General features: G+C 36.6%; 2 protein-coding genes across 2 annotated transcripts; both read right to left on the bottom strand.

Annotated features, from left to right (window-relative positions):
• Positions 1 to 4,497: 4,497 nt before the first annotated feature.
• LOC149816419 (kinetochore protein NDC80 homolog) lies at positions 4,498 to 24,804 on the bottom strand. The gene is made up of 4 exons (XM_089987153.1): positions 23,779 to 24,804; positions 22,074 to 22,320; positions 21,618 to 21,764; positions 4,498 to 5,177 (listed from the first exon to the last, which is right to left on the bottom strand). Exons 1-4 carry the CDS (start codon positions 24,795 to 24,797, stop codon positions 4,959 to 4,961), a joined length of 1,632 nt encoding a protein of 543 aa, XP_089843279.1. The 5' UTR covers positions 24,798 to 24,804; the 3' UTR covers positions 4,498 to 4,958.
• A 19,008-nt stretch (positions 24,805 to 43,812) lies between these two features.
• LOC149816420 (protein NODULATION SIGNALING PATHWAY 2-like) lies at positions 43,813 to 45,204 on the bottom strand. Its single transcript, XM_089986887.1, has one exon. It carries the CDS (start codon positions 45,202 to 45,204, stop codon positions 43,813 to 43,815), a length of 1,392 nt encoding a protein of 463 aa, XP_089843013.1.
• Between the last annotated feature and the right edge of the window lie 26,885 nt (positions 45,205 to 72,089).

Here is a 72,089-nt window from a genome sequence, read left to right on the forward strand (position 1 = left end):
TGCTTTTCGACCCTTAAAAAATCCTAAATTCTGCCCTTAAAAAACCCTAAATCCTGCTTATGTGTTGAGCTGAATGATCCAAAAATCAATCCCCCTTTATCACGATAGTGCAACCTAGGGGTGTCAGCGGTAACGAACCCGATTTGGACCAAACCCTATAGGCTCTGGGTATGGTGACAAATAAGAAGACCTGATTAAGACCCGGGTCCAGACCCGAAGGTCCAATTAATACATGGTCCCGGGCATAGTTTGTGAAATTTTATATCAGACCTGAACCTGACCTGAGTCCTGATGAAGACCGCAAATTTTCAATGTACAAATGATAAAAAATATTACTTTACCGGGTATGGTCCGGGTCTGGTTCATGTAGTTCTTATCGAGTCTGGGTATGGTTTCTCTTCTAGTAGACCCCATTAGAACTGGGTATGAACCCAATACCATACCCAAAAATCAGATCAAGTCGGGTTCCACCTGGGTCTGAACCAAACCTAACCTGTTGACACCCCCTAGCGCAACCTAACCATCCAGTTATCTCATTCGACCTCAAACACGCAAGCACAATTGTAATTTGCTTAGGAACACTAGGTAACAATTGTTGGTATCTTTTTGCCATGTTCCTTTCCACTGTCTATGAACGCTATGGCTGAAATTTATTTGTAACTCTGTTCCATTTGAAATAGCTTCATCATATGCATGTAAAATGAGGCTGGTAGGAAGCCTTGGTTAGTCTTATAACTCTAGGTTTACACGAGTGTAGATCAGGTCATATTGTACATAAGCCCCGCACATCTCCACCAAGTAAGATGCACATGTATTGAATATGACAAATGAATCGGTTATATACAATATGACCTTATCTACTCTAGACCTATAAATGGAAAGTGTTAGTACTGGGATCCCAGACATCATGAATCATGAGCTTACTGCATCGCCGTTGCTTTGGTTAATGATAGATCCTAAGGGGCGTTTGTTATTCCCACTCAAGGGAAGCTTCTTTCTTTTGAAAGGGCCACTTTGGACTAAAAATGCTTCCCCGGGGGAGGAGGTGTGAAACCATTTTCACAGGAAAGCTACTCATTTGCATTTATTATGTGGGTTGTACCATATATTTCCAATAGACATGTTGGTTTCACCCTTTGTAGGAAAAAGGCCAGATTTCCTATGAAAGAGAGTCTCTTTCATAGGAAAGGGCTTGAAACAAACACCCCCTAGGTAAAAGGCACAAAAATGTAAGAAAAAGTGAAAAAAAAAACATAGGCCAGTGGTTTTTATGATTTTAGTTATGACAATGTACTAGATGCATCGGCAACTCAAGACAGGTTCAACCTCACATTGGCAGGCCTCTCGTTAGTAATATGCAATTTGAATTTTCATATAATTGATTAATTAGTGCAATAAACATATGTCAATCGACCTAAAGCCCCCTACTTCACCCATGGGCACACATGCACAACACACACACACACACACACACACACAACATGCTCTGCTAGACATTGAGATAATCTTTAATTGCACTTCAAAAGAAAAATATATATATAGAAGCATCATTAGAGTGAATGATGCCTTGAAATATCTTCGAGTTTTTCATTTATGTACAATAACAGACATTATAAAAATTTCCCTGACATCTTGCTTGACGGTGCAGACGAGCAGTCTGGGAAGTCAGTCTGTGTTGCTAACAAGACCTTTTTTCTCTTTTTTTGACAGAAGCAAGACAATGTTATTCACAAGAGAACAGATGAACACCCCTTCCAATATGCTCTGGAAAGAAACCACCTTTTCTTCCTTTTCTAAATCAAGGATTATACTGATCTCAAGAGATAATCTTGAAATACTACACTAACCCACTCAGTGGCAAGATATATGACGACCTTACAGGTTGCGCTTCAAAAAGGCACAGCATTGAGGCCTCATTTTATACGTTGACCTGTAGGAACTAGGACATGGTATCATTAACCAGACAGAACACAAAGATCTGTGTTCTCACTTGTGAGTGAAGTAAGCACCATTAATTATAATAACACAACCAAGATATATTAAAGAAAATGAAGTCAGAAAGGTTGAACTTCAGGAGCCAACCTTTCATGATTTCATCTGGTTGATCACTGTGACTACCCTTCATCGAAAACAATGTTGGAAATAGAAGATGTTACAAAGCAATCATGTCCGCAAGCAAGTTTTCCCTGAAGCATTTGTTGGATGTGTTTTCTTTAGAGTGAAAGTTGCTCTACTAACAATGTGCCTGGTGCAACGTGCTTCAGAAGCAAGTTTGGTCATAGAAAACACCTGAGCTTTGCCTAACTTGCAAGACTCGGTCAATGGCTTGCATTAGCTGATATTAAAAGCTTGACAAAATCACCCTCAAGTAATCTCTAAGGGCACGTTTGGAAGTGAAAAAACTGTAGGAAAAATGCAAGTAAAAAAGAAAAAATGATGATTGCTCCAAACGAAAGAAAATTTTTGAAAGGAAAAAATTTGTAAGAATGTTTTTTATAGGAAAAAATTCATCCACCTGGGGGAGTTGAGGAATTTTTCCTATCAATTTTTTTTTTGCATTAGGGCAACCGTTCACCCACAACACCACATTCCATTGGGTCGTCATTGCCACAAGAACAGCTTACTCCATCTTCATCTTCCTCCTGCCCACCACCATTTCCAGATCTCTCTCTCTCTCTCTCTCTCTCTCTCTCTCTCTCTCTCTCTCTCTCTCTCTCTCTGAGGGGGCTGATCAACCCTATCTCATTTTTTCACATTTTCCGACAATTTTTCTCATGATACACAAACAAGTGAAAAGTTATCATATCAAAACTTCTCATAGGCAAGAATTTATTTTCCTATGAGTCTTTCTTGCTTCCAAACGTGCCCTAATAATTCAAGATAAGAAAAGATACCTAAGGAGACAGAAGCAGAAGAAAAGGAGAAAAGACTTAAGGAATTGACATTGAAAGGAAAAGAAGGATTGATTTTAGTCTCAAGCTCAACAGCTAGGCATACAAGCCAAACGCAAAATCAGTGCCCAAAAACCCAGGTCAAAATGGTCAGATAATTTTATACGCAATCAATGTGTCTAAAATGACCCTTAAATGCCTAAAAAGATTTATTATCAGTGGCCTTAAGACCTTACAGGCTAGGCAAGTGAACCATTGAATAGTTATAGAAGCCAACTTCTTCAATCAAGAATGACCATGAAAGAGATGGTCAGCCTCCTAAATGCTTAAAAAATTAAATTTAGCTACTAGGAGCACTATAAAAACCGTCTTACATGATCGAGCAGTCCCGTGTAGGACCAAAAGAGTCTTAATGCATGCATGTACGATCCCGTTTAATCCAAAGAGAACAAAAGCAAAAGGTCAGCTAGCTCTTGCCTCAAGTGACTTCATCTCTTACCCAAACTAATTTATAGACATAAGTTTTCCTCATCCATTAATACAGGAACAATTTCTCCTCAAGAAAATAAAAGGTTTTTGTCCAAAAACACTTTAATTTAAAACTTAAGGAGACGGGATTTTCATAGGATAGAGACTTTTTTTCACTAAAATTCTCATATAATTTTGAGACATACACAACAGAAGAGCAGTGTCAACTAAATAGAACCTACAACAGAGCATGATCAATGATGACAATGTGGATTTGGTTGAACATACAAAAAAGAAAAAATCCTCCAATTAAACTAGAATACTGCTTGAAAAAGGTAAATAGATTTGGAGCTCCTTAAAAACAATAAAAAGGGAAAATAGAAGTGTTGAAAAATGAGTTGTTTTTAACCAGTGGCATAAACAATTGAGCATCATTTATCTATTAATATTCCTAGAGCGCTCTGTTCTAGCTAATTGACATTCTTGCTTTTAGATATGTATCCATACCAATTCCCATTGCTCTCCATCTAGAACTGTCTGATTTCAAGCACATAGTTTCTATGTAATGTTGAGTCTTGCCATGTACATCAATGTATGTCATAAAGCAATTTTATATAATTAAAGAGTTCTTCAGGTTTCATCGATTTCAACAGAGGTGGGTGAATAAGCATAAATCACATGTATAGCTGGTATAAATAGAAGGAATGTAACAGTTATAATAAAAGTGTAAGCGTAGAGGAACAAATAAACATACAACAACAACAAACAACAACAACTACGCCTTCATCCCAAAATAATTGGGGTCGGCGATATGAACCAAAAAAGAAAATCATTATGGGTCTTCCACATGAATCCTTCTCCAATCATTTCTATCCAATGCCATGTCCACGGTGAGGTTCAAAGCATTCATATCCTTTCCTATCACCTTCATCCATGTCTTCCTAGGCCTACCCCGACCTCTTTTAACTAATATATTTTCCCATTTCTCCATCCTTCTAACTGGAGCATCATTAGGCCTTCGCCGAATATGTCCAAACCAGGAACAAATAAACATATGCAATAAAAATCAAACAAACAATAAAGCACACAAGACAAGTTTAGATGGTCAAGAAAACCCCTTGCACCCATGGGGAGAGAGGAATTTTATTATTACTGGAAAAATATGAGATGATTACAATGCTTGAATATTGAAAAAACAATGGAGTGATAATGATTACCTCAAATCTTAAAGTTCCTTGAGTGCACAATCAAAACCACACATACTGGTTTTCAAGGATCATACATGCTTATGCTCTCGAGCTTACACCAAAGAAGATCATCATTTTGAATCAGCTTCTGCCCCAAAAAAAACTAGCTTACTATACAAACCATTTTCTATTAGCTAAGATGATTTGATGACCCAAGACTGTAGACACAGAAGTTACTCTTGGTCAACTGTCTGTTTGATCAACACCACCAAGTAGGGATGTGGAGATATATTTTATTACAAAAAAAGGAGAAAAAACACAAAGAAAGCCATTAGTAGAAGTGTAGATCAATTTCTGATACAATGTGTCATGGACAAAATTACATGCAGTCCGCTATGCTATTGGATATAAATTACACTTGATTGCCCCACCTGGTACACCAGGAAGTCTTAAGGGCATCTGCAATCCAACCTGCAGTTTCATGCACAGCAGACTTCATTGATGATAAGACTTGTTCGTTATGTTCTTTGTGCTCTAATAGGGCCTGAACAAGTTGCAGAAGCTCATGACCACATGCTTGGACTTCTTCATCATATTGTCGGTTCGCATCTTCATTTTCCAATACCGCAGCCTGCACAAAGCATGGGACCTATTAGAGCAAGTAAATTAAGTGTATCATATTCAACCAAATTGACAAAGGCCTTTAATAGCTCACTCCCAAATTGCAATACCAAAGAATACTTTATGAAAAAAGGGGCATAACCCTGTTGTTTTAAGTGGAGAGAGAGAGAGAGAGACACCATTGCTTACAATCCAGATAGAATTGTCTGTTGAATTCATGACAACACTGCAGCATAACATTCTACATCACATACTTTTGATAAGTGTACATAATGCTTGAAATATTTAACTAAATTCTATGATTCAGATGAACTTTTAAATGGCAATATGTAATATTCAACATTGTCTCTGTCATCAAAACCAGATTAGCAGGAACAAAGTTACCCGGAAGCTTGTCTGTGAGGAAGCTCACTTCAGAGTGTGAAACAACATGCTTCTTTCATGCCACTGAAACTTCTGAGAAATTTGCCTCCCAACAATGGAAAGCTTGCCTCTCCCAATAAGAAAATGAACTTCCATTATATTGTAGTGGATTTCTTATGTTAAAAGAATGGTGCTTTCTTTTTCAAATTACGTTTTTTATTATAAAATATACATGTATAATCAATATTAGTGGTAAAATACGTTAAATTTATTATATATAAAAAAAGAACACAAGTTTTAACTATAATTTTATGTCATTTTCTACTCATTTTTATGTTATTTCTTGCTCACTGTTAAGATACATAATATCATATTGTATTTGTTGTATGTACCTAAGTATACTTAGGTATACTTATTGATATTTCTTTTTGCATTCTTATTCTTTCGTATTCTTTCTTTTGTACTTTTGGTATACCTATTGGTTTTTGTCTATGTCACATGGGTGCGGGTGCGGGTGTGGGTGCGGGTGCGGCGCAATTCCAAAAAATTTGGACACGGGGACTCGGCTATATATATATATATATATATATATATTAAAAAATATATATTATAAATATATATATATTTTAAATATTATAATTATATATATATAACAATAAATTAACACATAAAGATTGTAAATTTTAAAGCAAAAAAAAAGCAATTCTTAACAACACAAACTTACCAAAATATAACACATAAAGAAGCTTGTGAGTGTGATAAACAACAAAACTTATCATAAATCTGCCTCATCGTCTGAATTAGAAGGAAGAACAGGATCGAGGTAGTCCATGTTGAGAGTATGTAAATTATGTTCTCCCTCCAAGTCAAAATCTTCTGGATTTACATCCCAATTCTTGGATGGTCCACAACTGCATCAAAAAATCACTATACTAGTATCTAACTTAAAACTTTGAATACAAATATGAAATATTTAAATACAAACTTTGAATACAAAGAAAAAAAAGTACCTATACTCTTCTTTGGTGCGGCGAGAAATTAATCGTAGATTTGAGTGAACATATACCAAATCCTCTGCTCTTTTACTAGTGAGTTTGTTTCTTTTAATGTTGTGAATTTGAGCATATGTACTCCAATTTCTTTCACAACAAGATGATGTAGCAGGTTGGGATAACAACTTCATTGCAAGACGTTGCAGATTTGGTGTCTCTGATCCATATGTTGCCCACCAATTAAGGGGATCTTCCTCGTCCCTTACCACAAGTGCTGCTAAAGAATCAAATCTTTCAGTAGAAAACTTGTCAAACTCACTATTTACAACCTTAAACATGTGAGGATCATTAAAAACTCTTCCCAAATATATCATTCTATTTCTTGATATCTCAGGATCTTCATTTGGAGAAACACGACCAACACCTGCTGTCAACCATTTTTTTGCATAGTATTTTGGATTGAGAGAGTGTGCCATGCAATGCAAAGGTGTATTGCTTTTATCCCATCTTCTCACTAAAACTGAATGTACATGATTGTAAAATTCTGAATCATCAAGTGCAATATCTTTCTTCTCATGTTTAAAAATGATACTTTGAACTTTTTCAATCATATTGTCCCACATTTCATAAATTCTATGAAGCATGGGTACATCTCTGTCAACTTCTCTCAGCATTTCCCAAATAGGCTCTGTAAATTTAACAAAATATGTAATTTTATCCCACCAAAAATCATCACAGATGCATTTTTTGATAGCTTGAGCCTTGACATCATCTTCAGTACGATAAAAATCCCAATCTTGATCAGCCACCATCATCATCAATGCATTCTTGAGTTGCTTAATTCTTTTTATCATAACAATTAGAGAAGCAAAACGAGTTTCAGCAACTTTCAGTAACTTGAGATCAGAATGCCTATTAAATATAGAAAGGGCATGATGATGGTTTACAACAAAATTTCTAATATTTCGAACATCATGCTCTATTTCCTCAATCCATAAGCACATTTCATGTGCATGTGCATCATCTTTTGATGGATTGCATATACTCTTAAGTGCCAAATTTAAACTGTGTGCTGCACAAGGAGTCCAAAAAATATGTGAATATGTATCTTCACTTGCCAAATTCATTCCTGCACGACTGCAAACTGGAGCATTGTCAGTAATGATTTGCACCACACTTTCTTCACCCACTTCTTTTATCACTTCAACAAATAATCTCTTTAAATATTCAGCATCTTTATACTCTCCAGATGCATCAACAGTCTTCAAAAAGATTGGCCCATTTAGTGAGTAAGCAATGAAGTTTATCAGTGGTCGCCTTTGTATATCAGTCCACCCATCAGAAACAATCGACACTCCATGTCGTTTCCATGCAAATTTTTGGGTCTCTAGCAAGTCTTCAATTCTATTTTTTTCCTCTGCAAGAATGATTGTTCTTAGTTTTTCTGAACTAGGAGGCACATAACCACTCAAATTGCAATTAGCCAAAGATGTAATCATATCTTTCCAGTATGGACTTCTAGCTACATTAAAAGGAATTGAGCTTGAGTAAAAGAATCGACCAATCTTTTTATCAATTTCTGCTCTTGCCATGTTTTTGAATGACGCTTGTATTGTTTTATTGCTTTCCATCTTTCTTTTCTTTAAAATCTCTTCTTGTGTATCACTAGCAGTAGGAAAAGACAAATTAATCGAATCGCTTTTCATCTCTGCAATTTTCTTCTTTTCAGCTTCCTCTTGTTCTTTTTTTAATTGCTTTAACATGTCTTTGTCAACCCCAGAACATGCCCTAATTCCTTGACCACGAATATGCAAAAGATGTGCTTTCACACGCGTATAAGAACCTGTGAAAACAGTCTTACATAGATTACAATGAAACTGCACATTCCCACCACCACCACTACTAGCTTTTATCCCTTTTGTCACAAGCCTCCAAAGTGGTTGAGAAACATCTAATTCAGGGTTAGAACTTGAACCAAATGTATTGACACTACCGCTAGAACTCGACATTATATCTGAAAAGTGAAAACTGAAAAGAAAATAATTAAATAAGTAAATAAAATAAAGTTAATAAAACAGGGAATATTGGAGGGGCCAAGCCCCTCTTCTGCGAGCAGAGGGTGCAGGGAGGGGGGTCGAGCCCCTCTTCTGCGAGCAGAGGGTGCAGGGAGGGGGGTCGAGCCCCTCCTCTGCGAGCAGAGAGTGCAGGGAGGGGCCGAGCCCCTCCCCTGCGAGCAGAGGGTGCAGGGAGGGGAGCCGAGCCCCTCTTCTGCGAGCAGAGGGTGCAGGGAGGGGGGCCGAGCCCCTCCCCTGCGAGCAGAGGGTGCAGGGAGGGGGGCCGAGCCCCTCCTCTGCGAGCCGAGGGTGCAGGGAGGGGGCCGAGCCCCTCCCCTGCGAGCAGAGGGTGCAGGGAGGGGGGTCGAGCCCCTCTTCTGCGTGCAAAAGGTGCAGGGAGGGGGGCCGAGCCCCTCCTCTGCGAGCAGAGGGTGCAGAGAGGGGTCGAGCCCCTCCCCTGCGAGCAGAGGGTGCAGGGAGGGGGGCCGAGCCCCTCCCCTACGAGCAGAGGGTGCAGGGAGGGGGGCCGAGCCCCTCTTCTGCGTGCAAAGGGTGCAAGGAGGGAGGCTACGAGCAGAGGGTGCAGGAGGGTCGACATACCTGACGGAGGGGGAGACGGTGGCTGCCTGTCGCCGGAGTTCGGATCGCCGACGTGGTTGCAGGAGAAAGCTGCAGGGGCTAAGGAGGGAGAGGCAAAATCGAGAGGGTAAGCCCCTCTCCCTGTCGATAAACCCCTTTTAGGGTTCGGCTGCCAAAAAAATTTGGATCTGGGTCGGGTTTGGACCCGACCCGACCCAGATCCAAAACAAAATTTAAAACTCGAACTGGACAATTTTGGACTCGGTCAAAGTTGACCGAGTCCAAAATGTGGACGGACGCGGCCCGGACTCGTTGACCGAGTCCGACTCGGCGTTGACCGAGTCCGGGCCGAGTCCAAAGCCGCACCCGAGTCCGCACCCGAGTCTGTGCGTGTCGACGCGGGTGCGGCAACCCTTTACCTGAGTCCGTGTGACATAGGTTTTTGTCCTTAGTAGTGTAAGTAGACTTAAAAGGGGTAGAATAAGTATTTTTCATTTGTTGCATATATTTTTCAGTCATTTAAATGAAAGATCATTGTATTTGTATTTATTTATTTTTTTCTTTTGGTCAAATTAAGTTGACGAAAACAAGTCGTTAGGTTAGTCCCTCTCCCTCTTTTATATACAAGCAGTGTTATTAAAAACGTGCCTCAAGGCGCAAAAAACGTGCCTCGCCTCAAGGCGAGGGCTTTTGTGCCTTGAGGCACGGGCTTGAAGCGCAAATGCATAGAGGTGTATGCCTTGAGGTGAGGCGCGCCTCACGGTGAGGTCCGCACGCCTCGTGATTATGGTCAAATGAGGGTCAAAGCCCTCATTTGACCATAATTAAAATCTTGCCCCCAACCCTAACGAGGGTCGGGGGCCATAATCTCTCGCAGACCCTTTCCCTCTCTCCCACAGTCTCTCTCTCTCCCTCTCTCTCTCTCACAGCCCCTCTCCCTCTCTCTCATAGTCCCTCTCTAGCGTCTCTCCCTTATCGGCCTCCTCCTTCTCGCCAAAAGCAGCTGCGACGCCGAAAGCAACCATACCCCAGGTAACCCGACCCCCTTCATTCTTTTTCCTTCGTGTCTGCCTCCCTCTCTTGAATCTATGTAGCGGGCAGAAGCACGACCCCTGCTGTGCGATTTATTCCGGCAGGCCCGACCCCCTTCGTAGACCTTGAGACCAAGGTTGGGAAGTTGGTTGTACCAATGTTTATAGAGAAGAGCAATGGGTAAACGAACCAAACTGAAAGCCTTGTTCAGGCTCAGTTCGATTACAGCCTAGCTAAACATGAGCTTGCACAAGCTCGAGCTAGCCAAAACTGAGTTGGCTCGTTAAGCAGAACTAGGTTTTTTTTTACAAGAAGCCACAGCAAAAATGAACCAGTGACCTCATTGTTTTTATCATATCTGCATAACCAATTCATTTACTCTTATGTTTGTTGGCATATGATAAACCTAATCGTGCTCGTTTCACTTATATTGCACAAACTGCTTCTTGCTTATTGCTCAGCTCACTAAGCTCAAGTCTGAATGAGCTTTGTGCGAGCCAACTGAGTCGAGCAGTGAGTTGCTCTGTTCGCTTACAATCCCTTACAGTGGGGTGAATGAGATAGTTGGATGGTAAAGCTGCACTAATCTTTTTTTTCCATAGGAAATGTTGGGGAGCTCAAGTTTGAGGATGGTTTCTCTGCGTAAGAATAAAAAAAGTAGCTTTTAATATATGTTTTGAATTATTTCAATAGAAATGTATAAAAGATGCAGTAAAACATCACAAAATTATCACAAAATTATTCTTGTGTATTGATTAAAAAGTCAAAAAAATGGTGTTCTCATGTGCTATGTTTCAAAAAATTTACAAACTCCCATCTCAAACTCTTTCGTTTGTGGGTACACCATTATTGAGTTGGTGGTTTAGTGACCACATTTTGAATGACCTTACTTCAGACCAGTCAGTGGCGCTTTTCTACATGAAAGATATTAGAATTGAATACATTTTGCATTAGTTACATTAATGTTACTTTTACATGTTAATCTCATATTTTTTCCGTATTTATTTGAGATTTTTTATTTCGTGTTGGTTGGTGCTTCATCACTAAAGCATTTCCTATTTATTTATAATTTTAGATAATTTTTATAGTTTTTTTAAGTTTAAAAAAAAATTGAGGCTTACGCTTTGCACCTAAGCCTCGCCTCAGATTTTGGTGGAGCGCCTCGCTACGCCTCAACGCTTTTCACAACATTGTATACAAGTGTGTGGGTGTGTAAGTGAATGTGAGAGAGGATGGATGTATATTGAGTGTGTGTGCATGAGTATTGCAATGAGGTTTTTCTTGTATATTTTGGGTGTTTATTTCACATCAATAAAATATTTATTTTTTTATATCTTATTTCTTTTGTTGTATTTACACAGCTTATTGTATCTAGCTAAATGCAGTTTTATAATGCATTTGGATTTCATCTATGTTGTTATTTGTAGTTTCTTGTGTCTTAGGTTTCGTGCCATTTCGTGACATGATATCAGAGCCAAAAAAAATAGTATTTTACCTCTTTGGGTCTTGAGACTCTTTGGTTCGAGTTTGTGCTTCATGAAGGAATCATGATCGATGTATGGCTTGGATTCAAGAGAGATCTTATCTTAAATCTTTATGGTTATTTTTACATGAGTTGTCCATCTCATGCATTATACATAAGAAAGCACTCAATTTTTTATCTTTGGAAAATTATTTGTTATTTTTGAAAGCTCTTTTGTTGAAATTTCTTTGTTTTATGCTTGTTAATTAACAAATGATTGAGCTCTTTGAATTCTTTTTGGTATATGGGTTTATTTTTAAAACATTTAAATGTTTTCCAAATTTACAGTTGGATTTAATTGCATTCAGATTTGTGCTAATTTAAACTTTTTATTAAATATTTTTACAAGGTTTATAATATTTATTTGATTTGTGAAATGATATTTATACATGCATGTGCTTCTATGAGATTTAGTTTGAGCATGTGCTTGTGGCACTTAGATGTTTTATTCAAGTACCTCATGGTTATCAATGTCAAAGCATGTCTTTATATATGACTTCAAATTCATGTTTTCCCATTTTGAGGGTAGTGATCTTTTGTTGAGGCTAATCCTTGTGAGCATGACTTAAAACTTGTGGAATTTCTATGGATGGATATTGCATACTCTTAAATTATCTTTTGTGTGAAGTCCTTAGTAGTCTTATTTGATAATGTATAATGTTATAAGTTTTTTGTATATGCATTATAAGTTTTTTGTATATGCATAAGCATATTTTCATACGTGAGCACTTTATAAGATTTTGATATATTCTCTTCATACATGACATGTTAATATTTTTACCTTGGTTAGATTTGTAATACATGCTCTTGTATTGTGTATTAAGCACTTTTGCTTGTAGCTTAACAGATCTACAGGATCATATGGTTCTTTGGATAGTATAATGTTTTTCTTTATGCATTTTTTGAGCATTATTGTGAGCATAATAAAATAATATTTTTTGTGTGCTCTCTCACCTTTAGTGGTTTGTGTTCTCTTGCCTTATAGGCTTATGTTTGTGACCTTAGTGGCCTTGCATGTGTATCTTATTAAAATTGTACATATAACATAGAATATATATATATATATACATATATATATGCATGTATTTGTTTATATTTACATAGAGAAACCACTCTCAGGAACAGAGACCTAGCCACGCTAGCTTTGCCTGCCATACTTACGATCGCTGTCATAGCAACGCCAAACTCTGTGGGCTTACCCCCTGCCCTAGGGAGTCGCCACGCTTCGGCTTCTGCAAGGAGTGATGCCCATAAGATTTGAACCTAGACCACTTGCCTAGTGGCCTAGGTCTCATCCCACTATGCCAAACCCCTTTGGGGCGTATATATATGTGTACATATATGTATTATATATAAAATAACCTTTGTATTTTTATTTGTTTATTTTTAGTGCTTTTATGTTTTTTATTTTGGTCAACATATTGTTGACTAGACGTTGGAGCTAGTCCAACGGCTAGAGGGCTTCCTCTTGGCTTGTATAAGTAGGGGAGAATCCCCTCATTGAAAGTATGCTTTTTGCATACTTATGTGAATGAATAAAATAATATTTTTTATCTTTTGAGCCTTCTTTGTGTGTGCCCTTTGTGTGTTTTGTGAGTGTGCCCATAGTGGCATCTTTGTACTTATCCATTTTGGTTTTTGGTGGACATTTTGTTCGAACTCAAAGGCTCTTGTTTTCTCACATGGTATCAAAGCAAGGGTGCTCTTGCTCATCAGTGATTAGCATTCACGTGTTCATCTCTCTTTGAAGTTGGTTAAATTCATTGATTGGGTGCTTATGGGTGACTTCTCAACGTGTCTGTAGTGTGGTGCTCTCTCTCTCTCTCTCTCTCTCATCTCTTATCTCTTCTTACCCTCCTATCTTCTTCTTTGTAAAAATGGAAGACAAGGAAAGTATCTCCATCATGCCCATTAAACTTAATGATACGAACAATGTAATGTGGTTGTCAATCATGGAGAACCACATTTAGGGGAAGGATTTGTGGGGATTAGTGGATGGATTCAATTCGGAGCCTAAACTTATTCTCACTAAAGTGGAGAGCGAGAAAGAAGTTGCTCTTTTGGGTGAAGGAAAAATCAAAGTCATATCCGATTATGAGAGAAAATGGAAAGAGTGAAAAATGAGATATGCAAATATTATGTCTTGGCTTATTAATAACGTTAACATCAAGAAATGCTTTAATCTTGCAAATTATAAGCATGCTAATAATGCATGAGAATACCTCAAAAATATGTATTCCTTTAAAGATATTTCACATGTGTGCACCTATGTCACAGGGATTCGGCTAGCAGGGTGCCGCACCCGGGTCAACGCGACTCGACGCGGGTTCGGGTGCGGGTGCGGTTGGTTCATTCTTGGCGGAAGCGGGTGGCAAGCTGGGCACACCGAGGACGATGTCGACGCAGAGGTTCCCGAGCATCGCGATGTCGACGTTCTTCGCCTCGATGTCGCTGGCTTCGCGAGCTCCCGTCGATTGCTGGCGGTCGGAGTCAATCCTCTTCGGGGTGGCGGAGCCGAGATCTTCGCAGTTCTTGATCGCGGGAAGCCCATGCTTGATGCATGGGAAACCGGGGGATTTCGCGAAATCGGTCCTGAAAAAACCGGGAAAAAAGCAAAAACGGGAAGATGGGTAGAAGCGGAGATGATTGTCGACCGGAATGGGGCTCTCCGCGATCAGAAATCTTAGGGTTTGGGGATGCATCGATGAGAGAGAGAGAGGAAAAATTGCGGGAAGACGAGAGCGGATATTTCGTTCTTTATTTATTCCAGTTTTATTTTCTTTCAGTAAATTTATCGGGTTTTTTCTAAAGTAAATTCAATAAACTCAAAACTTATCTAACATTTACAAAAGCAGCTTAAACTTTAATTATTTGCATTTAACTGCGATTGAGTAGATCGTTGATTTGCCAAATCGGTGTTATGAGATCATCACCCGTTCGTTCTCTTCATCTAGGGCTGTCAACGGGTCTAGTACACGACCCATTAGGGTATATCTGACCCCCCCCAAATAACAAATCACAGGCTCAAGTTCAGGTTCGGGTTTTATCGGGTTACAAAAGTGGAATTCCAGATTCGGACTTGCATAATTTCAGATTTTTTATTATAATGCATTTTATACTTGGATCGGGTCAGGTACATGACAAAAATCATGACCCAAATCCCGCCTGCATATTACTCCCCTTAACAGCCCTAATTACCACCATTTATTGTGCAAAGGACCCAAGTTGATAGCCCACATAACGTCACTATTATCAGCAACCAGTGTTCATAAACAACCCAGCTTGGGGTGTTCAAACTCGGCTTATAACTCCAGCAATCCGATCAAGATTGAGCTCATGACAAGCATGAGTTGAATGAACCACACTCAGCTGGCTCAATTGCAAACTGCTTTTTTTTTCAAAATTGGATGCAATAGGATAACCCATATATATATATATATATATATATATATATATATATATATATATATATATATATATATATATATATATATATATATATATTTACATTTTTGCCCCTGCCGCACCCCCGCACCCGGGTTTTTTGGAAGTGCCGAATCCCCGCACCCGCACCCGCACCCATGTGACATAGGTGTGCACCTTACAAAATAAGATTTAGACTATGTCACATGGGTGCGGGTGCGGGTGCGACACGGGTGCGGTGCAATTTTAAAATTTTTGGACATGGGGACTCGGCTATATATATATATATATATATATATATATATATTATTTTTTAAAAAGTGCACAGACACAACATTGTCTGTGTCTGTGACTGCAGCACTGTGCATAGCACAGCATTGTGCACTGTGACTCTTTTTATTTATTTATTTTAAATAAAAAATATAAAAAAATCGTTTTTTAGGGACAAATGGATATTTTTGGACTCGGTCAAAGTTGACCGAGTCCAAAATGTGGACGGACTCGGCCTCGACTCGTTGATCGAGTCTGACTCGGCGTTGACCGAGTCTGTGTCCGCACCCATGTCGGGGCGTATCGACTCGGGTGCGGCACCTCCCTAGCCGAGTCCGTGTGACATAGGATTTAGACCATAACCCAAGATGATAGGAGCATTAGCGAACTACAATGGACTATCCAAACTTTGAGAAAAGTTGACACTTTTGGAACCAAAGTGGCATTGCCCTTTGAACATTGGGCTTCGGTAAAAGCAAATAGATATGGAGCACTTTTATCAATTTGTAAATGGATTAAGGACCGAATTTGAAGCCACCAAGTCGGCTCTCTTAAATAGAAAAAAAATTCTCTCGATTGTTGACACAATTAAAGAATTAAGTATCGAAGAAAATAGGTTGAAAAAGCACTCACTCAAGAATGATGAAGAATCTGTTTTGGCCATATCAAGACCAAAATCCTAAACTCGCACATACAAATCGCCTCATTGGGGGAGACAAGGCAATGAGTATGATAACAAAAGAATAATTATTTGTCACTATTGTCATGAACCGAGACATATTAAACTTGTGTCCTAAGTTAAAAAGAAGGGAGGAAAAGAAAGTGGCTACAATTGAATCACCACAAGAGACTGAGGACGTAATCAACTCACAAGATTCATCCGTTGGGGCTATGTCTTTATCACAATTGGTAGAACCTATTCAACCTATTCTTAGAGGGTCATCTTTTTCAATTGGAACCGCAGTCTCATCCTATTCCAACCCAGGTAAGTTTTCTTGACTTCTTGATTACAGTGCATCGTTTCACATGACTTCAAATTTTGGTATTCTATCTGAATATTGTACTACCTCAAGTGTGCCTAATGTTTTCAGTGTTGATGGTACATCTCTTGAAATAAAAGGAATAGAGAATTTTAAGAAAACCTTTCAAAACTCTAAAAAGATTTCAATTCCAAAAGTTATATATATTCCCAAACTGAATTTAAACCCCTTATCTGTTTCACAAATATCAAACCATGGTTGTAATGTCAACTTCTCATCAAGCGGGTGTTGGGTGTAAGATCGTCAGTCAGGGAAGCTGATTGGGCAAGGCCATAAGAATGAAGCTTCTACTACATGGATTTTTTGGAGATGCCCAATAATACTTTTTGTTGTAATGTCCAAATATTAGATTTAGACTTGTGGCATAGAAGATTAGGACATCCAAATGTATCCAAAGTTCCAACTTTCCAAACCTTAAAAAAGATTGTAACATTGATAATTTTATTTGTGATTATTGTATTATGGCAAAATGAAGGGATTACCATTTTTTGAAAAAACTTTTGTTTCTACTGGACCTCGAGTTAATTGATTCGAATGTTTGGGGTCCGACACCAATTATGTCAAAAGGTGGATATACATATTAAGTGATATTTGTGAATGGCTTCTCTAGATATACTTGGATTTACTTAAATATAAATATGAAGCTTTTTTGCATTTTCAAAACTTTCATAACTTAGTCAAAAATAGATTTGACAATAACATTTATATCTTTCGTACTGATTCAGGAAAAAAATTGTCAAAAGAATTTAAAGATTATCTCAATTTATATGGCATTACACATCAAAGATCTTGCCCACACACACTACAACAAAATAGCTTGGCCGAAAGAAAACATAGGCACATTGTGGAAACCACAAGAACTTTAATTATTGTCGGTCATGTTCCTAAGGTTTTTTTGGTTGAAGTCACTTTAACCGTTGAGCATCTTATAAACAGAATGTCATCTTCATCACTACAAAACATTTCCCATGTTGCAAAACTTTAGAAACTCAACCCCGATTATTCTAAATTGAGAATTTTTTGTTGCAAGTGTTTTGTCTTAACCAACAAAATGACAAGTTTTCGCCTAGGGCCATGCCTTACGCTTTTTTTAGATATGTTGGTAACCAAAAAGGTTATAGGTGTTATGATTCTAAGAAAGAAAATTTATATATTTCAAGAAATGTAAGTTTTTTGGACAAAAAAACTTCTTTGATGGTAGAAAATCTATATAATATAACTAAAAAACATAAACTATAGCAAAAACTAGAAGACCAAGAAAGACAAACAGGAAGAAGAAGAAAAAAATAGGAAGAAGAAGAAAACGAAAAAAGAAAAGAAGGAAAAAATAGGAAGAAAAAAAAAGAGAGAACAAAGAAGGGGAAGTGAGCTTCCCATTAAATGGGACCCATTTAATTATGGCGCTTCCCAGTGTGTTTCGAAAGAGCCAAGTTTCGCGCTTCCGAAACTCCCCTCAGAGAAGCATGCTTCCCTGGGTCCTATAGCACTTTTGGTAACCCTGCTCTTGGGTTCTATGTCATTTCGTGATAGCTCACTTCCCTTTACTCTTCGTTAAACCTTTAATCATTATCCATCCTTAGTTGTCAAAAGTGCTAGTCGACGCCTAGGCGGACAACCCCAAAAAAGGATTAGTCAGGGCCTAGGCGGGACCAATGTTGTCAATATCGGTATTGGCCCTTAATCGTTTGGCCATTGATTCAACTGTATCAACCGATACCGATACTCAAGTGAATCGTTCTGTATCCACCCAAAAATAATAATAAACTACTATGTGTCAATCATAACGTGACACGTGTTAAAACCATTAAAATACTTTTAAAACAATATTAAAAAATATTTTTAGTATTATTTTACATTTATTAAAAATAGTCGAATCAGGCTTGCAGCGTATCGATTTTTTGTTGATACGATGTGTATCAGCCGATATGCACTGATACTGATAACATTGGGCGACACTAATTGGCCTACGTGGGACCAAGAAAACAAAATATCAAGAAAAGCATAAACATTACAATACAACAACTACGCCTTCATCCCAAAACAATTGGGGTCGGCGATATGAACCAAAAAAGAAAATCATTTTGGGTCTTCCACATGAATCCTTCTCCTCCAATCATTTCTATCCAATGCCATGTCCTCGGTGAGGTTCAAAGCATTCATATCCATGTCTTCTTAGGCCTACCCCTACCTCTTTTAACTAATATATTTTCCCATTTCTCCATCCTTCTAACTGGAGCATCATTAGGCCTTCGCCGAATATGTCCAAACCACCGTAAACGATTCTCTCTCATCTTATTTTCAATAGGTGCAACGCCTACCTTCTTATGTATCTCCTCGTTCCGAATCTTATCTTTTATTGTATTTCCACACATCCATCTAAGCATACGCATCTCAGCTACTCATTTTTTGAATATGATGTCTCTTGGCAGCCCAACATTCTGTACCATATAGTAAAGCAGGTCTAATAGTCGTCCTATAAAACTTTCCCTTCAACTGCAATGGCATTCTACGATCGCACAACACTCCAGTTGCACTTCAATGTAAACATTACAATAAATAGTTAAATTTAGTAACAAAGATATTATTCTAATTATGAATAATACATATGCAATTCAATGTAAAATATTGTAAAATCCATAAAATTACATAGCATTGAACAATAAAGCATATCCATATTGTATAAGGTATCTACATAAATATATAAGATACACCACCACCACCCAACATATATGTGTATGTGTGTGAAAAATATGGACATACATGTAAAGAACAAAAATAAAATAGAAGGAAAAAAGTAAGAAAAAAGGAAGACAAAGAAAAAAAAAAGAAGAAGAAAAAAAAAAGAGCGGAAGGGCAAGAGGAGAACAACAACTACGCCTTCATCCCAAAACAATTGGGGTCAGTGATATGAACCAAAAAAGAAAATCATTATGGGTCTTCCACATGAATCCTTCTCCTCCAATCATTTATATCCAATGCCATGTCCTCGGTGAGGTTCAAAGCATTTATATCCTTTCCTATCATCTTCATCCAAGTCTTTTTAGGCCTACCCCGACCTCTTTTAACTAATATATTTTTCCATTTCTCCATCCTTCTAACTGGAGCATCATTAGGCCTTCGTCGAATATGTCCAAACCACCGTAAACGATTCTCTCTCATCTTATTTTCAATGGATGCAACGCCTACCTTCTTACGCATCTCCTCATTTCGAATCTTATCTTCTATTGTATTTCCACACATCCATCTAAGCATACGCATCTCAACTACACTCATTTTTTGAATATGATGTCTCTTGGCAGCCCAACATTCCGTACCATATAGTAAAGCGGGCCTAATTGTCGTCCTATAAAACTTTCCCTTCAACTGCAATGGCATTCTACGATCGCACAACACTCAAGTTGCACTTTTCCATTTCATCCACCCAAACTTTATCCTATGATTTACATCTCCATCAATTTCTTCATACTTTTGAATGATAGATCTTAAATATTTGAAACAGTCATCCACCGGTATTTCTTGCTCACCAAGCTTCACTACACTCCCATCACTACTTTGTTGCTTACTAAACCGACATTCCATATATTCTGTCTTACTCAACTTAAAACCTCTTGCTTCCAATGTATGTCTCAATAATTATAACTTAACATTAACCCCAGCTCTAGACTCATCAATCAAAACAATATCCTCGGCAAACAACATACACCACAGCACATTTTCTTGAATTGATCTCGTAAGCTCATCTATCACTATAGCAAATAGGAAAGGGCTTAATGCAGATTCTTGATGTAACCCAACCGTTATAGGAAAATTGGTGGTCACCCCTCTACAAGTACGGACATTGGTTACTACTCCTTCGTACATATCTTTAATTATACTAATGTACTTGAGAGAAACACCTTTCTTCATCATTGTCCACCAGAGAACATCCCTAGGAACTCTATCGTATGCCTTCTCCAAATCAATAAAAACCATATGCAAATCTTTGTTCCGCTCTCTATATCTCTTAATAAGTTGTCTAAGAAGATGTATAGCTTTCATAGTTGATCTTCCAGGCATAAAACCAAATTGATTCTCTGATATCATGACAACCTTCCTCAACCTATACTCAATCACCCTCTCCCAAAGTTTCATAGTATGACTCATGAGTTTTATACTACGATAGTTTGTGCAATCTTATATAGTACCCTTATTCTTATATAGAGGCACCAAAGTACTCTTCCTCCACTCATTAGGCATCTTATTTGTCCGTCAAATCTTGTTAAAAAGATTTGTCAACCATTCTAAACCTTTCTCACCCAAGCATTTCCAAGCAAGATGAGGAAGAAGAAAAAAAATGAAATTTCAAAAGAGAAAAAAGAAGGAAAAAAGGAAAAAGGGAAAGGGGAAAAAGAAGAAAAAAGACAGAAAAAGAAGAAGAGGAAGAGGTGGAAAAAGAGAAGAAGGTGGAAGGGCAAAAGGAAGAGGAAGAAGATAAAAAGAAAAAAAGAAGAAGTGGTAACCCTAGCTTAGGCGGCCTAGGCGAGGCCTAGGGGGTGCCTAGGCACCACTTTGGAAAACTAAGTATCCATCCAAGCATTTATTAAGTACACACTTCTAGATTCATGCTTCACACATCACTTTTTGCACCCACTACTTACACTAGTAACCATGAGCTGGGCACTCATTAGAAATAGTCGGGATGATGAGCAGATCTGGACTTAGGACAGAAAATGACCTTAATATAGAAACCAGTTTACTGGGTGTTCAATGCACATAGGCTCCCTTTATTTTGTCCAGTTTGATTGCTTGCCCAAGACCAACAGGTCAGGCGTATCTCAAGTGTCTTTACATCTGAAATACCAACACAGAACCACAAGTTGACATCTTTGGAGGTCGACTCATTTTTTTGTTAACTTATAACAGAAGTAAACAAAGGTCTAAAGATAGCTACAATGTAATCTGTGTTTTTACAGATGCAAGAAGTGCAAGGCTCACCACTGAAATAGCATTATTAGTTGCCAAGAAAAAATCATTCTTTGTTAACTTAGAAGCAGAAGTAAACAAAGGTCTAAGATAGCTACAATCTAATCTGTGTTTTTACAATGCAAGAAGTGCAAGGCTCACCACTGAAATAGCATTATTAGATGCCAAGAAAATATCATTCTTTGCAAGAGATAACAAAAAACAAAAACAAACCTTCAAATACTCTTCAGCTTCTTTCTCCTGCTTTTCTGAATTCTGGCGTTTTTTGTCAACATCCTCTTGTAGTTTTTTGGCTGATCTTGCACAATGAGAAATGTACTTTTGCATGTCCTTCTTTAGTGAGATCTGATGAGCTTCTGCCTGAGAAATATTTTCATTTTCATAAGATAAGTGTTATTAACAAAGAATTTGCTTATAGAAATCATTCACATTGAATCGCTTATAGGATATATTTTAACCAAACTAAATAACAAGCTACTTCTCACATTGAAGATATAGAGACAGGCCACAAGAGATGAGACCATTCTTAGTTTAAGTTTAAACTGATTCTTACACAATTTAAGCTTACAGAGAAGTATTCATAAAATACTCATAAATTGACATTCCTAGCGTGTGTGTGCCCCGTGTGTAAAAGCAAATTTCATTGCGGTGGAGAGATAGAATACATACTTTCTCTATCTTTGCTAGCAGCAATGCATTGTCGTTTTGCTTAGCATCTACTTGTGCTGAAATTTCATGCAACTGCTGTTGAAGAGCAACTAAATCCTCCAAGCTATCCTTGGAGGATTTCTTTGTCTCATCAAGAAAAGAAAGTTGCACAGGCCTGACCATCTTTTTGAAGTCAATCCCCAATATTTCAACTGTTGTTGATCCCTCACCGTTCAGCTTAAAGCAGAAACTACCGCCAGACTTTAACCTGGTTATAAGATAAAATGATACAAACTAGTGATAAAAAAACTACCATTTAAACTGAAAAAACTACAGAACATGAAAAACAGAGAAAATCACAAACTAACACTGTAACATGAAACCAAAGATACAATAACATATACATACAAAAGAAAACAACCAAACATCCAGAAATCCATATGTTCATAAACATGCTCACATGTAATAGGAAACGAAATTTAATATTTCAGAATGCAAATAATAGAAAAATGAAAGAAAAAAAAATCTCAATCACCAACATCATTCAACTGATTTTATCATCTTTCACCTCCTTTGCTTTCATTGCAAGTGCCTCCTTTTCTTGCATTTCAATTTCGCAACCACCCTTTGTCTTCCCTTCTGCTTTTTGCTGACTGTGTGCATGCATGTGATTGCACACACTAAAAAGATGACAAGAATGGACACTTTCTTTTTAAAAGCAAGAGAAGGCAAAAAGGTGCCTAGGCATTGCCTAGCTCCCCTATGCCCTCCTAGGTGTGTGCCTAATGCAAAAGGCCCAGGCACACTTCAAGAAAGCAGTTGCCAGCGTCTAGGGCACCAAGAGTCTTACGTGATGCCTTGGCACATTTCTAACTGCCTAGATTTTAACAGGTGCTATAATGAAAGGTTTAAAATAACATAAAAATGGCCCCTAGCAAATGGCTTTGAAGTTATTATACTTGTGGATAGGGACTGATTTCTTGGATGTAATTTGAGTACTACTTTAGCTGTCATTCTAAAACAGTCCCAACAGCTCTAAATCCCTCTTGAAGGTCTTCCATGTTCAGTCTGGATTAAGAACACATTACCTAAGGATAGCAAGATTAGTCCCCACTCAAATGAAAAACTTAGATCAAATAGTGCCACTGGAAATGAAGCTGTAGTTGTAACATGAGATTCTAGAAGTGAAATTAAGTTATAGCTTTCGAAAATTATATATATGCCAAAGCTGTAGTTTACCAATTAATTATATATAAGAAGTTCAGACTATAACTTATTCTAATAAATAAGTTGAATTACAAGATACACTCTGGACATGATAAAGAATAAGCCAACTGTTGGAAAAGAATCCACTGCAATGGCAATATATTTTCCTACAAAATTTGAAGTATATGGAGTTAACAAAAACCAAACCATTTATCTATTATCGTTTAAAATTAGACTTGTTCAAATGACCACTCTGCTCAAAGGCATCACTGAAAACATATTAATCCACCTACAAAAGATATACAAATGCAGATGATATTATTACATAAAAAACTTCCATCATTTTGTTTGGATAAGACAACAATTCTCAACAATATTGATAATGCGGTTAATGCCAGAAGGCCAATTGGTTCTTAATCCATCTTCAAGGCTAATGGATGGATCTCTTTAAGCTAAATAGTTTCACCAAATTCACACTAAACATGGAATTTAATGCTTTCACAAAACAGAGGCTACTTACCGCTTAATGGCCTGGTTACAATTTGCAATCAAGCATTCCACTTCCTTCAGGGAATTGCCAGCAGATACCTGAAAATCCCACACCTTCTCCTCCCACCCAATCTTTGACTTCTCCGTCTCCGCTATCTCATTCTCGACGGCCTGAAGCTCCCTCTTCATCTTCTCCACATCCCTGATATTCACGGTCTGCACATCAATCCTCTTCCTCAGCTCCGCATTCTCCTCTGATATCCTCTCTTTTTCCTTCAATCTCTCCTCGAGCTCTTGGCTCCGATTCTCCAGCGATGTTTCCAAGTCCTTAGTCCGGCTCATGAGCTCCTTCACGAGCAACGAGAATTTCTGAATATCCGCCTTAAGCAAGCCCTTGTCCTTCTCCAAAACCTCCTTCCGTGAAGGCCGAGACCTGATTCCCTGAACCTTCGCTTCTAGATCCGCCACAGCTTTCTCCATCGCCTCCAAATTCTGCATAGAAACAGCGTTCTGCTGCTCCAATTTCGACATATATTCCTTATCTATCTCCGCAACGCTAGCATCGTCTCCGTGGAGGAAGTGGCTGTAGCTCAAGGCAGTGTACTGAAGCAATTCGTTCTCAGCGAAGAACGACGGTGAATCGGAGCTCAGGTGCTCCTTGTACTTGAGGCCCTGGACCAGCCAATGCATCGCGCCGAGGAGAGGGGGCCACGAGTGGGGCGTTCCGGGGGCCTTGAGGGCGCTCTTGTTGAGGCTCAAGGGCGAGCCCAAATTCTTCAAGACAACGGGGAGATCCTCTTCGAGCTTGCCGGGTTCCCAATCGAAGTGCTTGAGGAGGAAGCGGAACGTCTCCGTGATGTTCTTCGCGCTCGGGAGCGGCTTCAGGGTTAGAGTTCCAGTGCAGCCGTGGGAGGAGAGGTAGGAATTGATCGACCGGATGGCCGACAACTGATAGGACCGATCGGTGAGAGGAACGGCGTCCATTTTCGACAACGCGGCCGATGATCGACGGTTGCTCCCGACGGAGTCCCGGCCGGCTGGGGCGGCCATCTTCCAGGAATCCATGGCCGTCCGGGCTTCCGCCGTCTGCCGAATCGACGACCCTCGTCGCGCCTTCATCTCTGTCTCTCTCTCTCTCTCTCTCTCTCTGGTTCTGAATTCTAGGGTTTGCTTTCTGTGAAATTTGTACCAAATAGTTTTCCCGCCTTTGGGGAGAAGAAGAAGATCATATCAGGAATAGCATGGGCGACACAAATGCAATATAAAAAACAAGCCATTATTTCTAGATCTTCCACGTGTATAGCTGCAATCTGATAGGATTGCAGACCAAACCAGATCTGATTATAATCCTATTTCTTATATAGGAACACGCCATTTTGGTTGTTTGTCTCTAATGACACCATCGGGCATGCGAGCACGTAGAACACCGACACGTACAATAATTATTTTAACATTTTTAATGATTTATTTTTATTATTTTAATAAAATACAATTTTAAATATTAAAATATCAAATAAATAGTTTTTATTTATTAAATATTAAAAAAATCGTGTGCCCTCGTGTCTTAATTTTCCAAAAAGTTTTAGAACTTATGGGTCAGACACGAGTCATTAGTCCTCGTGTCCACTTATCCTTTTGACATGGCCTAATTAACTATCTAGGTTTGGATCTGAACAAGATCTTCTTTGGTGGGATCAAGCAAGAAATTATCATCCCGTTAGGGTTTATGTAAGAATGATAAGATATATACCCAAAGAATTTTGGAATGTTAAATGGAGACACCCAGTTGGAGAAAGCTAAATTTTCTCACAGAGTAAAATTAGGGATGCAAACAGACGGGATCCAGTATGCAGCTTTTATGATATTTTGTTGTTCCAACTGGATCTGAATCCGAGTTTCCTAAGTATTTAGCTGATTCAGTTTCGATCCCTTTGCATCCCTAAGAGACACAAAAGGAGAAACCAAAAAAAAAAAACACTTCCTTTTTAGGGTTAGGCAGACCCCTATCAGTTATACAACCATATACCATTGGGATTCAAACTTGCAACATCCCAACACAAGGTGACGTGCACTAACTGCTCCTGCTAAACTTGTGAAGCCCCAGTTGGTAAAAAAAAAATGACACTTGGATTAGGCTAGTGTATACCACCCTTAATGTGAAAATAGGCATCCTTTAATTGAACCTAGATCCCAATTTTAGATGATATAAGGGAAACAGGGAAAAAGGTTAGACACAAGTAGGGGTGATCGGTTCAGGATGGATGGTTCCTATCCTAGAACCGAAAACCATCCGCTAGGGGCCGGTTTCGCAAATTGCGAACCGTAAACCACTCGCTCGTTTCATGGATCCAACCAAGAACCGAACCACCAGTCTGGTTTGATTCTGATTGGATCCCAGTTACGGTCTTAATGCTTACCCAATTTTCTGCAAAGAAATTATGTTTTACCTTTTTTGTAAATGAGACTATAACCATAACATCAGGAAACATCTTGAAATGAAACATTTTTTTGTAAATGGAACATCCTAAAATCATAACATATAAACCATAATATCTTGAAACTTCACCAAGATCAGGCCACAGGTACACAAAGGCCTTGAGCCTGAGCTAGCTCAGACTCAAGACTAGAGGAGGACTGGGAGAAGGAGGCTGCAGCGAAGGTTGAGGAGTTGAGGGTAGGGTTTTTTCATTTTGGTTTGGGCTGCTTTTCTTTTGGACTGAAGAGATGGGCTTTCGGGCAAATGATTTCATTTTCAAAAATATAAGTTCATAGTATATATAGGACCGGTTCGATTGGGCCGGTTGGGTGGTTCTCACCTAAAACCGAAAACCGAACCAATACCCGCTGGTTCTGAAAAATTAGAACCAAGAACCGAACCATACCCGCTGGTTACGATCCAAAATTAGTCAGTTGGGTACAGTCCGGTCTGGGTTGGTTGGATCGTGGTTTTTTGGTTCACCCCTAGACACAAGTAATTTTCACATGCAGAAACTATAAATTGTTCAAACGTGAATTTTATCGGCATATATTACTAGAAACTGATTGGATCATCTAAATATGTTCCCTAAACATTTTGGGTCTTATTTTAAGATCCATATCTGATAATAGGGTGCTGGTTTTTTTCAAATGGGAAAGAAATTTTCTTAGTGTCACTAATTCACTCTCAAGTTGGTTAGTTAGTAGAGACCAACAGGGCTCTGCTTGTCTGGCAGGAGTAGTTAGTGTGTCACCTTGTGTTGAGACGTTGCAAGTTCAAACCCCAAATGGTATGGTTGTATAACTGGTAGGAGTCTGCCTAACCCCAGCTTTCTCTGTCGAAAAGTAATCCCCTTGGATGCGGGGGCTCGGTCTGTCTTGTAGGAGCAGCTAGTGCACGTCACCTTTTATTGGGACATTGCAGGTTCAAAATCCCAGCTTGCCTTTCAAAAAAAAAGTAATCCCCTTGGAAGCATTTGTCAAAAAGTTCCTAAACAAAAAGGGTAAGATAACTTTACAGTGGTACAATGAGATTAGAAATCAATTACAGCTGGTCAATCTCATGAAAGTCGACTTGCCTATCTCATAGTCCAACCTCCTGTCCTTGATTTACGATTTTCAAATCCAATCTTCTCTCCTTGTTATCTCAATTCAAATATCAGCCTACATTGAATTTGAATTTTAAATCTTCCAACACTCTCCCTCTAGTTGAAGCATGTGGATTGATCATGCCCAATTTGTCAATTAATGAAGTGAAATGCTCTTTTGCAGGAGCTTTAGTAAAAATGTCAACCTGTTGAAATTTGTTGAGAATATATACTTGGAAGATTTTCCCTTACAATGTAACAGTCTAATTCTATGTGTTTGTTGCGCTCATGAAAGATCAGGTTCAGGAATATGAAGGGTAGATTGAGCATCACAGTATAGATAGATCCTGTCTATGAGTGAGAGAATCCCAAATCATTAAGAAGATATTTTAACCAAACTACCTCATTGGTTGCCATATATTCTGCTTCTACTAGGGATATGGATGCTATTGTTTGCTAGTTGGCCTTCCATGATTTATGGCTTTTCCAATAAAGGTATAATACCATGTAATAGATTGCCTTGGAAAAGGACAACTTGCCCAATCAAAGTGTGAATAACAACAATTTCTAACACTATTGGCACTTGGTAAAATCCCTTGCCCTTGAGTGGTTTTCAAGTACCTAAGTAGTTTCATTGTTGCCTCTCAGTGGGGTTGCTTTGGCTCTTGCATGATCTGGCTTCAGATATGTACTAAATAAGTTATGTTTAGTAGTGTTATAGTTAAATAAATGAGACGCCCCACAAATCTTTTATATGTTATTGGATCTTTGAAAAATTCACCATGTAGACACCCCAATTTTGATCCATTTGTATCTTGGGTAAATTGGATTTTGGATTGGATTTTTCAAAAGAGTTGTTTCGGATCTAAAACATGGCATGATTGACTTCAATGTGATTTTGGCCAACAAGATGGCATTTGACTTTTCTCTCTATAGGTCAAACTTCCTAGTGTGTCTTACCTTAAAAAAAATGGGTTGAATTAGATGACCAAGAAGGATTTATTGCCAAAATAGTCAAGTTTGTCTAATAAAAACCTTGATTTTCAGCTTAGCCCCACTTAGAACAGATTTTTGACCAATCAAAATATGGTTTTCGGTCTTGAATTTAAAATAAAAGTTTATGATCAGTTTATTACTTTCAAATAAAAAAACTCAAATTAAAATGAGTTATATTTTTGGGCATTATGATAAAAAACATGCAGTGTTGTCCAAGACCTACCATATTGGACCAGCTTTGCCTAGGAAAATGTGCCTTGGCCCAAACCAACTTACTTAAGTCATAGATTCTCATGATTAAGCTTTCGAAAACTTTAGGATAAGCTTAGTAATACAGTCAAAACTCTTTTCCTTCCTCTTTAAGCAAACCTCTTAGGATAAGTCGTGTAGTTTCAGCCAATCAAAGTATGTCACCTCAAACCAACAACCAATCAGAATCAAGCTGCTACACAACAGGCTGATCTCACTTGGATCAAATATCGAATAATTAGAGTTCAAAATCCATCAAAAAACCTATAAACAATGGTCGTTTTCTTCTTTTAGATCATCTTACATCTAGAGTATGGATCTCATTTGGGAGAATATTGTTGTGCCTACTAGTTCTACGCTCTCACCCTATTGAGCCCACTAGTCGTCTCCTATGTCTAGATCCATTGCCCCACCAGTTCCACTTTGTCGAACCTGGACCTTTTAGAGTCTTAATCCTGTGAAAGCTCTGTCGAATTTGTTTGTTGTGCTTGTCAAAGTCATTAGGAGGGCTAACTAAGCCCATGGTAAGTTCTTCCTCCTCATTTGTTTATATGTTTTTATTTAGGAGATGTTTATCTCTAATTCTTGTATTTCTGGCATTGTTTTTTAGTGTTGGTGGTGCCTCGCACCATCAACCTCACTTTCCTTTTTAGGAGATCAAATCAAGGTATGTCAGATTGCACGCTAGGAATCGTAACATCAAAAGTTGCATCCCTGATCATTTGATCCCTTCTCACAGAAGGAGAAAATGCTCGTATTCTTGAAGAACAAAACCTTTGCCTCTCAGCGGTCTAAACCTAGATCAATTTTCAAAAACCCATTTCAAATATTCATTTTTAAAATCTTTCAAAAAATAGAGATCCAAAAATTGGCTATCACTGTGGGACCCATTCATTTTTTGTAGCAACTTTTGATAATTGCATATCTCAATGTGAGAGGTTAGTACTTTCTTTTTTGGTCTTTTCTTGTGTTTTGGATCTTGGATCCACTAAAGATCTAAAATCCATTTATCTTCTTGGTAGCGTAGTGTGGACTTGTCAAGCCCATATCTTTCCAAGTGTTGGTCCATTTATGTGTGCTTAGTATCATTCGAAAGCGCTCGTTGTCAAACTTTTTTGTCCTTTTAGGATTTTTTTTTTTGCAGATTTTCAACACAAGTGCCTGAAAAAACCCTTTTTTCTTGACATGGGTACTCGGGTGCCTACGGGCTCCTGATATAGTTGTCTTTCTTGGGTGATATCTCTATGCCCATTTGTTGAATCTCAACGATTCCAAATTCGTTTGAAAGATGATGATGTCTTGATTTTAGTGTTTTTCTAGGTAAAAATCTTAGAAAAATTGCATGCTAGATTTTTCTATGAAAATAACTTAGAGATCCTTGTTGGACAATATCATCTCACGCAGATCTTTAAAAAAAAATATTAACCTCCAACAAGTTAAGAAAATTAGTTTATGTGAGACATTGTCTCCCTCGTGATTGTTTTTGTCTTGGTTTTATCCTCTCTCTTAGGGCTTTTATTGAGAACTTCTATTTTGTTTGTATGAATTTTTCAAATCTTTTTTTGTCCTACTATGTAGATCTTTAGATCCCCTCACCCTTACTAGGAGTACTAACTTGGGTATATCGGTGGTGGACCCTTGAAGCTGGATATCTTGTTTATGCATACCAAGAGTGCTAGCTCGATTATATCTGTGAAAGGTTTGGAAGGAGTCTTTACCTATTAAAACCTGTTGAAGTGGCCTCACAGGAATTGATGAGATCTAAGAACACTCATTTTTTAAAATCGAATCTTTGTGCTAGTTGTTTTATTTGGACTCTTATGTATTGTTAGAAAGTAGACCTATGGGAAAATATGATCAAAAGAATAATCCTAATACAGAATCTCAGGAGATCCTAAATCTCTTAAAACTGGATCAAAATTCAAGGGCATCTGATTTGAAACTGAAAGGGTGACTATTCTTCCTAACATAGGCAAGAGAATTACTAGGTCCATGACGTCCAATCATGATCCAAAAAAGGGAAATGATCAAAATAGCCAAAAAATAGTGGAGCTCTCAAAAGACTCAGGGCATAAGGACTAAGTAGATGGACATGACATTGAAAAGGCTGATGAGGACGAAGAGGTCTTAATAGTGGTAGGCTCAATTGGGAAAGTAAAGCAGATACTCTATTATTAGAGGCCATTTATGGCAGAGTCACTCGAGAAAGGAAATGATCAAATGGTCTATAACCCAAGGCAAGTTATCGTTGTAACGCCCAAAATTTTTATTGAAAATTTTGATTTTTTTTTAAAAAAAATTACTTGTCTTTTTGCAAGCACAATTGAATAGTTGATTTAAACTTTGGGCGAGTTACAATAAAACCAAACTCAAACACACATACAACTAGATTTAAACAACTTAATTAAATAGATTAATTCAAACCAGTACTCAAATAAATATCAGAGTTTATAAATCTTAAACAAAAAATCCAACTTAATATAAAAATATCCAAAACAAAGTTGAATTCCTCAGAAAGAGAACGATGATGATCCATCTGACACAGCCAAACAACCTGCCATCATGACAACTCATCCATCATTTGTAATATTTTAAAGTAGAGGGCATTAAAGCATGACCTCCGTAGGATACACCAAACGACATAAACATGAATAAAATCCAAACACAAGAGATAAGCATAGGTCTATGTTTAGATAAACAATTGAATCATGCAACACAGTATATCAATATAAGCACATTTCACAAACTTATAACCAAATCATGCTTACAAGCAACATTCATGATAAGTATCCTACTATGCATAATTGCATAAGTAAACAAATAATTCATAATTAAACTTTGCATTCATATATAGATTGAAATAATGTCAGTGAGTCTGTATTTTAGTGTTTTGTTCCTCTTTCCTCACCTTAAAGGCTACACACTCAGGGATTCTAACTTCGATTCAACCAAGTCAATGGGGTGTCTGTTATGCCTGTAATTTATTATCTTCATTAATTAGAAGAACCTGCAAACTCTCCTCAAAGTTTCTCACTGGAGTGGTTCGTGACCGAAAGAACTCTTTATGATTCATTCAGAATTGATTCTTACTCTGCATAGATTCGGGACATACCACTAGGCCACACAGTAGTCCAACCCCCTAAAACCAATGACTGGGGACCAACGGAGCTGCCTAATTCTCCAAAGCAACAAACGATCGACCGATCAAGTGTACCTTCACCCTCTCCAAGGTAGTCATGAGCTTCAATGGGTCACTAAGTGTTATTTAAATTTAGGCTTGTAAATTAATTTCAAGTACTCTTAGCACACGGGCTCTCTAGCCCAAGCTCCACTCTGATGCTGCCATAACACAAGGTCATTCATTAACTTATTCAAATAGCTTGCAGGGCATACCTTACCTATGGGTAACTTTGAGCTTGGCCTCCTTGAGGCTTATGTAATTATGTGCATGTTTACTATATTTTCTTTTTCACTTAGTACCCAAGAAGCACTCACGGGTAACATTGAATCCAAGCCCAGTCACGAGCCATGCCCATTCCCTATACCACATATTTGATACATAATGATAGAAACTCATAACATGAGACATAAATGCATAACAATGCAATTCATATACCAATTTCACCTCATTAGGTTCACTGATCATGCTGCAGTTTCAAGTAATGCATACCACATTACATTATCATCAAGCATACACTAATTTACATGCTCACATGTTTACAATCACATATTGGCAGCACACTTTATGTCATTACCATGCTTATTCATCATAGTCACATATGCCTCCATCATATCTTAATATCATGCCTAATGATACAGAAAATGCATTTTCATATAACATGACACATGAATCTTTAGCATACATGATTCAACATGATACACATTTATTTAATATCTATAAAACATTATAGCATAAGTCTTACCCATCACTGATCATGATTAGCAACATGACAACATGATTAAGAATCACTACAAGCATTTAGGAAAAATTGGCTCCCTGTTTACCTGATTTTGAAAAAATCACAAAGAGTAATGTTGACCCTAAAAATTTAATTAGAGTTGCCCTAATATGTCAAAAACAAATTATCTAAATATCATCCTCAAATTCGTTCTCAATAAATCCATGGAAATTATGTAACAGACCCATGTCTAGAAAAATTATAGGATAAATTTTGTAACTGCAAAAAAAAATCCCAACTTGGAGAATTTATTGGGATTTACTGTGAACACTTTTGACAAAATTCATTTAAGAAAGACTTGCACTATGTATTTTCTTATACCCAGATTTTTTAGAATTTATTTTGAGTCATTTTGGATAGGTTTCTAGATTTTACAAAATAACTGGTTAAAATAGTCCTACAAGAGGACAAAAAATTATGCTTTGTTGCAACAGACGTTTCACCCTAAAAACTGATTCAAACGAAACAAAGTAAAATTTCAAAATCAAACCCTGGATGTGTAGAATATCATAATATTTTTAGTTTTATTTATTGGATTTATATTCTAAGAGAAACAAGTTTTTTTCCAAAACTGGTTAGATTAAAAATGTAAACATCCATATAATAATCCAATATCAGAAGAAAACATAAGACACGTGCAAGTAACATATCCAAATGAGATTACAGTTTATATTCAAGCCATATAACCTTCATACAATAGGAATTTAATCACTATCATACTAAAACAACTTAGATCTAGCATAATTTCAATTGCTCAAAACAATTTTGTTGTAAAACATATTGCATGGTTGAAACATGGATCTAAGCATCATAAATCTTTCACAACATACAATTTGTACATGCAATATATAATAATCTATTAAACACACATTGATTGTAATGCCCCAAAAAAATTTGGACTTGTAACTTTTTAGGAAAATTTTGAAAGCTTTGTAATCATTACTTTTTCAGAGTTTAAAATAGCAGTTCAGTGGAAAATGATGTTTGAAATCACAAGTCAACGGACCTTGGGCGCATTACAGGCGAACCTTTCTTTACACAATGGATTTGTAACTCTGTATACTTATTGAAACCAAATAGATTCAAAATGAGGTTTTTATAATTATAGTTTATACAAAAAGTGGAATTTCAAAGAGACCCTTATACCAAATCATAAAAACGTCCTCAGGAGCAAAACTTTAGGGAAAGAGTCTCATCTTGATATCATCATGTCATTGTGCCATCACTTGTTGTACCGACCTAATAATCACATGTACCCATAAAATGGGTCAGACTTATAAAAATTTGGTAGATGCATAGATATCAAAAATTCAGAACAAAACTAACATATATATTGTTCCTTTCGTGATGTGCAACTCAAAATAAGAAAAATGATAATGATAATCTTGTTTTGATATTAACTGTCCTGAGGGTACGCATATGAGAGAATGTAGAAACAACTGAGACTGCCCGAGGGTTTGTTATGCTATGTATTTTGATACCCCAGACAACTAGCAGAGTTCATTCCTAAGGGGATGACTAATGACCAAGGGAAAATTTTCCAGAGGCATCGTAGCAAGGGATGCATCCAACTTCTGCAGAAGTCCATGGGATCTACCACCTAGGATAATTTTTTGTAGTCATGCCCCCTAACTCCGATGACCAGGGACACCAAGTCAATTGCTACTCGAGAAGCGTAGTTATTAACAACCTATCCATCAGAGTTTTTGTACCATCTCATACTCTCATTGACAAAACCAAAGAGACAAATGGTAATGTCTGGTTCTATTTTAATTGATGACCTATTCTACAAGCTCTGGTCTTTCAAACTAAATCGAGCATCTTGCCTATGAAGGCGATGATCACCATTTATGTGATTTTCTTTTCATCATTATGCATTTGCATGCCACAAGGTTACCATAAACCTCCCAACCAATCATTGTAGTACTAACATGTCGTGCAAGTCTGACAGTATCATTACGATGAGGGGGGTATCAGTTTCTCAAAAAGAAATCCCAACTTCATTTAAAAATCTCAAAGTCTCGTGCTTTAGGCCAGGGATATCCGAGTCATTTCGAATATCATAAAGGACCGTACGTACCACTTAGGGCTACGCAGAGTTGAGAAAAAAACTTGGTTGCGAATATGCAATAGCCAAATATTCATCTTTGCTTTTCGAAATAATGAATATTATGAGCTTTGAAATCTCGCACATAAAATTTTCTTTTTCTTTAAAGACTTGGCGAGCATGCGCAAATCTGTATCTTTAAATGCAAGCATAATGCCAGGTATGCAGAAGCACGCAAAACTGCATACCTTATATATATATATATCAAAACATAATCATGTGCACATTACAGTGCAATGACAATATAAATGACATAAAACAAGACTCTATATGCAAAACCACACATTGAGCTAAATAAAATGTGTAAGCGATGCATGATGTATGCAACCTCATCGGCTAAATAAGTTGCATAAGCAGTAGCTTATACATGTAACAACACAACAACAAGTGAATGACATAAAACAAGACTCGATGTGCAAAATCACACATCGAACTAAATAAACTGCATAAGTGATGTACGATGTACAAAACCGTACATCGGCTAAATAAATTTTGTAAGCAGTGCATAATATACAAAACCATACATCGGCTAAGTAAATTGCGTAAGCAATAGCCTGTGCACATAACAACGCAGCGACAAAGTAAATGACATAAATTTTAAATAGACAAAAATACGTAAAACTGCATCCTTGAGTTTAAAAGCATATATATATATATGTATGCATATATTATACGTATAAGTTAGAAGTATTATGTCATTTGTCCTCGTATACAACTTTTTCCTACCTCGAAGATGGTCAAACTCGCTGACAATTTTGAGCGTAGGTTATCAAGATCTCGTGCCTTGATACGCATGTCGCGTCTGTTGCGCTGATGGGGTGTGCAAAAAGGTATTTTTATCGTGTTGCGAAAGAACGATAAAATAATTTTTAATTTAATAGAATAAGCAATGCTCGTGTCGTAAGGGTCGAACCCGAACCCATTTTTTGCCGATCGGACCAAGCTGAGCTTGGTACAAGAGGTGCGACAGGGGCTGGCCCTATCGGGGCTCTGCTCGACTGAGTAGGGTGCGGCAAGGGCTGTCTCTGTCGGGGCTCAGCTCGGCTGAGCAGGGTGCGATAGGGGCTGGCCCTATCGGGGCTTAGCTTGGTTGAGTGGGGTGCGACATGGGCTGGACCTGTTGGGGCTCAGCTCGGCTGAGCGGGGAGGGGGAGCAGGAGAGGCATCATCTCTGCTTGCTAACAGAGAAAAGGAGAGGCAGAAGAGGAATCACCCCTACCTGCCAACAGAGAAGAGGAAGGGGGCAAGAGGGGGATCACGACAAGGATCAGGTTTCAGCAGAGAGCGGGGGTTGGTTTCTGCCAGGGGGGGGGGTCTGGGTTGCGCAGAGGAGGAGTTAGGGGAGCTCAGGCGAAGGGAGCTTGCATTTTAAAGGAACCCCCCCCCCCCCTCGAGGGATTTAAATAGCATTAGGGGGAGAGTTGACCCGGACCCGAGTTGGATCCGGTCGGATCAAACTTGGATCCAAAATATTTTTTTTAAAGCATGAGTCTTGCATTAATCAAGATGTAATAACTAAGATCTAAGCTCTACATAAAAATCCCGGCACTCCCAAAACCCATAAAACCTTAAAGTTATGGCACTACAAGAAAAATGCGGATTAGCGACGGATGCTATCCATCGCTAAATGTGTTTAGCGATGGATTGGCAACGGATTAGCGTCGGTTGTATATTCTTGGTCGCTAATTAGCGACAGAACTGATCTATTGCTAATTTACAACAGATTAGCGACATATGTGATTCATCGCGAGTCCGTCACTAAATAAGCACAGATTTGGTTTTGTGATAGATACATATTTGTCGCTAATCTATCACTATTTTAGCGATGGATTACATTCCATCGCAAAACCAAATATTAGCGACGGATAATATTCGTCGATAATCCATCACAAAATTAAAAAAAAATTGTTTGAAATATAAATATCAAGAAAAAAAATCTCGTTATACAATTTATATAAGCTGTGTACACTTCCTTGCATTCTTCTGTGAGCCGCTTCCTTGCATTATACAATTTATTTGAGTTTTTATTTTTTTTGGAAGAAATCTTTCAAAACTGTGATGAATTGAAGAAAAAGTCAAAATTTGTGATTACCCTTAAACTATAATGTTACTTTTCACACAGAGAGGAAGATAAATACAGAGATAGTTCCATATTCAATTACCTAAGTTGGTCATGCACCTATCAATATCATCTGATGTTCTAGACTAACAACCAACTAAAACAAGTTGACAAGATCCACAATAATACATAGTTAAATGTCCCTTGCTAATAGTAGTACTAGGACCAATGACTGTCTGCAAAGTTGCTGTGTTGTACTCATGATTTCAAAAAATACTAAAATCCCTTTCCATAATAAAGTTTTCTCCATTTTTAATATCCTAATATAAGTAATCCTACTCAAAACCATATCCAAAAAAGCTGAAACTTGGAAGTGCCCAGAAGGAAAAAGCATTCACCTTTAGTTCATGAAGTCTATTATCACTGTGGAAGAAGAATATTTCAATATAACAGTGATTGTGACTGACAAATAAATTTCCTCATAGAATATTGAATGGGCCCTGAAATATTTATTGTTGTAAAATGATAATCTATATAACACTAAACTAGACGCTTAGTTGTAACTGAAAAAAAGATCTTTAACAAAAAATGGAATAAAGAAACACAAGGGACATTTTTACAGGGAAGATTTGTTCTCAGAGAACAGTCAACACTGAATGGTCTATTACTTAGTGGAAGTGAAGGATGAAGAAAGAAAAACCACACAAAACTTGAGAGGCTCAAATAGTTAATGGGGCTTCGATAACAACTTCTGCAGCATCACCAACATCAAGAGCAATAGCAGCTTGTGCTTTTGTGATTGGTTTATCAGGTTGAAATAATCTTGTATAACCTATGTTTAGACAACAAAAAGAGAGTCAAAGTGTATTTTCTAGTGCTTGAATAAAGCGTTTACTTACATATAAGTATTGAATGAATATTTTTATACCAAAAGCAAGTGTTGTTATCCCTTGTTCTCCAGCAGATATATCAGCCATAAGAGCAGGCCAAGCATCTGGACTTATTCTATCTATGTCAATGAAACCAGAATGTTGATAAAGCGTCTGAAAGCAAGTAATGCAAAGCTTAAGTTTTCTACCTCCATAAAATTCTGAGCTACTAAAATAACTAGATATTGAATAAGAATAACCTTTTTATCAACTTCTGGGATCTGACGTTTCTCAACCACCATCTTCCAACTCACCAAGCCCTAGCGTGAGAGAGGGTTGTAATACATTTTTGGGTGGAAGGAAAAAGTTAGGAAGCAAAAGACGCATCAATTTATGCAATAAATAAAAAAGAAGACTGTTATATCATCTAGCCTATTTTATGAACTTCAAGTGCAGATTATGAGAAATGCACATTGACAAGGACCATATCTATGATATACCAAGTAAGCTACTTGTCAGGGGAAAATAAAAAATTATCTTGCTCCCCTTCACACGAAAGTTTGCTTGAGGTAAGTCTTGCTTCTGCCAAGCACGTATTGTGCATTATCAGTTAGGTCCATGCCATATACATAAAAATAAAAACTTTCAAATTTCAACAAGCCCAATGGAACTTCCTTGAGGCCTAGAAGCAAATCTTATTGATCACCTTGAAATGATGTAAAGTTAGGGTTCTGAAGAGCAATATCATCAAACGCAAGGTCTGTAACATTTTCAATATAAATAGCTAGATACACCTTTGATATTGAATTCCTGAATATGGAAAGCAGTTACTATGCAATTGAACAAAAAAGCATAAAAAAGAAATGTTATTAATGTGATTTCATGATGCTTTTGATGCCCCATTTTAAATTATTTTATACCAAAAAGGGCTTCAGAAACTAAACCAAATGTCCTCAAACAAAAACACAATTTATTTGTTCAAATTGTAATAAACAAGTTTTTTCAACTTTAGCAACTTTATAGCTAAATAAGAGAAAATTTGTACATCTCAATGAATAAACAAAAAGAAAACATCCGCACCCTTCACATAACCGTATCAAACACAACAAAAGGCCACCAACCACTCAAATTTGGGCATTCCATCATTCTTTTAGCTTCATCACATGCCATAAATTAAGAACCCCAACAAAAGATAAGGGTCAACACCATCTTCATTTTCCTACAGTAATACAAAAAAAAAACAATACATTAATTCACAAGAAATCAATGCTACTTAATTCACCACAAAATCCACAGAGAAAAGCAATAGAAACAAATGGTTTAGCAAAATCAAAATGGGTGACGCATTACACCCATAATATTTCACAAAAAAACTAGGGGAACTTCCACAACATACCTTCGTTGAGAATGATGGTGAAAAGCCGATGGCAGACAGAGCCCTTTGAAATGTTCTGCTACAAAAATAAAAATCCACAAAAAAAAGCCATCAAAATCAAAACAAGTGAACCATTATACCCACAATATTGAATGAAAAAAGGAAAAAAAAACAAAGGAACTTCAAAAGAAGATGGTGAGAAGCGTGTGTCAGGCAGATCCCCTGGAACATCTGGTGATGGAGGAATGTTGCAAAAAAAAATCCTCAAAAAAAAAAAAATAGAAAAAAAATCCACCAAAATGGAAAAGAAACCAGGGTTTTTGTAACACACCATGAATCTCCCACACACCCAAATAATAATAATAAAAGAGGCTAAAAGGGAGAAGATAGAAACGAAGAAAGGAAGCCTTTGTTCTAAACAACTCACTCAATAAGAAAACATGAACTCTTTTCTTTCTTCAAGCTGAAGACCAAATGAAATGGTGCAGGCAATAGCACCCGGCTCAGGCCGACTGTGAACAAGGGGAAGGGGAGGAGGTGTCACAACGGCAATGAAAGAAAAAAAGGTGTGTGGGTGGGTGGGTGGGTGGGTGGGTGGGTGGGGGGGGGGGGGGAGAAGGCTTGATTAGGGCTTTTACGGGAGAAAGGGGGAGAGAGCGAGAGAGAATTTTGCGCCCTAGATGGGCCGCTTTAAATAAAAAAGTAGCGATGAAAAAAATTCTGTCTCAAAATTTGTCGCTAAGTAGCGACAAAAAAAAACTGTCGCTCATTTGTCGTTCATCTGTCGCTAACTTGCAATGGATTCTGCGTTGGAATATTTTTGTCGCTAATATGTCACTAATTAGCGATGGATTTTGAAATAGAATGTTTTGTCACTAATTTTAATTTTAGGGATGACTAGTTTTCTCTAGCTAATCTGTCGCAAATTTGCGACAGAAATAATCCATCGCAAATTTCCATCACTAATTAACACTTTTCTTGTAGTGTAGTTTTAAGACAATTGATTTTTTCAAAATCATTATTTTTTGCTTAAGTTCATAAAACAAATTTTGAATCCCATCAAAACCTTTCGTAACCTCACTCTTGTCCATTGCATAGTCTGAAGCATACTTGTTTCAGACTTTGGCATAGTCCACATGCATGTAGACTCTAACCACATCTGTGTAAGATGCCTACCTGTTCTTGTGAATCTAAGGACGTGTTTGGTTTCTCCGCGGTTATGCACCACCATCGATCTTGGCTGCAATTCCAATGGTCTCACACACCCAAGGAAAAAGGAGAAGAGGAGAGAGGTAAGAGAGAGAGAGAGAACAAAATTTGTATAGAGGTTTCCCCTTCCTACTTATAGACACTTCAAAACCCTAGGTCTCAACTAGGTTTCTTCTCTCTCAATCCTAACCCTTGATCTAATTCTTGACATTCTCATTTAGTGGCACCTTATAATAGAGTTTTTAATATAATAATACTAATTAAACTAAGAAAGAAAAGTGCCACATGTCACCACCACAACAAATACTACACTAATGAAGTACCCTCTCAAAAATGTTAGAGAGAGGGAGAGATATATAGAAAAAAAGAGTGTGAGGCTCCTTATCAAATGTGCCTCACATGAAATTTGGAAGGAGAGAGGTGTGCCACCCTCATCCCTTTTCGGTTTTCCCCTACACACAAGGTAAGCCTTTTTTCTTACCATTTCCTATTCTTGCTTTAATTTTTTTTTCTACTTGAGATTCTAGAAAATTCCATAGATTAGAAAATAGAATTTCCTGCCAAGAGGGATGGGCCCACCTAAAGGGGGGTCCCACCCTCTTGGGTTGACTTACAACATTAAAATAATTAGTATATTTTACTAATTTTGATTAATTCCAAAATTTTTAATTTGGATCTTAGATCTATTTTACGTTTTGGATTTTATATCTAATACAAACCCAACTAGTTTCCAAACCCACATACCAAATCCAAATTTATTTGTAATTAAATCCAAACCCAAATTCATGTTAAATTCTATTAAAATTTTAATTTGCACAAAATTAACCTTGAGTTAAATTCATATTCCATTTTAACTTTAGTTAAAATTTCAATTCACTTGGGATTTAATTTTGAATTAATGTACACAATCAATTCTAACTCACATGCATATTTAAATAAAAAAAATCATATTTAAGACATAAAAGTTCTTTTTATTTATTTAAATAATTACCAAAAAATTACGGGTATTACACAAAGTTAAACGAGAAAAGCAAATGGTTTGTGAATAAAATAGGAAGCAATGGCCAGATTTGGAAAGTGTACAACCTTGAAATTGATGTTAAGGGAAGTCCAACAAAAAATGGTGAAATCCAACTCAAGGCCTTCTAATATCAATAGAAGAGGCAACTTTAGGAAACAATTCTTGCCCGAAAAGTCTGTATCAATCAATGCCGAGAGAATTTTCCCCTCGAACTTGCATTCAATTAGGCAAAAAATGAGGAACATGAGGATCGAATGCAGAGTTTGGAAAATGAACTCCTTAACTTGCATTGCCAAATGCAACAATTTAAAGGCAAAAGGCAGCCATACACAATCAAAAATTTTATCCTAGATGGAGATAGGATCCTAGAGGTGGCTCGCACAAAATTCATAAAAAAAAAAGTGGGGTTGAGAATGCAGAAACCCATCTAACTATGTTCTTAAATGATTATGTCAATTATCAAAACAACGACTATGCTCTCATAAAATGGTTCCCTAAAAGCTTGAAGGGAGAAGTCTTGGCATGATTATTCACGTTGAATATTTATTCAGATAAAAAAGTTTAATATTGTGATTAATCTTTTCATGGAGAGATTTAGATATATCACTGATGTGCTGCCCAAAATAAGGCAATCATATGACCTCACACAAAAAAAAGGATAAAGATGAGCAAGAATTTATCAATTGATGGAGAATTGATTACCATCATACGAAGGAGCCCATGCGTGAATCTCATGCACTCATAATCATCATCAATAACTTCAACAAAAGCACTCCCAGCCATTTCCATTCCTTTGAGTCATGCCCCCATCACAAGGGGTAGATTTGCTTTTAAAGGATAGATCTACGTGAATCAAGTGTGTACCACCATAGCTTATGATGGTAGATACTTGATTTACATAGATCTACACTCCAAACGCAAGAACTAACCATTGAATCATGTTTGACATATTTTATTTATTATTTTTATGCATTAAATAAGACTCAAATATGATTTTTTATATTATTTTTAAACCACCTTTATTTTCATGAATTGTGAGCCATTGATTTTTATCATCTCAAAAATGAAATCTTATGGTATATTAAACATGATAAAACCTTCAAATATGATAAATAAATCATGCTAAACACATCTTTACAAGTAGATTTAGCATTTGATATCTATATCTATGTACACAACAATGTATGCCACAATATGGTTTTCATGGTATCGAATTTTTCACACACACATATATATAGTAGAAGTAGATGCCTACATCGATCTATGCCTATCATTGCCTATATGGCTTTTGAAGGGTTTTTTCTATGCTTTTCTCGAATCTGACCGTACAAATGTGTTCTATGTGTTTGATTTTATAGGAGAATGAACTCTTGCATCATTTGATTCCGATGCACAGGTAGGTTTTTATGAGGTTTGAAAATCGACGATGTAAAGTTTTTATGAATGTCATAAATATTCAAGGCTTAAAAAATTATATTTTTTATCAAAAAAACATGATCCATGTGTCGTTTCTTAGCAAATCGACTATGTTGAACACACATCTGTGCGGTCAGATTTAGGAAAAAGAACTTGAAATCCCCTCCCTCTTCGCTCAAGGTAGGTTGCCGTAGGCACCTATGGCTGTAAGCAACTACTCTCTCTCTTATATATATATATATATGAGAACTGAACATATTAAGCCCTCTTTTCTCGTTTTGCCCCCATTAGGCCCCATAGTTTGAAGTGTTTTATGATAGATCTGAACCGTTAGATGTGTTTAACCTGCTCAATTTAGCGGGAATTGACTCTTGTATCATGTTTTTCAATGAAAAATGTATTTTTATGTGCCTTGAAAATTTGATGCCTTCATAGCCATTGATTTTGGATCACTGAAAAAACCTGTGTACAGATTAGTTAGATTCAGGTGATCCAAAAGTTGGTTCACAGTAAACCAAACCTATAGATCACATCTATGGTGTTAGATGTGAGTAAAATATCTAAAACTATGATCTTTGATGAAGGGAGGGGCAATACGGGTCTGAAATAGAAAACGGGGCAAACCTAGCGCATTACTCTCTCCACTTAAAGTATGATGATTTCCAGTCACTTGTGCACAGCTGATCAGATGCGCAATCAGCAATGCACTTTTTTTTGTTGTGTTTTTTTTTTGTATTTAGCGTGGTCAAAAACCGCCGGTGAAAAAAGGGACGCAGACAGTATGCTAATTACAATTTTTACAAGAATAATTTTACATAATTATACATACCAACAGTGCAATCTAAGCCATCGTGTCATATATATATTAGTAATAATATTGTACTCCTGGAGCACCACTCCCACCTAACAAAAGATTCAAATTTTCAAAAAATCTGAGCATTTTTTTTTTGTTGATCAGACCCTACAAAATATAATCTACATACATGCAGGTCTTTTATGATCTTCAAAAATTAACAGCTCACAATGTACCAAAATTTCATGACTTAAAAAACATTATTTTTATTTACAAAAAACATGATTTTCATAAAATGAAATACGTTTAAATCTATATGGTCTAATTGAGAATATGCAACTATAATTTCTATTAGGTGGGAACAGCTGCTTGGAGCACCGTAGCATATATATATATATATATATATATATATATATATATATATATATAAGAGAGAGAGAGAGAGAGGGTCAGGTTGGAGGTGACCAAATAGATGCCCCTAACAGACGCCTGCCTTTCCATCCCATCACGAGCTTATTCCCTGACTCTTCCACGCTGTAACCATCGTTAAATAGGCCCAGGAGCAACTTGGCCTGGCAACGGTTGAAGTTGCTGACTGGGTGAGGTTCGAACCCAGCCGACTCCATCCACTCGGACCAACTGTTCCTTTGCACCTGACCCTTCTCGAAGAGACGGGCCAACCAGCCCTGTATCCTCGGACCAAGCAAGACCCTTTCGACCAACCCCCGGACCCTCCCTTGGCTCGGGGGGCAGCTTGCGGCCTCCAATGAGTCGTAGACGGCCGAGTAGTGGTGCAGCAGGTCCATGAACCTTCCCACAGACCCTTCACTGTATGAACCCAGCTCCTCCTCCACTAGGGTCACCACCTTTGGCATAGGGTTCAGCATGTGGGCCCCATGCAGGAACGACTCCACCGAGCCCGGCAAGCGGCCCGGTGAGTGCGGCAGGTGCAGCATGCAGTTGACCACGACCGCTTCTCCTTTGATGAGCTTGACCGCACCCACCCTGAAGTGCTCGTCCGATTCGAGCCTACATTGATGGAACGAGAATGGCAGGCCCATCGACGTCGCGAACGAGACCAATCGGCGCCCGGTCTCACTGACGGATGCGAGAGAATTACGACTATCATGGGCCCGACTGAGTGCAGTGATGCGCAGGCGTGTGGGTGGGCGGTTCTCACTGGAAACCAAGGCTTGCATAAGTGGGGCCCATTGTGTGCCCTCCATGATATCATAGTCGATAATGTGGACCCCACGGTCGAATCGAATGGCTTCAATGATCGCCTGATTGGCCATGAAGTGACCGAATTTGATGTAGGGGGACATCTCTTGCAAGAGTCGGTATGCACCTAGGACATCAACTTGAGGTGCAGGTGGGTTCGGACCAGTTGAGCCTTCTAGGACATGCTGTAGGCCTTGTGTGAAGTGGGCTGCTAGTCTCTCCATGTTGGTCCCTTGAGATGGAGTTACCAACTCCCGGAGCCGAACCAATATCACCCATGCTAGGTCCTTCCCTTCCTCATCTTCTCCACCAATAGCCTCAGCAGCTGCCACTAACAGATGCACCAACCTCAATCCTTTGCAGTCTCCTTGATCCACTGCCTGGTTCACCATGTCGATCGAACCGTCCAATTTCGCCGCACCAACTGAGTGACCGCTCACAAGTGTGCTCTCCTGTATAGGAGAGCTGCTGCCGCAGATCATCGGCTCGAACATGCCATCGAAGTCGTCACATGTAAACCGATCTGAGTCAACCAGTGGCGACCAATTGCCACTGACCGAAAAAGGCGATTCGGACCAGTCGAGTTGGGTCTGAAACTCTAGCTGATCCATAGTCTCCATGGTAGTTATGGTGGATGTGGTGGTCTGCAGATCAAGAGTCACGTGTAGGAGGGAAGAGAATGACGGGAGTTGTAGAGCTATAAAGTGAAGGAAGATTTAGTGGTGATGATGAATAGGGTCATGGCTTGCTCCTTTTGAAGTTTAAATAAGGATTTTTTCATAGTTGCTCTTTGCTCAAGACTGAATTATTATGAGTTTGGACCACTGGGATTATCAAAATGAAACATCTAGCCCGGCCAACCACTTGACTGTCCCGTATGATAATTGATTACCAAATGGGGCCACTGGATCCTGTCCTTGTTCATCAGCACATGATCCAGTCAGGTCGCTCTCCCCCCCCCCCCCCCCCCCCGCACATATATGAAAAAAGATTGTCACAAAATAAGTTTTTTCTATGTAAGAACGACTTATCAAATCTTTTTAGTTTTTTTGGGGTAAATCTGAAAATGTAGATGTGATACACATGGTCTGTTTTTTTTTTTTTTTTTGAAAATCGGCATTTGGATCGTCAGATTCCAACATGTGAGTGGATCTTTTCACCAACCTAAAATCGATGGCTATGAACACTTTAAAATTTCTCAACTTATAAAATGTTAAATTGATTGAAAACAACTTGCATCATGAAATCCCAACTACAACATACAAACGCTTGTAGCATATATATGTGTCTGTGTGTGCAAAAGTATTTGGTACCCTCAGGGGTAAGCAACCCTATAATTGAAACTTATAGGAGGTTGTTTTGACCAAATCTGATCCCATGGATGTGTCAAGCATGATCAAAATAGTATGAATCGATCCTTAGAGCATATTTTTTCAATGTAAAAATATAATTTTTTGAGAGTTTAAAATTTGGTACATAGTAGCCCATTGATTTTTCAACCTCTGAAAATTCTGAAATACACATTGAAAGAACATAATCCAAAGGCTAATGTCTGTCAAACCAAACATCTAAAGTCACATCTGGAGGGTCAGATGTGCATAACTAATTAAAAAATATATAAAAATACAGTTTTCACTAGGGGTTTCTTATCCATTTTATATATAGGGTTAATATTGGGTGCTATTGTATGCACCAAATTATATAAAAGTATTGAGCTGAAAATCATAGGTTTTAATTCATTTTTTGTAAATTAAATCTTGGATGTGATCTATAATGTTTGTTTAGTGGGAAATGAGTTTTGAATCATATGATTGTGGCACATAAGGTTTTTTAAGAGCTTCAAAAATTATTACTCCACAATGCACTAAAACTTCATCACTCTAAAAATCATATTTTTTGGTCGAAATAACACAATCCAAGGTTTCATCCTTAGCAAACAAACCTTCTTGAACACATGTATGCAGTCAGACTGAGTTGATAAAGCTTGAACATATGATTTCCAACTCAATACTTTCATATAATTTGGTGCCTTCAATAGCACCAAATATTAACTCATATATATAGTAATGGGTACTTGCAAAATAATAGGTGCTAAATGAAATTTTCAGTTTTTTTTTTGTTTTTTTTTTTAATTCTGACCGTACAGATGTGATCTATGTACTTGATTTTATAGGGATCAGCTCTTGAAGTGTTTAATTCCGACACATGGGTGGGTTTTTATAAGGTTCAATAAAATCAACGGTCTAAAATATTTGTAAATTTTCAAGGTTCCAAATATCATTTTTTTCATCGAAAACACACAATCCGGGTATGGATTCCTCTTCATAATTTGATCATGCCCAACACATTTATGGGGTCTAAACTGCAAAAAAAACACCCAAAAGGCACAAAGGCTATTTAGCACGTATCAATTTCACACCTACCCATTTCTCTCTCTCTTTATATATATATATATATTTATATATATATATATATATTTAGCACGTATCAATTTCACATCTACCCATTTCTCTCTTTCTTTCTCTCTCTCTCTTTATATATATATATATATATATATATATATATATATATATATATATATATATATATATATATATATATATATATAAGAGAAACTGTCCAACCAAAGAAAGGTCCAAAATCTATAAGCTATCATAATTGACGACATTCCTTCTCTAACAATCGAGTTTTTCATCAATTGGACTTTACATATTGGATTTTCATCATTCACTTGGTGAGCAATGTGTTTTGGATTATGAATTTTTTGATGTTTAGATGTGCTTTTGAAAGTACTAGAAATCAATGACCCACAATACTTTGTAAAGTTTTAAATATATTGTGCCATCAAATTTTCTTGTTTCTAAAAACATGCCTATATATCATAGAGTCTCCATGTAAAGCATATTTTTTACTAAATAAATTATAAAGAACAAATACATGAGGTTCAATCGATGAGATGCTCAAGCATTGGAAAAGGGGAGCTATCCAATCGACGTTGGTTGTAGATTTTGGTCCTTTTGGTTGGATGGTTCATATATATATATATATATATATATATAACCCAAACGACTTTTAAAAATAGATTTTAAAAGTGCTTTTGGCAATTAATATAACCATACTAAATTTCGAAGTGTACGTTGGATTTACCCATAATATATCACAAGATTTAGTTTTTAAGATAACAAAAAATTCGGCATCTCATAGTTCGCGCAGATAAGGTGGTTTAGAAATGGCTGAAAACATCGTATTGAAGTCAATTTTAATACAAGAAAATAGTAAATAGAACATGCAAAACATGAACTAAAGGATAATTTTGCTTTTGAAAATAATATCCATGTAAATCGAAAGCGTAAAATCATAAGTTATGGTGATTATGTACAGAAAATAGACGCTCCGGGCACCACATATATAGAAAACCAAGTTGGCTATATAAAGTAATTGATTTGGTTTTATGTAGCCATCTGTGAATAAAATTATCTGAACGTGTAGGGGACCAAAGTACCAAATTGATGGATACAGTGTTGCTTGACTGGAGACAAAAAGACCAATAATACTTGTAGTACAAAGAGAGGCAACTACGTAGTACACTGAGTTGGCATCAACAATTTGGGATGTAATCCTTGTGGAAATCAGCCCCAAGGGATTTGGTGCAGTGGAAGGGACATTGACCAATAGACAGGTGGTGAGAATTCCATCCCCATAAGTGTCAAACCTCTTGCATTAACGAGAGCAAGAGATAAAAGTAAAGGGATAAACGCTTGCTCATCCCCTGCTAGGGGTGGGCATTGGGCCGGCCCGGGGGCCGTTTAGAGCTCGTCCCAACAGGCTTTAAGTGTGGCTCGTTCCAGAGATGGCCTGACCCATTTACTAACAGGATGGGTTTTGGCCCGGTTCTTAACGGACTTGGGTTTGAAGAGCAGCCTATGGCCCGGCCAATTGGCCCAACGGGCCAATGTGAAGGAGGTCGGGTCTGACCTTACCCAACCCAAAATCATTTATAATTAATAATAATTAACAAGTTCCCAACTTCCCATGCACTCAATCAATTATCTTTTTAGTTTCTATAAAATTCATGTAACTAATCAAGTAAATAGTAATAGTTACTAAGTTATTATGCAATAGTTGATTTTTTAATTTTTATATTATTAAAAATCTAATAAATAACATTGGCCTATCAGGCTGGCCTGGTAGCCTGCAGGTTGGCCTGGTAGCATGCAGGTTGGCCCACGCCCGACCCACATATATAACAGGCCGAGTTTCAGCCCGATACCTAATGGGCCTGAGCCTAAAACCTTGACCCAAACTTGGCCTATGGCAGGCTGTGTCGGCTTGGCCCATCGGGCTGCATGACCCGTTGCACCCCCTAGTCGGAGCTGGGCAACTCTTTGGGGGCAAAGGGTGCACTACGAGTTTACTTTTTTATTTCTTTTCTATATCTTAACTATGTTTTTCTTCTTTCTTTTATATTTTTTACATATTTATTATATTATATGCGCATTTTATTATCTAAACATGTTATTTTTCTTACTTATTTTTATATATTTTAACTTTTTTAAGTATCGAGTTTTCTCAAGATTTATTAATTAAACATATATTATTATGAGAAATTACCTTGCCAAGATATAACTGAGACTGATATTTGTGACTATGGTGAAAATTAATCAGTGTTGATCATCCCATTATGATGCAACAAGTTTTGTTACCGTGATTCACGTACCAAAGTTCAGGAATTCGAAGAATAATTTTTTACTATGTAACGCCCCAAAATTTTTAACTTGAAAAATTTAGAAAAAATAAAACTTTTGTAATAATTGATCTTTTTGAAACCAAATTTGTAGCACAAAAAAATCATTTAATTAATCTAAGTTAGCAAACCATGGGCGGGTTATACGTGAAATACACTACAAGAAGAATTGGATCCCAATCTTAGTAGATTTGGGTTTGAACACATACACATTGATTCAAACGAAGAATCCAAAATCCAAAAATGATTTATTTCAACCAAAACTTTAACTCATATATAATTGAATTGAAATTGTTCAACTTCAAAGGTTGACATATCAAAACAAGTTCAAGAACGAACGAGATAGAGTGTGATTTCATAACTCTGCGCTCTCTCACCATCGCTTTCAATGCTACTCAACACCTAAAAATATTAGAATAGTAATATGTCAGACTCACATAGTCTGGTAGACACAATAACATCATATAATTGTAAAAAACTAAGACATACATGATAAATAACTCATGCATACAATTATACAATCATAATACATATCATTCAGGCATTCATGAACACGTCCTTCCAAATCATGATATCACAAGTGGTTTACCAAAGATATTATAATGTTAATGTCATCATTTCAAACATGTAAATGACCAACTAAGTGTTTATATTATCAATGCATGTTTTCTAAATCATTGTGTAAACATCAGGTCTTTATTTCAATATTTATAATCCTTGTAGAGCCACTAGTTGAATAAGTAGGAGATCACTCGAGGTTTTATCTATCAGGCTATACATGAGTATATGACATAACGATAATCCACAAGTATTACAAAAATCCATAATCCAAGGCACAACAATGCTTTTCCATAAGTGCTTCATCGTTGTACATCCATTTTACCAAGTATCTGTACACGATTCACAACCACTTATCGAACTCTTTCATATATATAGTTCATAGATTTTCATAAGCATTTCAGTATTCGTGTTTGAAAACCATTTTGGGCAAATGGGAAAGTCGATATGGTCAAATCTGGAACATAATATAAACAACACCTAAATCTCAATATGGTCAAATCGGACAACCCAGATTTTCAGAATGTATATCAAAAGAACTTGATATGTGTGTAATCAAAGTTCACATATTTGAGGTTATGCAATAGTGGGGTTAACATCTCCCAATTGCATATTTAAGAAATTACATATTCAAGAAATTACATATTCATCAAAAGTCCAAAAGACTTGAAACATCTCAAAATGTCTATCACATTATTTGAACTTTAAAGCATGCATAAACAGTAACAAATATCCAAATATTCATAATTTAAACATGAAATATGCATATTTATTATTTCACAATATTTAATTTTTTAATATGCATAATTTAAACATGATGCATGCATTATATATATATATATATATATATATATATATATATATATATATATATATATATATATATGTATGTATATATATATATGTGTGTGTGTGTGTGTGCACATCATTTACGTCAGAATTATATTCGAAACCTATGCATAAATCTTTATTCTAAATTGCATGAAATAGCATAGTACAAATACATAAGTTAGTGTATTTTTTATACATCAAAATTCGTAAAGTTTTATGAAGTAAAAAAATCTCAGAAATACCCTTAGATATTTTCCTTCCAAACTACGCAATGTGGGTCATGCTTGCCAAAGGTTCGAATATGGGTGAGGGTTTGTGCATGTGCCTGGGGTTCTATGTCATAATCACAAAAATGTGTTTGAGTGCAATAATGTACCGATATGCATGTTTGATGACAGAGGCGATAGAGGAGGAAGCAACGGTTCAGGTAGACGAGGAGGCAAGTCCTCCATCGAGTAGGTGGTGATGTCGGTGGAAGGAAAAGTGGCAGGGATGGTGGCGTTGGTAGGACTGCACCGGCGGTGGCAAGAGTGGTAGAGAGATATATGAGAGAGTGAGATATGAAAAAGAAAGAGGGTGAGAACCATTTTCTAGGCAAGAGAGAAAAAATAATGGGTGAAAAGCCATGGGATAAAAAAATCATTGGTGAAAACCATGGGGTGAAAAACATGGGAGGGCTTGATTTGGTTTGGGTTGGATCCATCAATTGGATCTAGCCCCAACTCAAATTAATTAATATTTGATAAATTAAATAATATCAATGATTAATTAACAATATAATTGATTAAAATTGCTAATTACTGAAAAACAATAATTAAATATCATTTAATCTTAAATAATTGCTAAAATAATTCTCTTTTATCTATTAAAAATTTTAAAAAAATTATAGGCATTACATGTTTAGGATTTTACTTTTAATTTTTTATATTCTTTACATTTTCTGTGTAATGTTTTTCTCGGCCTAGCTGGACCCACTTTTCGATGGGTTTGGGTCCAAATAGGTTCATTTTGAAGCCCTTCCACACGTTGGGACTAAGGACACCCCATTGGTCACATGGGGTGGTGACTTTAAGCCCAAGGAGGGAGAAACATTATTTTCTCCTCCCCTTTAACATCTTTTCAAGTTCTTTATTAGGATAGGCATTAGTGATTAGTAGTTAAATTCTTTTATACAGTAGGTAAGTTTAGAAAGTATTTAGCTTTTAATATTTTTTTAATATAGGTAGTTGACTTTTATAAAAGTAGGTAATTTTTAAATGTAAGTGAGTAGACATTGAGAGCTTCCAATGTCTTTTCCTTCTCTTTTTTTCTATTTAACCCCCCCCTATGTAATAGTTTTTATGTGTGTGCTTTTCTTAATAAAAGAAATTTTAGAAAAAAACAATTTCTTCTTCTTGTGTATTCTTGTGAGAAATGTTAGAGAGAAAATAATATTTGAGACGATGAATCGCGTGTTTGTTATTAGGCTAAAATGTCCCAATAGGTAATTTTTTTGCCGCAAACATCACAGATAAAAGAAATGATTTCTGATGAAGAACACTACATGATGACTCAAATCCTATTTTAGAACTAGAAGTGAAATACAATCTAAAAAATAACAATTCAAACCAATTATATGAATCATTCCAAGTTTCGAGTGCAGTGCTTCATTCATCCCCTAGTTTATCCCTAATCTGATGTGACTAAAAAAATTTAAGGATGAACACTTTTGAGTTATTCCACAATCTCAAATCAATTTCAGAAGTGACGGGTGTCACATTCCTTAGGAGAGGCTTGACATGCAAGGCTTCTCCTTGATCCACACTATTTTTAAACTCATCAAAGATGTGATCTACAAGGATTTGGCGAAAAGGTTATTCGTGAGTTCTTTTTGCAAAAATCATAGAGGTTTAGACAATATATTTTTCCTCCACATCTTCATCAAAGATGGGTTCGCTGTCAAATTTATGCAGAGATTTTTCGTGAACCTCGTCTATGAATAGGTAAAAGAACTAACACCCATACGACATCATGGGCAATATGGACCATATCGAACTAAGACATCTAATAGGTTGTATTCTGATACCAAACTAATTACGATAATCAGGGCCTACGAAGGACAGAGTTAGAACACACAACATGGTGGATGTTGGTTGTAATGTGATCAATGGCAAAAGAGGTTCTACATCGATTGAAAAAATGACCACACAATAAACTAGTAGCACAAAGCAAGGTAGAGTTCGACTAGGGATCCCACAGTTTACTGGCTCCAATATGAGCTTGCCAAGACACGAGCATGAACACTCTTCTTTTTCCTCTTGATTTGAAGGTATTGCAAGAACACTAGGATTGGTCATGCTCATTTCCATACGAGTTTCTTCTCCACTTAACTTAGTAAGAACATTTTCAAGTGGTGGAGAAGTGAAATAAGATAGAAGAGAAGATCTTATTTGTTCGAACTTGGGTCTAAGCCTGTTTCAAAAAATTAAAAAACCAATATTCTTTCAATTGCTTGTGTCGAAGCTCAATGGCTTCTCCACTCTATTTTGGTTCAAGCATAGCAAGCTTATCTCAAATAGATGATACTTTGAAAAAATATTCTCTAATAATTAATTCGCCTTGTTGAAGGGTCAAAGCCCTTTTTTGAAGATAGAACTTGTGGGACAAATCCCTTGAGCTATACATTCTCTCAAGACATTCCCAAACTTGAGACGCCTTCTTAAATTTTAAAATATTTGCATTGATACGGGTCTCAACCGAAGAAAAAATCCATGAAAAGATTTTGTAATTCTCCATTTCCCACTCTTCATGCTTCTTATTATATTCTTCAAAAGTCTTCTCTCTTTCTTCCCCATCGAGAATCTTAATTTCACCTTTTTCAATAGTGGTGATTTTTTGTTCGGGTTCGGGAATAGTGCCTTTGACATAGCTCCAAAGACCTACACTGCGATGTTATGCATACTTGAAATAGATAATTCCTTGAATAATTGTTTGAATTTACAGAAATATGTTCATGTATACTGGTTTTGATTTACTTGTATTGAATAGTATCTCATATTAGAAACTCGATGAGTCTGACCCCAATATTATATCATACATGTATTAAGTAGAGAACCCTTGGGATGTCAGGACATTACGGCGAGACCAGAGCCAAGTCTTTTCATTCATGTGGAGTTTTGGATTTGGACATTTATTTGTCATTTAAACATTTATGACTCTGACGTTATTTTCAAACTATGAGACTGAATTAAGTTAATTATGTGATTGATAAATTCAATTTAATATGGTGAATGATTTGATAGATCTTTCACCCGCATAATCGCTTTATCCAAATTTGTTCGTAGATGATTTTCGCTGTGATGTTCAAACTATTAAAAAAAATTCCTCACAATTTTTGGAGTAAAATTTTGAGACATTACATAGACTCTTTGCTCAATTGAACCACAACTGACACCTAGAGGAGTAGACTTGTCTAACTCAGGGGTTGACCCTCAGTGCAAATAAACTATAAATTGAAACAAACAAGACTCGACCCTCCCAACTCAAGGGTCGACCCTCGGTGTCCAAGGAAAAATTTGTTGGCGTAAAACCCTAAGTCTCCCTTGCCCACCAGAAAAGCTTTGTAGGAAAGGACATAGGCAAGTGGATTTCAAATTATCAATTTGGTGGCATTCACAAGTTGAACCTACTAGTTCAATGAGCCCTTTGCAAATATCATTTTTGTAATTAAGTTACCTCTGCTTTAGTTTTATCTCTTCTTTTTTTTTGAAAGAAACCTCTCCTTTAGTTTATCAAAGAGTTAAGTCATAAATTTTTCTTTCAAGTTCATTCATTTTAAGGTTGATTCTGTCATATGCCATTTGATAATTGAATAAAAGGTTCTCCAGGTGCACCTGTATGGCTATATCCACTAGCTAGGATACATCTTCTAAAACAAGCTTCATATATGTATACAACATCATTTATTTTGATAAGAATGATATTCTGTGTTATGATCTTTCTATGTTAAAATAAAATTGTTCGTCATGAAATTTTGGTACTTAGTGATCAGTCGTTGAACTTAGAATATCTTAAAAGCTTACATGCAGGTCACAATCTCATAATTTAATATCTTAAAAACTTATATATATATATATATATATAGAGAGAGAGAGAGAGAGAGACTAAACGAATTAAGGATATGGCCATGAGAATATACAAGCCATCAAAAGTATAAACTACACATGAATTAAATATTTTGACACATTCTTATTAAATGAGATCGTGAATTTATTCACCATAGTCGATTTGCTACGACTTAATGTTTGGATTTTTTTTTAATATGACTTTTTAAGATTAAAATATGTGAAATTTTGAGATGTTGCACCAAGATCTCTCATGGCTTATGTGAAAAAGGTTGATATGGTACAAGTAGAAAGAGCTAGAAAAAAAGACATCATGAAAGACTAGAAGAAAGCAATTAGAAGTGACATAAAAGATTATAAAATGATCAAAGTTTTAGCTCTAAATAAATAGAAATTGAGAAATAGGAGTAGTAAAGCTAACCCCATGTAGTTGCAATAAGTTTTGATTATATATATATAAAGAAAGAAAGAGAGGAAAGGTGGTAGCTACCAACCACTTTTCTAGATAATTGGGATTTGGAAGGGTTTTTTCACTTTTCTCCTTAAATCTGATCATACATGGTCAATTTACTAGAGAACAATACTTTGATCATGTTTTAAAAAAAAACATGATTTTTAAGTCTTGAATATTTATGAAAATCTGTGACCATCGATTTTTGAACCTTATAAAAATCTACCTATGTATCGAAATAAAATAATCCAAAAGTCTATTCCTATAAAATGCAGCATGTAGAAAACATCTAGTGCACTATTTTCTGTCACAATTCTTTGTTCAGCTAAACAAAATTTTATTTTTACTGACGTACTTTTGTGTGCACCAAAGAAAGTTTATTATATTGGCGCAGTACATCTAGCACTAATATAACCTACTTTTTTATTGGCACTAAGTAAAATAGTGTCAGTGAAAATGCTTTTTTACTATAGCACTAGGGGAACACGCTAATAAAAGAGCTTTTTCTTGTAGTGCTTATATGTCAGATTTATGAAAAACATGAAAAAAGACCCTTTAAAAGGTGAGTTAACTGACGATGAGCAGCTACCCCCCTCTCTCTCTCATATATATATATATATATATATAGTCACTAGAATATGAGAACTGAAAATATGGGCATTTCCAACACTTGTTTTGCAAATCCAACCATGTGGATGTGCTTGGTATGGCAAATTTGCTAGGAATCAACCATTGGGTGTATTTTCGATGAAAAAATATGATTTTTGAATGCCTTAAAAAAATCTCATTTATGCATCAAAATCCGATGATTCAAGAGCAGGTTCTAATTATAAAACCAAGCATGTAGTGAAAGAACAAAAAAATCATGAAAATCATGAAAATCATGGATCATGCATTAATTCTCATATTTTTAGTTCTCATGTTCTAGTGATTATATATATTCTGTTATTAAGGTCACGCAGGAAAGCAACTCACGTTTCTTCCTGCTAAAATGAAATCTTCAAAACAAAAAAAGTTTACCCCATCCCATCGCAGGCTAAGTATCACCAAAGTCAAGTCAAGTCAAGCAAGTGGCTAATCTTTATATTTGTACCTAAGCTTTTGTTTGTCGACTCCTCAAATAGTGATGCTGAAATAGAGATACAAGTCACATCGATGTTACGAGCCTTCGTTTTCTTTTCATCAAGTTGCTTTGCAAAGCTTTCTTTTTATTCACTCTCTATGCTTTCATGTTTCCATGTGACCTCTATTATTGTCAAAGAAAAATTAAGCTGGATTCTGACCCCTCTTGTTATTGGAGATATTTTCAAATTATTATGAGGCCGATAAAATTTTCAAAATAACGTGATATTCTTGAAATATCACATGTTCAGAAATTATCACATTTTTATCTTGATATTAACGCGAACCTGGTTTCTTGATGGGCTCCACCAGACAGGTAAACCTTAAGTGGAGTCACCAGGACTCGAATCCTTATGAAGCCCACCGGTTAAAGGCACCCGCACACCCAGTAGGAGTCAAACCTGGGACGAAGATATAATAATGTTTTTTAGTATAAAAAACATTGACAGGATAATGCAAAACTCATTTCTAAATCATGGCTGCCAATGGTCCATAGAGGCTCTGCTCATCTATCTAGGTTGGCTCATAAATTCACCAAGTTGATGGGATGCCATGAGTTCAAAACCCATAGTATGTGTCTTAGCTGTGAATGTGAAGTTGAAGGATCTCCTGTTGTATAATTAGGTGCGAAAATGATGGAATTGTTGGGATTCAATTCTCAACAGTGAGACTTGCACAAAGCGTGTTACATCGGAGAGGGTGTTGCATCTTCTCCCCCGAACACGGCGTGTTTGGGGGGGCTACTGAGCGCCGTGTGGCACTCAGTCGGGTCTACAGGACCCCCCCCCCCCCCCTTACACGCGGCGCTCAATCGGGCCCCCAAACATGCACTGTAGCTAACCTGCCCCGGTTACATATGTTATTTTTTTAAGGCTGTTTTTGTCTCCTACAATGGTTCAAGGAGTTCAAATGTCTACCTTAGAGATATAACAAACTTGCCACCACCATTGGACTTCTATTTCGGCTTGCACAACCTTTTAAAGTATAAATGAGTAAATTTGATAGAAAATTAAGATGCACAAACATTATATCTCTGTTGCAAATAAGAAACAATATTTCCAGCAACCAACAGTAAAAAAAAATAAAATTAAAAATTATTAAAAAAATAAGAGAATTAGAGAGAAAACAAGAAAAAATAATTCTCATGTATTTTTTTTCATTATATTGTATATTAATAAACAAGCATCGCAGAAATATCAAAAAGGTGTGTTTCATATGATACACTTCTTTGCAATTTAGACACTCATCCATGTCCCTCCATCAATGATCATATACCACAAATGACTCTCAATGATCATATACCACAAATGAACAAAATACAAGAGATTTTTTAAATAATTTTTAAAAATTACATATAACCTCAAATCAACATTTAAAAATAATTCATAAATTATTTTATAAATTATTTTAAAACTAATTTTTAGATCTCCTTGATGGCAAATAGGACATGGGGTTTTATGCCAAGGGATGCTGTGAACAATCCACGGGTCAACTGGTTGTACTTTGGGTGGATAAAAAACTGATGATTTTTTTTTTTTGCTACCTTACGCTAAAAATAAGAAAACAGTGTTTGACATGGCAGTGAAGGAGACCAACTCTTGGTCTTCATTCGTAATATTTGTTGTGACTATTCAATGGGTGCGAAAATATTTTAATTATATTATTTAAATATTTTTAATGTTTTAAAGTATTATTTTAATAAAAAAATATTTTTAACATTAAAATATCAAAAAATATTTTTTTATTGACTAAAAATTAAAAAGTCTGTCCTCGTATCCTTTTTTCAAAAGTTTTTTTTTAACTTGAGAGTCGGACTCGCGTCATGCATCTTTGTGTCCACGTGTCTTTGTGACATATGGGTTTAACCATGATCATGTTTTTTGGTTGATTAACTATATTGATCAACCTTCATCTGTGGTCAATTTGAAACTATGTCACAAGGACACACCCACACGGGACAAACCATTCTTGTGTGATTTTTCATTAATAGTAGTATACAAGATGACACGGTGACAGAGAATAGTATGATTCAGTTTTGTTTGTTACAAAAATAAAAAACTTAAGTTGTTGCTTAAATACTTGAAACAGTTAGTATTTGAGATATTGGATCGAAATTGGATTTAGAATAGGCAAAAACCGCAAAACCTCCATCCTAGATCCGACCCGTTTGCATCACTAAATGGTGCTCCGATGGTACACTGTGGGTGCTTTCACTCACTAGCAATTGAGCTAAAGAATGATCCCTATTCCTTTCCAAACAGTATCCCAGTAGAAATGAATGGCGCTCCCAAACAAGTATGGTAGTAAGTCACAAACATGCTCACAAATCTCGTTATCAGGATTTTCTCAACAAAAAAAATCTTGCAATAAATTTAAAACATTTGTTTTTTCAAAAAAAAAAAATCTCAAAAGGTATCAATACATTTAGATTTTAAAATATAAAAAAATATGTAAAAATGCAAAAACATAAAATGCTATAAAAATATATAAAATTTATAAAATGCTTACCTCTAGACCCCTAGGGAGTCACCAAGCTTTGGTTTAAGCAGGAGAGTGAAACCCATGAGATTTGAACCTAGACTGCATGTCAAACGGTCTAGGCCCATCCCAGTATGCCAAACCCCTTGGGTCTTGGGTCAAGATCATGTTGTTCATTGGGAATTGAAGAGGGAGAAGGAGTAGACAATGTTTCCCAACCCTAGTTTCATTTTGGACTTTAAGGGGGCATTTGATTATGCAGAGATAACAGTGTAGAACAATCCTGTCTAGACACACTACTAGCCCGGGCAAGAGATGTCCTGGACAAGTCAAGTTTTTGCCTCAGGTGTTCTGTTTTTTTTCGGGGGAGGAGGGTTTGTTGTAGGTGTTATAGACAACATTGTTCCAGGGAGACGGGTGGAACACCATGGACATGCAGGACACCATATTCCAAGCATCTCGTGCATCCGATATTTGCATCGCCTTATGGAGTGCAGACAGCAGCGACCCACAGATGCTGCTGTTTGCGCAATCAAATGCCCCCTAAAAGAATCATGGTAGAGCCAAGCCCAAAACTTGGACTAAGGCAAACCGATTCTACACATGGACATGTTTGATCCATTTCTGTACCCGACCCAATTGGTTCTTTCCAATTTGCAACATTCAGAGGACGTCCCATTAACACCCAAGTGGGTTTATATTCATATCCATTATAACCCAAGCAGACAAGGACCCAATCTGATTCATACCAAAACAAAAACAAAATAACAAATGTATACTTGAATCTCATTAAACCCTAAATGTAGGGCTGTAAATGGGTCAGATTTGATTCAGATCCATGCATGAATGAATCTGAGCTAATCAGATTCCGAGTCAACACCATATCCAGATCAGATAATCAAATATGTTTTATATGTAATGAGGTCGAATTATCTTTTGGACTCAGATCCAAAGTTGTGAATCCAATTAATAATTGGAAGCTACTTTGTTTACGAAACTGAGGGATCGGGTTTGGATTTGGTCAAATATGTGATCCTGATCTGATCCGTTGAATACTATTCTCAATTTTATGAAACTGGCTAACAAAAGCCTTCTTAATATCTTTATTCAACACTGGTTTACCCCAACACATTTACACTTGAATCCAATTAATAATTGGAAGCTACTTTGTTTACGAAAAGCTTTCACTCATGACTCATCCCATCTGTCTTCCCCCATCTTCATACCCTTCTTAATGTTTTGATCAAATCTGACCTTATAGATGGATTCAACATACTTGGCTTATAAAAAGATCTTTAGGATTCATTAAATAGGCTCGCTTAGTTGAAGACAAGCATCAGCTGTTTTGCTTAAATAGGATTGTTGAGTAGCAATTCACTTCATAAAATTAGTGCAAAACCATGGTAACAATATAGGCTATATGTAGTCTTTATAGAGCGATATATCCCATTTGCTTCAAAACCTATAAATTTCTCAGAAATCAACCAAAAAATATAGGTCTCACGATATGTCACGATAAGTTTTGAATAAAAACATGATATTTTCTTTTCTTTTATTCTTTTTCAGATTTTATCTTCTAAATGTTGTGTGTTTAGGAAGAAACTGATTTTTAAGGTATTCATTTGAGAGAGTCCATGGTTCCTCAAATTATTGATATTTTATCACCCATTTTTATAAAAAGTCATTATAATTTTTTATTTTCACTCTGTTATTTTCTTTTTTTGTTCTTTATTTTTTCTTTAACTTTGTGGGTTTGCCATGGTTTGGAGTTCTATTGTACTTAATTGTGTGCAAATCTTTGCATGTTACACTCTATTATCTTCACTTTTTTTGTTTTAAATTTTATCACGCCACTCCTTTATCTGTAAGTCAAAATTCTTTTAATTCATGGTAAAATCTAAGTTTAATTTTCTTTTGTGTTCCGATAAATTGGTAGTTTTTATTTTTCAATTACCTTCTAAAAGGCATACTTTTGCAGTTTTTAGTCTTCATCTAACTTCACATGGGCTTGTATATACACATTCTTTGTTTACATTTTTTTTAAAGATTAACTGATGGTTGCAGTTAATGAAATTAATTTAGTGCCTCCAATTTGCTGTTTTTTATTTATATTTTGATAGTAATTAAAATTGCCAATAAATTAATGATATATAAGCTATATATAGCCCATATATGATATGGGTGGCAAACGATAAGTTGTCCATATATTAACTTGTGACCTCATGCAAAACTGTAATACCCGTGATTTTTATCGGATAAATAAACTTGAGATTTAGATCCTTAGGTTGGTACAAGGATATTTTATTGTTTTAATCGTTTATTCGTACTTAGATTTCGGATATCCTATTTGGATCTTCAACGTTGGATTCTTAGTATCCTGTTCGGATTTCTGATATTGGATCCTCGATATCAGGATCAAATTTGATATTGGATCCTCAATAACATGGTCATATGGGATATTGGATCCAAGATGAATGGAGCGGATCAACGAAGTTTAAATCAGATTCTTAATAAGAAAATTTCTATATCTGAGTTATAACACCTTATGGGGATTTATAATAATCTATGCAACGTTCGGATCCATAATATTATATTTGGATTTGGGACATCAAAGATTTAAATATGGCGATGATTCAATTAGAATTTTTATATTTGGATCCATAATAGTGGTATGGATCCATAGTATAAAGGAAACCTCAAATCCTTAGATCCGGATTTCTTATAGAATTTTATGAACATAGCGGATCTTGGATCCATAATAAGTTACTTAAAGTCTATGTAAAATTTTAAAGATTAACACCTTAAAAATCTAAAAGAAGATCTGGATCCATCCATGGATCCGGATAGGCTAAGAGTGGACCCAAACAAATAAGAAGGTCGTGGGTCACGAGTCTAGTCGACCCAGACCCACACCCGTATGTGTGTTAAAAAAAATCACGTTAAAAAAAAGAAACCCCTAAATAAGGTTTTTGTTTGTCCTTATGAGAAGAGGGGTGGTTGCGTGAATCCCTCCTTCATGCCGCAGTCGATCAGGCTTATCCCCCTCCTCTCATGGTTTTTGTAACCGTCCCCTCTCCCCATCTCCCCCTATTTATCCGGTCCTCCTCCCCTCTTGACCCTGTGTTCCTCCCCGCTTCTCCTCCCACTCTTTCTTTGTCTCCTCTCCCTCTCTCGCATTCTCATTCTCACTCTCGAAGCCTTCCCGACAGAAGATCGAGATCGGTGGACCCTCCAACTCGCGATTGCAGCAGCCACCTAGCACCAGACAGAGGTAGGTTTTCTGTTTTTCTTTCTTTTGGGTATTCTATGGGTCGAGCATGGGTTGTGGATTGCAGAAAGTCCTTAGAAAAAGGGGCAATTTGGGGTTTAAGTACTTGGGAGGCCCTAAATCGCTAACTGTCGATGGTAGGGTGGTGGTGATTTGCTTTTGGGGTGCTGAAAACCCAAAAGCCCCAATTTGGGATTTTCGGAAATTTTGGACAGTCGGGTGATATTGTGCAGTTGGTTTCGTGGGAGCCATAAATCCCTAATCGAAAATAGAAACAGGGAGTTTTCGATTTATGGATTCAGATTTTGCTGTGTGATATTTTGGCATTAAGAGTTTTGATTCTGTAGAGCGTACATTTTAGCATTATTGTTAAGAGTTTTGACTCTGTTAAGCGTGCTGTGTTAGCAGAATTTTCGCAGAGCATTATTATTAACCATGGTTAAGATAGATTGTTGAAACCATATATATATATATATATATATATTGAATGTTGCATATAGTTGAATATGCAGTAGGTGATTACATACATGTAGATGCATTGATGATACTTGTGAATGTTGTTAATATGAATTGGAAGTCTAGGTCCATGGAATGTTGTGGATCGAAGCATGTCTATTTTTTTTGTCTAAACTTATATTTCTAAATTTTGTAAGCAATGAACAAAAACTAAAGTCATGCTGAGCATGGATTTTATGGTTATATGAGATTACAACTTTTTTTTGTCATGATCCATGCCTTTATGTTGTACCGAATATATATATTTTCACTGTTCTCATAGATTTGTACTTCACTGAACCTATACAAGCATAAGGTTCACTGTTTACATGCATCACTGAGTGTGTATTGTGCCAGGATCATGCGAATGGTATTCCAATATTTGTACCAGTATGCATCTGTAGGATTCCTTGTTTCATTAGGCACATAATTGTCAATTGTGTTGTTTTTGAAGCCCATAGCTATGTTATTTCGAATCACGTTTTTGAACCACATATCCATATTGTTCTTGAGACACCACTCTGTTGTTTTTACCCACATATTTGTGTTGCTTTGAGCCACATGAATGTGCTATTTTGTATCCACACCCAGGTATAATTTTGGCTACGTGATTGAATGGTTTAAGTATATGTGTACAATTCAAGTAATGTATATGCTTACACAATATTGTAGGACAACTATATTCTGTTTGGGGAATGTAACTACCCATGTATATATATATATATATATATATATATATATATATATATATATATATATATATATATATATATATATATATATATATATATATATATATACTTAATGACCCAGTATTTTCCTTTGTTTTAAAATATGGACATTTAGCATGTTAAATTTAGAAAAAAAATGTGTGAAGTTGTCCTATAACCCATTCGCATGTTTCAGAATTTTGATACTCAGATTGACTAAACATAAAGCATTAAGTATGTTCTGATTAATTTTTCTTTGTTAAACTATAATGGATTTCTCGTATTGGAATGTTCAAGTTATGACCTGGTGGGGGTATGAATCCATGGTTACATTACCACGTGTTCTGAATTGTTTATACTCAGGTTATAGCATATAAAAAATTTGTTTTTGTGGTTTGCACATGTCAGGGTATAAGCATGTACAGGGTATACAGTGGGTTAATTCAATGTTAATATGTGTCGACTAAGTTGCACACTTTTTGAATTGTTAAATGCTAATGTACTGGAGAAAAGTGTATATATTGTTGCAATCCTGAATCTCTGAGCCTGCACTGTGTGCTTTCTAAACACTACAAGAAAATAGGTGATTAGCGACAGAATTTAGTGACAAAATTATTTTGTCGCTAGTTAGCGACGAATTAACGAGAGAAACACATCTATCGCTATAGTCAATGAAATTTACAAAAATAGTGATAGAATATATCCCGTCGCAAAAGTCGTCGCTAATTAGCGACGAAACATTTTGTCGTAATTGATGCACCATTTAGCGACGTTTTTTGCGACGGACAATTTTCTGTCGCTATGTTCATAAATTTGATTTACGGCGGCTTAGCGATGGAATTCATCCGTCAGTGATTGTCGATAAACCTAATCCCAGACCTCTTGTCCTTTTCTTATTTTGCTCGCTCCCGTTGTTCGCCCGGAGACAAATATTACGGGGATCGCGTTTTCCGGTAGGGGGTTAACCCCCTGCCGGAAAGGCAAGGGGTCTACCCCCTGCCTTTTCGAAAGGGGGTTAAGGGTTAACTCCCTACCTTTCCGGCAAGGGGTTAACCCCCAATGTTCTGGAAGGGGGTCGACTTCCCTACCGGAATAGGCAGGGGGTCGACCCCCTGCGGTTTCGGTAGGTCATTGGGTATTGGGTTTCTTAAGGCGTATGCAAAATGTTTTCATTTGCCTCAGTTTTTTTTGTGGTGACTTCATTTTAAAACATTATTTTTTGCAGATTTCTTAACGGAACCCGCTTGTGCTCAGCCACCCGTGGTAAGTAAGTGACAAAAACAATGTAAATCGGGTAAATACCCGTGGTGAGTAAGTGATGCAAGTGTATCACATGTTATTTAATTTATTAGATGTCACACTTTATTTTTCACACACTCACTTAGTTGTTGATATTTAGGGTTGCTTTGTTGGAGTTCAGAGAACATGCTGAGCATGATTTTAATGTATGAATATGGAAGTGTTCTTATTTTTTGAGTACGGAGTCCATGCTAGGCATGGTAGTAGTTAGTGGAATATTGAAGTGTTTTTGTTGTAGATACATGTTTGTCATTTGTTTGATATGAATGATTACGATGTATTGCAATGTTTGATGTAATTGTATTCATGCTTGCATGTAGTTACTTTCAATTTGATTATGACTTCCATGTGAAATTGTATAATAAAAGTATGCTTCAAATGATTGTATCGTGTCATTAATAGTTTGCACATGAAAATATTAAGTTATCAATGCATGCATCGTAATTCTTATTATTATATGACATTATATATTGCATGATAAATTTGATATTTTCTTCATCATAGCATTCTGATGGTTCTCTTTTAATTGGTTAGATTATTATTCGTAACATCATAAGAAAATGACTGCAAACTGTGAATGGATGTATCGTAGGATAGTGGACAATGAGTTATCGCATGAATATATTGATGGTGTTGAAAGTTTTATTGAATTTGCAACGGCAAGTGTCAGTACAGTGGATCCCACAGGTCGAATTAGGTGTCCCTGCAAGGTTTGTAAGAATAATCGATTTATAGAACCTCATGGCGTTAGACATCACCTATACAAGAAGGGTTTTGTGAGTGATTATCAGAACTGGATGTTTCATGGAGAAGAATTTAGAAACAATTTTGATGCATGGGTGAATGTGGTACACGATAATCCATATATGGATTTGATATTTGATGCCGCAGGAATAGAACTGGGTTCTGCTATGAGTTCTAGTGATGTAAGAACTGTCGTAGATGAAAAATCACCAAACGATGCAGCTAGTAGATTTTATGATTTACTTAAAGATGTTGATGAGCCACTTTGGAACGGTTGCGAGAGTCACACTATCTTGTCTGCAGTTCTTCAACTAATGAATTTGAAGTCCGAGTATAATTTGAGTCAATCATGTTTTGACTGTTTGTGCATGATTGTGAAGAGTATGTTGCCCAAAGATGAGAAATTGCCACAAAATTTCTATCGTGCGAAAATTATGGTCAATGCTCTAGGTATGGGGTACAAAAAAAGTGATGCTTGTCCAAATCACTGCATGTCGTATTTCAAGGAGCAGGAGAACAACATATCATGCCCGTCATGTGGGCGTCCTCGGTTCAAGCCAAAGACAAGAGGCAATGGTAGCACGAGATCAAAGAAAGTTTCATACAAGTCGCTTTGCTACTTTCCTATCACTCTTAGATTGCAACGATTGTATATTTCTTCAAGGACAGCTAAACACATGAGATGACATATAAATAAAGTTCGACACGATAAAAACAAGATCACACATCCTGTTGACGCTGAAGCTTGGAAGCACCTTGATCGTACTCATCAGAACTTTGCAATGGAAGTGCGAAATGTTAGACTCGGCCTATATACAGATGAATTTAATCCATTTGGGGGTAGATCAACTTCATACTCATGTTGGCCAGTATTTGTAACTCCATACAACCTTCCACCAAGCTTGTGTATGAAACATCCAAATCTTTTCTTATCTTTGTTGATCCCTGGTCCGACCTCACCTGGCCAAAATCTTGATGTATATTTAAGGTCATTGATTGATGAACTAAAAGTACTATGGGATGACGATGTTACCACGTATGATGTTCACAAAAAACAAAATTTCAACATGAATGTCGTTGTTCTATGGACAATCAGTGACTTCCCTGCATATGGTATGCTATCTGGTTGGAGCACAAATGGGAGGTTGGCATGTCCGTACTGCATGGAGGATTCCAAAGCTTTTAGATTGACGCATGGAAGGAAGCCTTACTGGTTTGAGTGTCATCATCGATTTTCACCCAGCGACCATCCGTTTCGACGACAAAAGAATGCGTTTAAAACAGGCACAACTGAAATGGAAGGTTCATCCACAAGATTGTCTGACATAGAGATTCTAAGAAGATTGTGATACTTTTCAGATGTATTAACAGATGCCTGCAGTCCTACACCCTTCCGTGGATTTAGGAAGGATCACAATTGGATAAAGAAGTCTATTTTTTGGGAACTACCGTATTGGCCGACCCTATTGATACGACATAATTTGGATGTGATGCATGTGAAGAAAAATGTGTTTAATAATGTGTTCAATACAATAATGAATGTTAAAGGGAAAACAAAGGATAATTTGAAGGCTCGTATGGATTTAAAAGTAATTTGTAAAAGACCAGAATTGTTACTCAAAGAGTATAATGGCAAAGTATTGAAACCAAAGGCAAAGTATGTGCTTGGACCTGATCAAATAAAACATGTATGTCAATGGTTGAGACAATTGAGATTTCCAGATGAACATGTCTCTAACATTGCTCGGGCTATGAAGATTGATGATGGACAGTTATATGGGTTGAAGAGACATGATTGTCATATCTTTATGCAACGATTGATACCCCTAGCATTCCATGATATGTTAGACAAACCTATATGGGGGGTATTTCTGAGTTGAGTGGATTTTTTAGAACATTGTGTGCATCGAAAGTCGTAGTATCTGATGTAAAGAATCTTGAGGACTCTGTCATCACCACTGTTTGTCTGCTAAAAAAGATATTTCCCCCAGCATTTTTCGATGTTATGAAACATTTGGTCATACATTTGCCATATGAACTAAGGGTTGGTGGCCTTGTGCAATATCGATGGTTGTACCCATTTGAAAGGTATATGTTATTTTATATTTGTCTCTTTAATGACAAATATTTAAAATTTGAAATGTATGTTTTTGCCAGATGCATGTTCGACCTCAAAAAAAAAGTTCGTAATAAAGTAAGAGTAGAAGGCTCTATTTGTGAGGCGTACACTTTAGAAGAGATTTCAAATTTCTCATCTATGTACTTTGAACCTCACATTCCAACACGTTACACATGTCTGCCCCGTAACGATGATGGAGAACAAATAATTGTAGCTGACAAGCTGTCGATATTTCAACCACTTGGGCATGCATTTGGTAGTTGTCGATCAAGGCTCTTGACAGATCGAGAGCAAGACACATCACACATCTATATTCTTTTTAATTGCTCAGCGATCGACCCATACATTGAGTAAGTATATTTAGACACAACACAATTATAAATCCTTTTATGTTCTATACGTGCATACATGGTTTGGTAATATAAGTATTTGTGGTTTGCAGACGATTTGATCTGGAGTTGCAAAGAGAAGTTTCACATCTCACTGATGCAGAAGTACAAAAAGAACGTGAAACTAAGTTTGTGGAGTGGTTGAAACAGTTGGTAAAGAAGCTAACATAAATTTTGTACTTGTAAACAACACTATGTTACTTAATTGGTCGTGATCACAATCATTGTTTATGTCTGTGTGTAGGTCCGCCATGGTGATGTTAAAGATCAAGGAATATGTGATTTAGAAAATGGTCCGACCAAAGTTGTGCAATGCTACAACGGGTACATCGTAAATGGTTATCGATTTTATACAAAAGATTATGGTATAAACAAATCAATGATGAATAGTGGCGTGTGTGTCAAGGGTAGCAACTACGGTGAAAATGAACATGATTACTACGGTGTTATAGAGGAAATAATAAAGTTGACTTACTTAGGCATAAATAACAGGGTAACTTTATTCAATTGACATTGGTTTGATCCAACTACAACAAGACTCGACAAAGCTTCAGGCATTGTGGAGGTGAATCATAAATTCAGGTTTGGAAAATATGAATCATTCATATTAGCCTCACAAGCTCAACAAGTTTATTATACTTCATATCCAAGTATAAAAAAGTCAGATAGAAATGAATGGTGGGCAGTTTGCAAGGTGAAGTCCAAACTATACCCTGAGTATGATCAGTTACATGAAGACAAGTTAGCTGAAGACAGTGATTACTATCGATCAGATGATATCTATGACTTCGCTTATGGTCACGATGTTGCGCATGATATGCATGTTATATCTCCATTGGCCGATGAAATATTAATAGAAGAATGTGATCCAAATGATATACTAAGTGGATGGGTAAACAATGAAGAAGAAAAAAAAAAAAAAGAAGAATATGAAAGTCAAACAAGTGACGAGGAAGAATTCTCAAGCTAGTGAGCAAAATCTTGTAATACAAACCTCTATTTGAATGCATTGCAATACTTGATGTGAATGATTTGAATTATTTGAATGTATTGTAATACTTTATGCGAATGAATAAGTTCTATTGCAATACTTGATGTGAATGATTTGAATTATTTGAATGTATTATAATACTTGATACGAATGATTTGAATATATTGCAATGAATGATGTGAATGATTTGAATTATTTGAATGTATTGTAATACTTGATGCGAATGAATAAGTTATATTGCAATACTTGATGTGAATGATTTGAATTATTTGAATGTATTGTAATGCTTGATACGAGTGATTTGAATGTGTTGCAATACTTGATGTGAATGATTTGAATTATTTGAATGTATTGTAATACTTGATGTGAATGATTTGAATGCATTGTAATACTTGATGCGAATGATTTGAATGCATTGCAATGCTTGATGTGAATGATTTGAATGCATTGCAGTACCTGATATGAATGATTTGAATGCATTGCAATACTTGATGTGAATGATTTGAATTATTTGAATGTATTGTAATACTTGATGTGAATGATTTGAATTATTTGAATGTATTATAATACTTGATGCAAATGATTTGAATGCATTGCAATGCTTGATGTGAATGATTTGAATGCATTGCAGTACCTGTTATGAATGATTTGAATGCATTGCAATACTTGATGTGAATGACTTGAATGTATTGTAATACTTGATGTGAATGACTTGAATTATTGTAATACTTGATGTGAATGACTTGAATGTATTATAATACTTGATGTGAATGAATGAGTTGTATTGTACTTGATGTGAATGATTTGAATTATTTGAATGTATTGTAATACTTATTGCGAATCATTTGAATGTATTGTAATACTTGATGCGAATGATTTGAATGTATTGTAATACTTGATGCGAATTATTTGAATGTATTGTATGACATATGTTATTTGTTAGAATATGGTTCGTGGAGGTTACATTGGTCGCTCATTCAGTAGTAGTCAGACCCAACCTTCATCTTCACGGGCTCCTGTGATAGGTATATCATTTAACTAATTGGATGCTTGATTAATTGAAATGCGCATTCTGAGAATTTCTAACATATTTTTTTACAGATGATGTTTCGTCTGTACATGACCCACCTACACCAGTTGATCACACAAGTCAGGAGCCAACACAGGAAGCAGGGTCTTCTCAGTCTGGTACAAGAAAACTCATTTGAATAGTGTATATCGATAATCGACCATAAGTATTTCGTTTTTAATTATTGCATATCTTATAAATATTTTATATTGATATTTACTGTGTATAAATTCATGTGCAACACAAGGTTTGAGCCACAATAAGTAGTACGCGAGATTAGGAATTCACTTCTGCAACATCTACCAGGACCAGTCGCTCAATGGAAAGAGTATCCAAAAGAGGTGATAGATAGATTGTGGTCCTCATTCACGGTATACAGTTGTTTCTCATAGTTAATGTGTTTCCTATTTAAAAAAATTTTAGTCATGTCTACTAACTTTTTTTAAATATTTGTAGGCTTCGAATCGCTTCGCAACTATGGTGGAGAAAAATGATGCAAGAAAGGTGTGGCAGAATGTGGTTGTCAATCGATTTGCAGACATGCTACACAATATGAAGACTGCAACAAAAAAAGCATCTGACAGAATAGATGATCCACTACAGTGGAAGGGCCTTGGCCCTATTACTATCAGCAGAGATTATTGGGATGAAATGTGCGATAAGTGGGCGAGAGATGTATTTTGAAATCGCTCTGCGAAGGCTACACAAAATCGAGCGAAAATGCCCGAAGCCCATCTACACACAGGTGGATCTAAGACATTTGGAAGCCACCTGAAGAAAATGGTAACTCATCAATATATAATATTCATTTTATTTGTTGCAAACTTGTTAACTAGATCTTTTATCATTTAACTTCGCAGGAAGCAGAAAAATGAGGCATTGTACCATATAAGGATGTGTTTATTGAAACACATAAACGGAAGACCACGGGAGACTTCGTATCAGAGAAGGCGAGAACGACAACGATATGTATTTATTCTATTAATAATCATTGCAATATACAAGTTATCATAATGTTATCATTAATTATTAATGCACACTTTAAACATTATTTTGTAAGAGGCATATGAGCAACAGATGGTAGAGCGATATGACGATGACGCTACTCAGCATCCATTATTTGATCCTGCAGCATGGGTGACTGCAGCAGATGAACCCAAAAAAGGTCGTGTGTTCGGATTTGGGAGTAATATGAACACTTCACCTGTTATTGCTTCTTCCAGTTACGGCTCACAGACTTCTTTCGCCGATATAAGCTCCAAGCAGCAACCTATTCTTTTCGATGAAGATATACGCCAAATCGTTAAGGACACAATGCGTGACTACTTCCATGAAACCGTCGTCGACGTTCTCCGAGCTGAGTTCAACAGTTTTTGCTGAATAGGAGAACTTCGATTGCAGGTCCCTCTCAGGTATAATCACATATTCAGTTTTTGACTGTCTTAGAACACATATGAGCATAATCAAATCACATATATAACTTTTTGCCTGTCTTAGAGTACATATGAGCATAGTAGAATCACATATAGAGTTTTTTGCCTACCTTAGAGCACATATGAGCATGTTATAATCACATATAAAGTTTTTTGCCTGCCATAGAGCACATATGAGCATGATAGAATCACATATAAAAATTTTTTGACTGCCTTAGAACACATATGAGCATGCTATAATCACGTATTCAGTTTTTTAACTGCCTTAGAACACATATGAGCATGCTATAATCACACATTCAGTTATTTGACTACCTTAAAACACATATGAGCATGCTAGAATCACACATTCAGTTTTTTTACTGCCTTAGAACACATATCATTCATGATAGAATCACATATAAAGTTTTTTGCTTTGCCTGCCTTAGAGCACATATGAGCATGATAAAATCACATATAGAGTTTTTCTGACTGCCTTAGAACACATCTGAGCATGCTATAATCACATATTCAAAATTTTGACTGCCTTAGCACACATATGAGCATGATCAAATCACATATATAGTTTTTTGCCTGCCTTAGAGCACATATGAGCATGGTAGAATCACATATAGAGTTTTTCTAGCTGCCTTAGAACACATATGAGCATGATATAATCACATATAGAGTTTTTTTACTGCCTTAGAACACATATCATTCAT

Source organism: Nuphar pumila, chromosome 14 (genome assembly GCF_984573655.1).
Source record: "Nuphar pumila chromosome 14, dmNupPumi1.hap1.1, whole genome shotgun sequence".
NCBI classification, from domain to species: domain Eukaryota; kingdom Viridiplantae; phylum Streptophyta; class Magnoliopsida; order Nymphaeales; family Nymphaeaceae; genus Nuphar; species Nuphar pumila.

Excerpts from the sequence above, each read along its gene's own strand:
- LOC149816420 (XM_089986887.1), bottom strand. The coding sequence starts at position 45,204 with ATGGAGACTATGGATCAGCTAGAGTTTCAGACCCAACTCGACTGGTCC.
- LOC149816419 (XM_089987153.1), bottom strand. The coding sequence starts at position 24,797 with ATGGCCGCCCCAGCCGGCCGGGACTCCGTCGGGAGCAACCGTCGATCA. Across the intron at positions 21,765-22,073 it reads TGCTAGCAAAGATAGAGAAA|GCAGAAGCTCATCAGATCTC; the intron begins GTATGTATTCTA and ends AATATTTCTCAG. Across the intron at positions 5,178-21,617 it reads AAGCTGAAGAGTATTTGAAG|GCTGCGGTATTGGAAAATGA; the intron begins GTTTGTTTTTGT and ends TGCTTTGTGCAG.